The 71523-nt window shown below is 38.4% G+C and overlaps 4 protein-coding genes across 7 annotated transcripts; 2 read left to right on the top strand and 2 right to left on the bottom strand.

Annotated features, from left to right (window-relative positions):
* Positions 1–28473: 28473 nt before the first annotated feature.
* Positions 28474–34639, bottom strand: mettl4 (methyltransferase 4, N6-adenosine). The gene is made up of 8 exons (XM_055230067.1): positions 34269–34639; positions 32368–32433; positions 31949–32303; positions 31717–31786; positions 31478–31652; positions 31294–31400; positions 31129–31217; positions 28474–29006 (listed from the first exon to the last, which is right to left on the bottom strand). Exons 1-8 carry the CDS (start codon positions 34476–34478, stop codon positions 28846–28848), a joined length of 1233 nt encoding a protein of 410 aa, XP_055086042.1. The 5' UTR covers positions 34479–34639; the 3' UTR covers positions 28474–28845.
* Positions 34640–38294: 3655 nt separating this feature from the next.
* Positions 38295–54330, top strand: smchd1 (structural maintenance of chromosomes flexible hinge domain containing 1). Of its 3 annotated transcripts, XM_055230238.1 has the most exons (47): positions 38295–38667; positions 39124–39199; positions 40251–40409; positions 40496–40578; positions 40660–40784; positions 41222–41336; positions 44486–44605; positions 44686–44852; positions 44932–45034; positions 45109–45328; positions 45402–45519; positions 45588–45771; positions 45870–46067; positions 46152–46271; positions 46373–46479; positions 46939–47021; positions 47091–47204; positions 47286–47363; positions 47435–47554; positions 47655–47799; positions 48448–48550; positions 48640–48712; positions 48818–48957; positions 49031–49156; positions 49227–49448; positions 49525–49667; positions 49791–49876; positions 49947–50065; positions 50170–50331; positions 50419–50544; positions 50620–50699; positions 50818–50975; positions 51056–51165; positions 51241–51302; positions 51373–51463; positions 51570–51701; positions 51784–51939; positions 52013–52142; positions 52221–52340; positions 52521–52609; positions 52691–52807; positions 52950–53128; positions 53245–53363; positions 53471–53541; positions 53625–53793; positions 53868–54023; positions 54106–54330. In XM_055230238.1, the coding sequence occupies exons 1-47, from the start codon at positions 38527–38529 to the stop codon at positions 54177–54179; spliced, it is 5889 nt and encodes a 1962-aa protein (XP_055086213.1). In that variant the 5' UTR covers positions 38295–38526; the 3' UTR covers positions 54180–54330. The 3 variants fall into 3 exon arrangements, 2 of the variants coding, with proteins under 2 accessions (XP_055086213.1, XP_055086214.1); XR_008649162.1 differs by lacking the exons at positions 53625–53793; positions 53868–54023; positions 54106–54330 and having other exon boundaries at positions 38352–38667; positions 53223–53363; XM_055230239.1 differs by lacking the exons at positions 38295–38667; positions 39124–39199; positions 40251–40409 and having other exon boundaries at positions 40557–40578; positions 40660–40797; positions 54106–54324.
* Positions 54331–54562: 232 nt separating this feature from the next.
* emilin2b (elastin microfibril interfacer 2b) lies at positions 54563–63143 on the top strand. Its single transcript, XM_033986295.2, has 8 exons — positions 54563–54720; positions 54843–54968; positions 55211–55386; positions 55454–56971; positions 59960–60178; positions 60250–60303; positions 60784–60900; positions 60990–63143. The coding sequence occupies exons 1-8, from the start codon at positions 54602–54604 to the stop codon at positions 61313–61315; spliced, it is 2655 nt and encodes an 884-aa protein (XP_033842186.1). The 5' UTR covers positions 54563–54601; the 3' UTR covers positions 61316–63143.
* On the bottom strand, positions 62581–71288 carry LOC117388561 (phosphatidate phosphatase LPIN2-like). 2 transcript variants are annotated; one of them, XM_055230242.1, is made up of 20 exons: positions 71227–71288; positions 68206–68406; positions 67279–67374; positions 66486–66775; positions 66293–66415; positions 66066–66192; positions 65586–65991; positions 65292–65391; positions 64989–65176; positions 64815–64908; positions 64675–64744; positions 64514–64597; positions 64326–64405; positions 63832–63988; positions 63606–63754; positions 63445–63531; positions 63218–63370; positions 62998–63112; positions 62806–62909; positions 62581–62728 (listed from the first exon to the last, which is right to left on the bottom strand). In XM_055230242.1, exons 2-20 carry the CDS (start codon positions 68395–68397, stop codon positions 62581–62583), a joined length of 2763 nt encoding a protein of 920 aa, XP_055086217.1. In that variant the 5' UTR covers positions 68398–68406; positions 71227–71288. The 2 variants fall into 2 exon arrangements, with proteins under 2 accessions (XP_055086217.1, XP_033842020.1); XM_033986129.2 differs by having other exon boundaries at positions 66299–66415.
* Between the last annotated feature and the right edge of the window lie 235 nt (positions 71289–71523).

The following is a 71523-nucleotide window of genomic DNA, read 5'->3' as shown; positions in this document are numbered from 1 at the left end:
TCTTGAACTTGATAAAACTGAATGTGAGTTTTTCTGCTGTGTTTATTTAACTAAAATGTAATAAATTAATTATTATTTTAATTAATACGTTTAGAAAACAATTTGTAGAATGAGCCTTGCGCATTCAAATTTTAGAACCCATTGTGGCCCATGTGTCAAAAAGTTTGCCCACCCCTGGTTTAATGAGTTCCACACAGGTAAAGTGAACAATGAACAGACTCTCCGGAAAGCATAGGTTGAGAGCCCTGAGATGTGCATGTGACAGCTTTTATAGGGTCCCCCAATGTATATGTGTGAGTATGTGTGCGTATGTATATGTGTGTGTGTGTGTAGGTGTGTGTGTGTGAGTGTGGGCGGCAGGTCCTCTTCTGGTCTGCATGGCGTTACACATTAAGAAACTTTAGGCAAAGTCGAACAGGCTGAGTGTTTTATGACCCTCTCAGAGTGGGGGTCACACATTCCTTAGTGAGAGGGAGATAAGAAGATGTGGCCTTCGTATATTGTCCACACATTCTTGTAAGCTCCCATGCTGGTCTCCATAGAGTCGTGATCCCCCACGCATTCCATATCCACTGGTGTGCACGTGTTATTTACCTTAGCATTACTAAATCAAAATGCCAGTGTGGTGTAGTCCTGCACTGCTAGAAAATACCTTACAGGTTTTGGCTTGATGAAAATCCTTTACAATACATATCTCAGAATTATGTAACATTTTAAGATGATAATTTTATTATAGAAACAAATCCTGTATCCCATTGACTTACAGAAAAGAAGTTATACAAGAAACCTTTCCTTCTGTGCTAGATTATGGAGATATAATATATATTCAGACTTCAGCCTCTAATTTGAATCCTTCTCTTTTACTCAGCCCTTCATTTCATAATAGGTGATCAAATTTAAACCCATCACTCTATACTCTATGAAAAAGTAGGCTGACCAACGCTATCTGTCAGAAGAGAACAACACTGTATACTTTCATACATACATACATACTTTTAACACAAGATCTCATGTTTGCCTATGTCTAAAAACTGGCTGCACTAGAACGGAAATGGGGAAAATAAAGCTTTTGGTTATTTTGCTCTCGAAAATGGAATACATTTCTAAGGTTTTCAAACCTGGATACATTGGTGCCACTAATGAACTTTAATAATTTGGTGATAAACATTTTTAATCACACCTGCATCTGTTTTTAATGTTTTAAATGAACCTATGTAGTTATTTGTTTTTGTTTGTATTGTTTTGTATTTTAACAATGGACTCATGAAAAAAGTCTGGTGCTCTCAATGGGCTCTCCTTGCATAAATAAAGATAAATGAAATTTCCTGGACACTATTCTAACCCTCCTAACAGTTAGCTGTACAAGCCCAGTAGTGCGTGCATGCATACCCCTGCAGGCACTGCTGGGCGTACCTTGAACGTTCCCAGTGAGTCCAAATGGATCTCCCAAATTAGCATAAAGCAGCGTGACAGTGATTATTGGCCAAATTGTTCACCTCTTTACTGAGGGCAGGGCTGTAGAACTATTAAAACCTGCTGTTTCGGACACTGGGTACGCAGGAGATCCAGACGAGCACTGAGTCTCCTTCCCAGCACTCATAAGACCGAGCCACTATAGGCTTGTTTTGTGTGTGGACAGTGAGACTTATGAAGCATGGAGCACCCGCTTTTTGCTGTAAAACCCCAGTCCTGTGGGTGCTGCAATAATAACTATAAACAAGTGTGCACATCCAATAACCAGTCTATGTCTCTTACTCCCTCCTCTCTGTCTGGACCTGTCAGACCTGTTTCTCATTTCAATCAATGCATTCAGGACTGTCAGCATGTGTACCCCACACTGCATGATAAAATGTTAAATTCCCTCTGCACAGGATGGGAAATCCTAAACATAAGGTGAGAATATGATGTAAGTTTATTCAGTTATCTGCGAGACTGAACAAAGACTCTTTGGGAAACTAAATGAAACGTTGTGGACATCAGATGGGAGGAGAGGATATCGAGAAACATGGAGCTCCAGAGCCCTGTGTGTCAGGTGTATGATGTATGTGAGCAGACTGAGGGCGGAGGAGAGACTGCAAACACAGGCCCTAACAATGAAATAATACAATGAAACCGAAAACGCACACCAAGGTCCAAGGAGATGCAAGCTCAAGGAGCAGCAACTTAAAAGTGAAAAAAAAATTCAGATGGCCGATGTCCAAACGCTTTTTTTTTTTTTTTTTAGATAACGTTTCGGCAAAAAGCCTTTTCAAAGACACCACAGTACACAAAGTGGTTGCCAGCCCAGGTGATCATATCCCCCTCCAAGTGTGAGGTCACCCAGAGAAGTCAGCCCAGTTTACAATAAGAAAAAACAGACATTAATAAAACATGAGTAAAAGCCCAATAAATGCACGTAGGGAGCCCAATAAAAGCATGTTGAGAGACTTTTAAATGTATTAAATAATTATTACTTGATAATCTGAGAAAATTATCATATCAAATACAACAGTGTGACTAATCTCCTCCCTTTAGCCGTTGTTAATCTGTGACTTCCTGTACACGCTGACCAAAGAGCAGTGAGCTGACCTCAGACAGAATGAGTGAAGCCTATTAGAGCCTCCTTGTAAAGGCTTTGAAGCTCCGTAGCTGGGGGTGGGTCCTTATTACATAATTCATGAAAGGAGCTGCCTATCGATCTGCCTGCTGTCTAATCTCAGCGGTCTACAGCGCATACTCGTGCGTCAAAGTTAGCATCACTCCACCCTGAACTTTGGTTTCCATACGCTTGTTGTCATGACATGTAAATTGGGACCTGATGAATGCAATCCACAAACTGTAAATATTATAATGTTGTCACCTTCTGAGCACAATTTATCTGCATTACTATGGCATAGTTAGCTACGCTGCTAATTCATAGATTTATTTACTTCAAAGTTAATGCCAGCAGAGGACATGCCTAATCTAAGTGATGAAGAGTAATAGTTGCAAGAGTTGTTTTCCATATGTACATTATTAAAAACATGATTATAGATATATATTTATAAAAATACAACAGAGCATGTGTCCCTTTTAAAGCAGAACTGAGTAACTTAGATAAAGCTTCCCCTTCTGTTCTTTTCTTTTTTATTTTCTATTGAAATAAGGCATCATCACATACAAAACATATCACATTGCCCAGTATAAAAAAAACAAACAACAGGATTTAGAAGAGTTCTCTTGGGGTTGAGTCCGCCATTTTCTGCAATGGTAGTTTTCTGCACAGAGACAGCAGAGAGAGACTTCAAATCATAGACTAAAAGAAGTGGACTAAGGGAGTGTTACATCACCCATAGTATTCAGCTCCAGTCAAATGAAGCTCATCAGGGCGAGCAGTTATAAGGGTGAATATGGAGTGATTAGGCTCACTGCAGCAAATCCATATTCAACCGTCACATGAACTTACTTAAGATGTTTAATGAGGTCAAATGTTACTTAGTTATGCTTTAACTCCAGATGCTTATTGCACCATTATTTTCCTTTTGTATATTGCATCAGAAAAGGTAGATGGCTAGCCTATCAGTGAAACTATTCACTTTAATTTGAGTTCACCATGATGTACACAGGAAAATATATGGTCAACCACACATCTAGAGATGGGCAGATAACATTAAAATACCTCTGTAATATTGAAACCACTGGACTGGAACACAAGAAGGACTTGCAGACTCCACTCAGAGACACTAGCCTTGTGGTCAGCATTCTTCTTGACTATGAACCCCACTATAAGGCCAACAAGATGTAATAGATTCAGAACATTCATTAGTTTTGCTTTTTTTGTGTATTTTTGTCAAATGCAGTGAAAACGGTAGCCAATACATAATATTGAGTATTGTAAAAATATAGTTTATTACTGAGTACAAGAAATGGGGACATTTTGGGACTATCAAATGACTCAGAAGTTGCACCAAATCGCTAAATATATAACAAACTCATAATTAGCTATGATATTGCATTTCCGGACTTTTAACTGTAATAAATTGAAACCCTATTGTTTTTGTCACCCGCACCAATCAGGGCAGGCACGGTCAGAGCGGCATCATTGGTCGCCCGCCCACAGCTTGGCTAATTGGCAAAGGCCTTGAATATTTCATGTCAGACATTAGTTGTAGAATGAAAAAAAGTGTGTGACTATAACGACCTCTGAAATACACAGCTGCCTCTATGGGGCACTTTGTGGAGTTGGGAGCCAGTAATCACACTGCTAACAACATTGACCAGTCGATCAGAAGCTTGATGTAGTGGTCAGTGTCTAAGCGCTGCAGGAAGTACGCAATATTATTGATTGTTGTCAGACTACACCCAGGGAGGCCGAGCGGACTAACCACAGTCTTTATCTGTTCAGACAGTGGAAAACACTTAGTGAATACAAACTGTCATTGAACCACACTGACCTACAGTAATAAGCTTGGCAGTGTGAAGAAGTGATGTTCAGCTTGTCCATTCGCATTGTTTTTTGAAGGATTTCATTTACAACTGCACTATATGGTGTTCCAAGTTCATTCAAAATGACAGGATATAAATCATATTTCCATTGTGTGGTCTTCTGCAATTATGTGTGAAACATGGATTTTAAAAATAATTTTTGAAGGTAGTTTAAACATAATCAAACAGTTTTTCCAGTTCATTGAACTTTGAGTCTTGTGTTGAGAATCTTTATCTTAATCTTAGCTTATATTATACATATATATATTTTTTTATTGAAGGTGGTTAACCAAGTGCACCTTTTTCCCTGTATCTGTCCTCTACGCCTCTTCCCAATGACAATTAGTCACCCTATTTAAATCCCTCACAGCTCACTATTCTCCTATTTCTCCAACAGAGCATGTACAAGCTTTCTGTACGTTATATTTATCCACTAAATCAGTGTTTTTCAACCACTGTGCCGTGGCACACTAGTGTGCCGTGAGATATTGTCTAGTGTGCCGTAGGAAATTATCCAATTACACCTAACTATCAGGTTTCACACTGAGTGAGTAGAAATATTTTATTTTATTAAAAAATGCTTTTTTGTGTGTTTATTTGATTCCTGTTCAAAATAATATGATGAGAATTACTTTATATTGTAAATATAGAATGCAGAGTTTCTTTTTTTTTTTTTTTTACATTTTCTGCTTATGGTGTGCCTCGTGATTTTTCAATGAAAAAAATGTGCCTTGGCTCAAAAAAGGTTGAAATACACTGCACTAAATGTATGTATGCATCTTGTATTCAACATTGTATTTGTACTCAGAACATATATCCCTAATTACATTTTACAACTCTTCTTGTGTTTTCAGATCAAAATTTAGGGGTGAAATACCGTAAGTAATAGGTGTGAAAGCTCTCATTATTGGCTTGAATGAATATGCTAAGTAGGAATCAGTGCACACTTAGCGTAGCACAATAGACTGAGCCTACAAACAGAAACTGTAGACAATAGATGTTTTGAGTTTCAGTGTAGTTAGATTCTCCCTTCAGGTAGATAGGTATAAGACAGTGTCCACCAGTAACTAGACCAGAACTGAAGAAGCAGCTTGGATGAGCAGTGAAAACGTTTTGTCCAGCTGACAGATTTTTTTTAGATTAAAAACAGTGATTACTGATTTATAATAAAAAAGAGAAAATGGTGAATGCTTTGTGGATGTACAGGTGTATGTAAAGTATTCAGACCCACTTAAAATTTTCACTCTGTTATACTGCAATCATTTACTAAAATAATTTAAGTTATTCTGTCAATATGTGAGCACATTAATGAGGGAAAAAATGAAATTAAATGATTTTAGCAAATGGCTGCAATATAACAGAGTGAAAAATTTAAGGGGGTCTGAATACTTTCCGTACCCACTGTACATGTGAATTAAGAAACTAAAATCTGGCTAGTCATCTTGACAGAAAACAAATCATTTAACATGCAACTATTCATATTTTTTAACTTTATACCATCAGAATACCCATATTTTGTGGGCTCTACTATTGTGATATTTGTGAGCTCTACTGGCTAACATATCTTCGTGTGCAAATATTGGAGTGATACATGTGAAGTGTTGATGCTCTCTATTAGTGTCAATCAAACTCAGTTAAAAGTCACTCTTCAGAAATCTGATGTTTATCTAAACCTGCAAAACAAAATGAGTCCAAATATAGTTCTGGACCAAAATAAAAAGCTGAGGCTGTTCTGTCAGTTTTGCCTGTGGTATTTCAAACAGATGAAAGAGCTGTACGAGGAGAAATGTCAATGTTTACTGAATATTTCATCTCTGTACGTGACCACCCAGTAGCCATGTAGTGGCTAACGTCTCTCTGATATAAAACATACAAACAAATTAGCAAACTGTTTTCCATTTCAAAAACCACCATAGATTTGTGGGATTGGGACCTGCACAAGGTTTCAAATGATATTCGTGAAATGGCAGATCCTTTAGTTGAAAAAGACATTATGGCATAAACGTTAACTCTGTCAACGAGATGTCATAAATTGCTCAGTTCTAGTTCCACCATATTTTCCCCTTTAAAAAAGTAGGCTACTATATTCCAATGCGTGACGTCAACTACATGCTTTGATGAATAGTTTGACTAGAGACTAGAGGTGCTATTGGCCAAGATGCATTAAAAAGGTCTTATTGACTTGTCTGGTCATTTGGGGTGAGTGATGCCTGGCTGCTGTCAGAATCTACTGCTTTTTTCCACTACTCACTCAATAAACTAAGAATATCCAAGAGCGGTGAGTTAGAATTCTAAGTTTAGAAGTTTTACATTTTTGGCTTGTCATTAGCAGATAGCACAGACAAGTATAAAATGGACTAGATATAAATGTTTAAAGTGTTGAAAAGTGCAAAATCGCTAATTTAAAATGAAGAAGCCAAACGATGCTATTGTGTGGAGTATCTCATTCTTTTTAGTCATTGCACAGCCTCATGCATATCCAATAATTACAAAACTAAATTTCAAGAAAGCAAGTAAAGACATCACCCATAACTAAAGATGTCAAGATTATTCAGTTAGTTGATTATCATAATTATTGAGGTCACAATACATTGCTAAGAACAAAAAATGCATAATTTTGAGAAAGTTAGAAGCAAAAATGTATTTCACTTCAATGTTCATGTTTATTTGAATGGGACGGTGCATATTAATGAACAGCCAGTTCTGTAAATACACCATACTTAGCTCTGAGCTATATTATTTCCATCTGTATCCTATGGGGGATAAAAATAGATACAATACACTACAGAAAATACAAAGACCAACAGTACAAACACAAACACATACATCGAATCCATACTCCAAACAGTAGACATAAACATAAAGACTGCGTATGACACTTTAAATGTACTTTATCATTCAGAAAGTTAATTTCATAAAGCTGGTCACATACAAGAAGAATGATAACCTATTCAACAATATGAATGAAAGTGAATTAAGAATCGTGACAAGATTTGTGACATCAAAGCATAACTGCATAACTACATGGAGTTTTGTTTATTAAGAGGAGTTCACAAGAATCCAGAACATAGTGGCTTTTAAGTAACTTGGTGAGGTTGCCTCCTTCTCAATCAAGAAGCAATGTCAAAAGATTTTAAGCCTAACAAAAAAAATGGTGTGATCTTAGAAAGCCCATAATTAGTAGTTATTAAAAGCAGTTGTACATGAGTGTGCAGAAAGCTCTCTCACAGACTGAGTGAGTGAGTCTCCCTGGTGTAAGGTCACTTTGCTCTGTGACAGCCTGTGCTCAGACTAGAGCTGGCCTTCTTATCCTTTGGCCCCTCATGTCTTGGGCTCCAGCTAAACGTCACTAATCAATGACAGGCCTGACACTGCAGATACACACCAGCAAACAGCACGTCTTTATAGAGGAAGGACACCAAAGTTTAGGTCATGAAGCGCACACCTAAAGCTTTAAGCCTTTAAAGGAGACATGATACTATTTGGGAGGTATTTAGTATGAAACTATACCATACATAGACCTTTTATTACACTTTGTTTGTTGTAAACCGCACAATTGATCTTAAGCAGCCAATAATAGAAATGGGTTGATTGACTTCAGTTCAAAAGTCACTGGACTGCTTGTTCCAATGAAATGAAGAGGCATTTTACAGACTTGCATTACTTGTTTTTAATGGTAAAACATGGCTATGTGATATTTTTTAACTCTACAAGTTTGACACAAGTCTTAGTTTTTATGAATGATTGCAAGTAAGTACAGTATGCATGAATCAATCAAAATATAACTCTGACTAAGTTTAGGATAATGAAACACTGCTATAACTTGGCCAAAGCTCATAATTTGATTTTACATAATATGTCTCCTTTAAACTGCATTTCCTTTGTGGTCAAGCGAGGGCTGTGCAATTCATCAGAATCATGTTATGAATCATATGGGTGCTCCAGTGGGTTTTAAAACATGAACCACAAAATATGACATTACAAATAAATGTAGGCCTATGTAAACAATTGTTGCAAATTCCCTAATAATACTGATTATGGATTTCATAAGCAAACAGCCCTAACTCAAAATAAACAGCCCTAACTCACTAAACACTTTTAAATTAATTAATCAACATTTATACCCACAGTATGGCTTTACGCAGAATTATTCAACTGAACTTATTTTCTCAAGTCAGGCTCTTTCTTAGTTTGAATCATATCTGTAGAGTAGAGAGAAATGTATGGTCACTGACAATGTTAAATCTGCCCCAAGTGAAATTAAGACAGGCATTGCCCAGAGAACAGTCCTGGGGCCAATTCTTTTCTGCCTTTATGTCAATGATTTGCCTGAAGTGTGTCCTAAAATGGGGCTTCAGATGTACACCAATGACATGGTGGTTTATGTGACTGGCAAAACCCCCGCTGCCATCGGCACCAAATTAACACAGGGTTTGGAGAAAATATCAGTTTGGCTAAATGAATCCTATCTGACACTGAATGTTTTTGTATTATAAAAGGCCCATGCAGAAGACAAACTGAATATTACCATAAAAGGTGGACTCATAGAGCAAGTTGTGAAAGAAATATATGTAGGAATAATAATGGATTCTCATCTGAACTTTAAAAGTCATGTCAAAAACCTAAAATCAAAAATGAATGCAAGCATTAACTGCTTCAGAAGGGAGAGGGGTGGCTGAGAAAATGTGTGTGTATGAGAGTGAGAATGTGCATGGATGAGCTTGTAAGTGTGTAATATTTTGATATTTGATTCTCTTGATAAATCGACTGTATTTATTGCTTTTTTCTACAACTAATCTCACTGTTGTTTAGTGAAATTTGAACTGTTTTAAAAGCCCTCCTGGGGGCTGGTGTTGCAAATTAGCCTAGGCTATGAACACTGTGATACTGATTGCTTGTTATATCCATCCCTATTCAAATAAACAATGAAAAATAAACACATATGGTAGCCCACAACCCAGTGGGGAGAGGCATGTCCTCTTGTGCTGTACTCTTGACCACTGTAGCAATGGGACCTCCTTGTCAAACATCTTCACAATAATATTAGATCCATTGAGAAAAAAAGCACATGCCATACCTCTCCACACCTCTCCACTGTGCTCCTCACAGACAGACCAGCTCAAATGTTATACTTCCACAGTTAGCATGTGTGTGAGCACTCATTGGCACCACTCTCATTGTTCACATGGGCCTCTCCAAGAAAAAGCTATCTACATTGTCACGAGAACTAAAGGAACAGGAAAGAAGATGGGGCAATGTTAATAAGAAAGAATTGTTACTGTAGTGGAATAGAGTATATTTTCTCATGGTGAAAAAATGACATAATTGACGCAATTTTTCTAGAACTAAAAAAAAACTGCAAAAGGCTATTGTGCATAATGAATACCCATCAAGGGGGACAATGAAAAAAGACATGTACAAACCATGAAACCCTGGTTTGTACGTGTCTGCGGACTTTGACCTGGAGGGCAACAGGGACTTTTAAGAGCTCAAGCCCAATCAGACCCATCTGGTATCTTCTACCCAGACACCTTCTTCCCCTGAGGAGAGCCTACTGGTTCAGGAGCTCCTTGAAAACAAGGACTGAACTCAACAACCAGGTCTAGATAACAGGCCCAAAAGTTATAACCTGAGGAGAGATGGGTCAACAACCCTGTCTCAGAGAGGTGCACCTGGAACTCCAAACCACTGAAGTCAAGTTACAGAAGCAGGTCCAGGCCTATGGGGATGTGGGTTTCCTGTACAACAAGGATGAAAAAAAAGGAAGACCAGGACACCTCAATAAGAGCTACATAAAAATACACAACAGAGAAGTGTGCCCAAGTACCCTGCCAGTGAATTTGAGGCATGTCACCACCAGGGGGACAGAAGAGAAAGGAGAGAAAGAGAGAACAAACCCTGTCCCCAAAAATGGAAAAGGAACTCAACTCTAGGCTCTATATCCCAAATAGCAAAATTACCTAATTACCTAGTTACTTAATTTTAAAAGCTCGGACTCTCCAGAGTGTAATAGCTGAATTGATTTGACAGGCATAAGCATATTAACACTAACACAAATCCACCGCAGATGGGTGATTTTAGATGAATAAAACAGATAAAAGCTTCAGGGTGACAGAAAAAAGTAATAAATAACATGGAAATATCCTTATAATTGCTTCCTTGGTTAATATCATACAGACATTGGATCAAGGTTTTGCAAAATAGGTGTTGATAATGACAAATTTTCTCTACTTGTTCACTCTAGCCCTATAGCCTCCATGCCGCCTCTGTCATCTTTTGGCATTCTAAGTGTCTCCTCATGCGTTCCTCCTTAAACTGTTGACAGCTAGTTTTGTGTACAAGAGGTTTAGCAGCACTTAATCTGTTAAGAGCAGTCCCACTTTAAACCATTATCCCATTTCTATCACTGACTTTCTGACTGTTCCTCTTGCCATTGCTTAGTTATTTAAAATATTTGTGACAAAATCTTTGTAAATGAGATCAAATTCAGAGTGATAATGAACCAGGTTCTGGGTACATTTAAAAGAAGTGTGTACTGTGTTCAAATCAACGTTTATGGAACAGTTTGTGTTATTGACTGGAACACTTACAAGTCAGACGCTTCATTGGTCATTGGCCCAGTGTTATATTGGTTAATTATGGTTTGGCAAGTACAAGCCTCTGCCATCTGTAGACTGGTGTCCATGATTGTTGTAACAAATATAAAATACTGTGGTTTAAATTCAAGCAGTATTTACAGAAAGTGAATCATTTAGAGTTACATTTTACAGTAATAATATTTGGGGTTCCACCAGAGGAGGATGTGTCTGGGGTGAGTGAAGTCTGGGAGCCTCTGCTTAGACTGCTGCTCCCCTCAGTCTCTGTGTGCCATGTGTCATTCCCAGTTTGTCCTCATCAGTGCATCAGATGTGTCTTTATAATGAGTCATGAGTGAAAATGGAACAATTAGGTAAAAAATATGGCTGTATGTTTACAAAAACAGGCAACAAATTATTTTATATAAACAGCCTCCATTTTGTTTTTAGTTTTATGAAAGTGAAAAGTGTATTTGTGAACATTACTATAACTTAACATAAATTTATGGGCCTTAGCAAGAGCAAATATGGGTCAATGGCAACAGCCGCAAAACAAATATCACGTTAAAAAAATTTATAATGAAAAATAAAAAATCTGCTACTTTATTCAAATAAGTTAATATGGTTCCAATAAAAACTTAAAAAACCTGAAAAACACTCAATGCGGAGCATTATTTACTTTCATCTCTATGAGTCAAGCAGATGGCAGTTACACAGCGCACCTCTAATGACATAAACAGATTGGCAGATCTTGGAATATTTACACATCACAAGACACGTTATTAAGGTTAAGGTACACTAGTTTGGGTTGATGGGGAAAACTGGAACCTTCTCGCTGTAAAGTGTGAGTGCTAGCCACTCAGCTGCATGCAACCTTTTGTAAATGTGGTGCTAGCTGTAGGTCCATGTTCACATTCACAGCATCTGCTCTGTGTCTACTGCATTATGGGCTGATGAATAAACAAAGGCAGCAGATTTATTTGGAGAGTGTGATGTACATGATCTGGCAACCCCCCAGACGCCTGTTATCATCTGTCAGCAGAGGAACCCACCATTTTTGTGTCAATACTTCTACCAAGCTCTGCACAGTATGCTAGCTGCCTTCTTATGTTTGAATTAAATACATACCCTATGAAATCTTTCAATGCATCACTAACATATTTTTGCTGGGAGATTGTAGTTGCTTGGGAAAAGTTAATTCATTCTACATTTAGCAGCAGTGCAAAAATATATATATATAAACTGTACATTCCTAAATTATTATGCAAGTAAATAAGACTTACTACTATACAGTAACTTAAAGTACAGATTTTGTTCCAAGAAAGACGTCTAACAACTGAACCTATAGGCTATAATTATAGCTGGACAACAACTGAGGTGGTTGCATAAATACTGTATGAATGCCTCATCATTGTTATTCTCAGGGTCATCACAGAACTTTTGTGTCAGCAGTGGTCAAAGGTTGAGATGAGTGTGAGTAGAAAGGGCAAATATGTCTATTATAGTTATAATGAATAGATCTATGAGTCTTTTGTGTGGTATTTCATTCACAGTAGCATTTGACGATCCTTGTATATCACAAGTGTCATTCATACAGTGAAGGAGGCTATTATAGATTCTCTAGGTCATTGTATTTTGAAATAGATCAATCATGGGAAATGTTACAAAAGCACTAGTGTCAAAGACATACTGACATGCTAGAGAATCTATATTATACTCTCTATTTGCTTAATTGTCAAAGTTTATAAGTGGATCATGTGTGGATCTGTTAAAGTTCAGGGCTCCCACATGCCCTGGAACACCAAAGACAATTTTCCCAGTTTCCAGACATGGCAAATGTATGGACATGAGAAAATAAAATATTTTGTCCTTGAACATGATTTTTCAAGCCACTGCTGTGCTGCACTTAAAGCATATGTAAATAGATTTTTAAAATCAAAATCTGTCAAAATGTAAAGACAGGGGGTGTACAAGATTTCTCACTGGAGCATCCTGCCTACCATGCATGAATGTACAGCATTGCAGTTTTCTTTACTTTTCAACAGAAAAACACACATAAACATAAGTAATAACAGCTGAATTCTTGTGTTTTGCATTTGTTATAATGTATGATAAAATCATAGCAAGTACGGTATGTGTCTTAATACAATGCATTGCAATCATAATTTGTGAGAGTACACGAGAAAAATATGTACCCATTAATTTAATGGTTCAGGCTTATCTTAATTTAAGAATAGAATCATTTGTAGGGCTATTTGCCTCTGTGTGAATAAGACCTTTATATTTCTTATGGGCTTAGGATATAGCCGTAGAATAGGTCTTAATAAGTACAAATGCAGAAAAAACAGGGTAATGCATTTGTCAACACCGTGGTTACATTATCTAAATGTCCTGGAAATGTCAGAGATTATTTTAAGCAAAGTATGGGAACTCAACCAAGACTAATGTCCTGGGATGTCCTTCTAATGCCATGGGCAGTTGTCCTATTGTGATGCCTGCCCCACTGTCAGACGAAGTTAATTAATGTTATTAAGGCCAGAAACTACATTTGATTATTCTTTTAAGCTACTAAAAAGCTCAAATTAAAATGTACTCAATGATGTAACAATCTCAGCGGGCCTCTAAACCGTTTTTGACCAGAAATACTAATTAGCGGCGCATTTCCACTGTCGATTCATTAACCATTTTTTTCTGTTCAGACAAATGTCTAATTAGGCATATCATGATGGGAGACAAGAGAAAGGACATACAGGTGTTAGAGCTCTAATTACATCCCCAGTGTCCTGACTACATTACCCAGGTATCCTCTGCATTGACAGGCGGCTGTGTGAATGGACTAAGACTAATAATAAAAATGAATGACAACCCCAGTGAATCAAGTCAACTGCTAACCATTAGGGAAAAGCCTGAATTATCCATTCCTGCTTTTCAAAGAAGTCCGCAAAGTATGTTTATGTGCAGACTGAAGTTGAAGTTAAGATTTGTGATAAAACTTTCACTGATGACCCAAATTTGTATATCATTGCTAAAGGGATGTCAGTTTGGTTAATCAGTAATTGTAATTATTCAGATGACATTATAAACATTAGAACTAAACAGTAAAAACAGTTACAATTTTGGAGGGAAAATTAATTAGTGACATGGTTTAAAGATCAGATATGGGTCAGAAACAGGTGAAGGTTTGGGTTTAGGTTTAGGTTAAGGCCAGGCAAATAGTAATTATGATATAGGTTAGGATCAGTCTCCAGGCAATGAATGTAAGTCAATGTCTTGGTCCCAAAAAACATGGAAACCTAACAACTCTGTTCCCTGTCAGAACGATCACCTGTTGCTAAGGTTTCCACTCAGAGAATGAGCACAGGTGTGTGAGCTTGCATGTGCGTGTGAGTGTGTGTGCTTGTGGAAGGATATCACAGAGCTCTCGAAAAAAGTCCCTGATGATGCTGATGAGGGGAATGTCTTCTTATCAATCAGTCATGCTCCACACAAAAGGGCTCAAGTGTGTTTCTCACATTCATCAGGAATCCGAACTGAGAGATGCATTCAGTTTCATCTCAGAGTTGTATTGTTCAGGGCTGGAGGTATAGAGCTGGAGATGGTGAGCTTTTCTTTGAGGGAGACAAAGGCCGACAATGAAATCACTGGGATGGGATTCATCTAATATGAAAACATATTTTTTAAAAGCACAAGAGGTGAGGGCATCATAACACACCTTAACGTTAACATTCAAGTTATACTTTTAAAATTTAAAACTAGAGACTGGGTAATATAACAAAGATAAAGTTCTAAAATAAAACTTACCAAAATCGAATGAACTTTTGTTTTGAATATAATTGGATTTAACATAAATTATGTATGGTTCTGATTATTTATAGACATTACAGATTAATGTGACTGAGTATGAAGAACTGTCTGTAAAAAATCTTTTTATTTTTTTTATAAATCAGATTTGGCTCAGTAAGTTTTGAACATTGGTGAATATGGCTCATTGTTGTGATCAACAACACAACATTTCATGCATTATTCATGTGTTTCAAGCACACCAAAAAGAAAGTACACTTTAGTCCCTCTTCAGTGTAACGTTTGAATGGCCACATAATCAAAATGAGGAGACTCTGCAGCTCTCTCCAACACATGACCTAATTTGATATTGATGGAAAGTGAAACATTTAATTTAGATATTGTTAGTGACTTTAGTCAGAGCCAATGAATCACTGCATCATGCCACATCCACCGCTATTTGTAATGGAGAATCAATGTGCTGCCTCTCCCTGGAGAGCGTTGGCCAGGCTTTGTGTAAACATTGTGTGAGTTACTGAGAGGTGCTGCCACTCCCACTCTACGTCATTTGTTACCTACTACATTCATTTACGCCTCCCCTGGGTAAGGCCGGCAGATCAGCTCAATGTATTACCAATAAATTACTATATTAAATCACAATATTGTCTTTGCATAATCTACAGTGTTGTCATATTTTCTTACAATTATGCAGCACAACAAATTCTCTTAGACTGCTCATCACCCAATTAGACTAACTAGTAATTGTTCAACAAAGACATGATGGAGGAGAGCGTATGGGCAGCATACTGTGCCCTGTGCTTCAACCTTCACCAGGAGCTCCACAGCAGATGTTCAGATGGATTCACACTCACAGCTGGTCACTGGATACTCATACACCTCCAGGAAAATAACTACACTCTCTCACTATAACACTGTCTGCCAATGAACCCACTGTCACTGAACGCAATGTGCCCAAGTTTTATATGAGACTGAAAACATGCTTCTACCCTATTCATCCTTTTCAATAAGAATACAAATGATTCAATATTCATGGAGGGTTTGGGAAAAATGACTGTACACATATTTGCCTAATTTTTCAATATCTTTGCTAATGACTATAAACAACTTTAGTGGTGTTTCTATTAAGCCTGTTCTATTAGCAGTTGAGGGGATTGTCCCATAACCCTTAAGGGGCGCTGGTCGGACTTTCATTAATGCAATGATTCAAACAGAAAATGGACTGGGGTCAGCAGAGCCCAGAGATAGTTCAGACTGAGCACGGATTCATTTCAGGGCAGGATATGAGCCTCTATTTAACCAAGGCCTGGAACCTAACAAAAGCTCCTTGTCTGATTTTTTTAAAAGATATACAAAAACACAGAGAGTGTGGGAATGTAGTTTAAATTATTAACTTTATTAATTTATTATTAGCATTGAACTGGTGAAGTTAGTAATTGTCCTTAATAGAAAAATGAGAAAAAAATTGTGTACCAGGTGATACTGAAATGGATACACATATACAAAATTTTTATTATTGATACACATATACAAAATTAGAAGATCAAATATATAATTTACAAAAAGAAGACTTTCAAAAATGAAAGAGCAGATTCTGATATAAATTCCTCCAAACGAGGGTATGAAATCATATTTCTTATCAGTTTTGTACTATTATATTACCGATCTCTAGTCACAAACAACATTATTCTCTTTGCAAAGATAAGGTTAAGGTTGTTTTCCACCCAAACAAAGGTATTTTATTCAAACAAACCAAAACTGGTTGTTTCTGGAATAAGGCAATGCAGCTTAATTCCATTCACTTTTCTGATAATTTGTTCCCTTATATTATACTTAATACGATCATTGGTCTACACTTGATATGATTTGTTTACTATTCTAATGGGTATGAGTGTGACAAGGCACAGGTGGAGCTGGTTTTAGTTGCTTTTACTGTGTGTATTTAATTAGCATGTTTTTAGTGTTTGATTTTATAGCATGATTTTAGCTTCTCCCTCCCCAGTTTGTTGCACATAGTCACCAATTTTTTAACCATATTTTTACATTTCTGGCCTCAAGCAATCTGCAAATTTCACCATAACACAGGCCTCATGCCACTCAGGCTCTGTTAGCTGTTAGCAGCGTGCTGGGTCTACCTGAGTCTGTGATGTGTATGACAGGAGGGGTATCGCCTGGTCTGATCACTCCCCTCCCCCGCTGCTCTGCATCCTGACACCTGCCGTGACGACAAAGGTCAATCCAGGTAATATCACGACAAACAAACAAGTACAGGAGACAAGTTCCACCTCCTGTGCTTATCACTTCCAGGTTTCCATTACAGACAGGCAGCCATTTTACATCTGGTCCCAAATGGATTTCCAAATGAAATTAATCACTAATCCAAAAGGCAAAAAAGAGGTAGGAAGCGGAAAGGAATACATTGTTAACATTTGTATAAAAAAATCTCCTCCTCCTCCTTTCCATCACAATATATATATAGTGATGGAAATTTAAGTATATTCATGTTGTGTCTTTAAATGCATTTGATCACATGAGTGAGATCACATCAGTCTGTTAGACCCAGACTAGACATTAACATGTGTGAAGGCTCTGTCTCCATCCCACATGAAACCCATTGCTGTAATACCTGTCTAAGTTCATTATCTCATGGGTGTGAAACAAAAGTCACTCCGCTTTGAAATGTATGTCATTGTCATTCTGGTATAAAATAGTCAGAGCTCAGTTGCTCAGGGTTGGTTGGTTGAGACTTGGATTTAGACTGGGTGGGAGAGGCCGGGAGGCTACCAGTCTGTGGCCAGGGCAGGCCCGGGCCCTGTCCTGTCTGTATCTGCTGTAACAAACAATAAAACTTTTTTCTGTATTTCAAAACTCACCGAGCTTCGCAAATGGATTACTTTTCATCTAGAACTGTAATTTTTCCACAACAATATATATAGGGAAGAGGTGCCGGAGGAACCATCAAGGAAGGACAAGTCCCTGTATGGGATGTATCACCGGAACATAACTGAAGTAGCTGATATCAAGAAATCCCACCAATGGCTTGAGAGAGCTGGTCTGAAGGACAGCACAGAGGCACTCAACCTGGCTGCACAGGAGCAGGCTGAGAGCACTAGAGCGATAGAGGCCCAGATCTACCACAACAGACAAGACACAAGGTGTAGGCTGTGCAAAGAGGCCCCTGAGACAAGGCTGGCAGGGAAAGCATATATGGAGCGGCATAACCAAGTGGTGGACTTAGTGTACAGAAACATCTGTGCAGAGTACGGACTGGAAAGCCCAAGATCAAGGTGGGAAACACCTCCAAAGGTAGTGGAGAATCATTGAGCCAAAATCCTGTGGGACTTCCAGATAGAGACTGACAGAATGGTAATGGTGAACCAACCGGACATTGTGATGGTCAATAAACAACAGAGCAAAGCCGCTGTGGTGGACATCGCAGTACCAAGTGATGGGAACATGTGTGCAAATGATTGGTGGTGGTCGGAGGGGCCGATGGCGCAGATTGGCAGCCTCGCCCCAGGGCAGACTGACTACTGATATATATATATATATATATATATATATATATATATATATATATATATATATATATATATATGCACACACACATATGTATATATAGACTATATAGACTTCACACATTCTTCACTACAGACAAAGCCCAGATGAGAAGATGAGAAGACAACAAGCGTCCTTCAACCACAATGTTTTGAATACAACTTAATATCCTGTACAAGAAAATGGATTCACATCTAGTTCTCCCAATCTATTTGCCAGAAAAAAGCAGACATGAACCAAGGACATCTTTTTGTCCATATAAATGCCTGTATGAATGCACATTTGATTTTCATTTCAGTATTCGTGAGAAATACAACAACAGTTTCTGGGTTCAACAAGTTTCTGAATGTCTCTCCCCTGTTTAGTCAGAATGAGGACACATGCATGGGAAGGACAGAACAACCTTTAATACTGCCATAATAATCACCACAGAATATGCCAATGATAAAGGATTATGGTAGGCAAACATGCATAGGATTAAGTTAAATTATACAACTGTGAAAATAGTAGTCCAATAAGAGGTCATGATGAAAATGAAAATAATCTTAAAAACTATGGTCATTATTATACCATTCACATTACACATTACAAAATTCTGTATGAGTTAAAGATGCACTATATTCCTAACAGTAAAAGTGAATATATAAACACCAATTGCAGACTTCCACCCTCTTGGCCTTACTTGTTCTTGGCCGTGTATTTGAAAGTGTTTGATGTATGGTGTCCTGGGACTCCCTTATCAGCTTGTCATAGTTTGTTACAGCTGTGAGGCTTAATGCTGGGTGAGTGGAAATCACACCAGATGGAAGGACCTGCTCTCATCACAGTGTTGAACTCCTCACCTCATCATACTGACAAGAATATGAAAACTACCTTAACATCAAGTTAAACAGTCCAGCTCTAAGTCCATTAGGGCTGTAGATTCTTTTCATATATTTGTTTTCATAATAATCTTACAATGCTTACATATAACCTGTACGTGTGTCCTAAGTGCATAACAAGATCTATGAGATGTGAGGCTATGTTTATACAATCATCGTAATCATCATCACAAATTATATAGAAGATACAAATGTTTTGTATTTATTTCAACAAAAGTGAAAATTTAATTTATGAGCGGGCCTAATTATAGATTTTTAAATGATGAAAACCATGGTTTGGCAACAACAGCAAGACAAAACAAAAATCCAGCCCTAAAATCCATATAATGATCTCAAACTAAGCGTTTTTTCCCCTGGGCTAAAAATAAAATTGTACTGATTTTATTATTGAAGCAATGTATAATTTTGTTCATTGTTCAGATCATTGTCCTTGTATTCTTGATTAGGCAAGATTACAAGAGGCTTTCTCCACGCTTGTGCTCAGACCCATTGTTCATTAAATCATCTCAAGGAGGACACCAGTCTTGGAATAGTTCTACTTCATTGGTGACACATATTTAGATACAGCATTAAAGTTTGATTCTATACAGTACGGGTCTATGGGAGTTTGGTTAAAGGACCTGTACCGGATTCTTTGCCTCATGTATTTGAGCAAAATTTGTTTTTCCCCACTACAGATGAATTGTATAAGCAGATCTTGAGGTCAAAATAAGTCCACTATGAGCTGTCTGCATTTAATTAGAAAGTATTTTATTGTCTGATAATCAGGAAGTGCAACACTCCAATCTGGTCAATGCGAGCTGTGAAAAGAGCGTATAAACATAAAGTAAGTGAGAAATCATTTAAAGTTTTTAACGCCTTCATGGTTAAAAAAAAGCACATAATATGGTGCGGTGGACTATATAAATGTTACAATTTTAGATTTAATATGGCTGCAAACACAAGTGCAAACATACTAAATAAGGTTCTATATCTTTATTGGGTTTTACTGCCAAATAAACAGGTTTATTAGATGTTGTTCCATCTCCTCTGATCCTTACCACTCGATTGTTGCTATGAACCGCCAGTCAAAATTCAATTATTTTGTCAGGGTTATGGGCCTGTCATGGCAGAGTATTTTAATAACGCACCAGCACTAGATAAAAGCTCAGACTAATTGTCAGTGAGCATGTGATAACAGTGTCATATTTATTCTGTCCTTAATTAGGTCTAAGAGATAGAGTGACTCGTCTATACATCCTTGCCTCTATGATTCCAGATTATCATTTGGTATTCCAAACTGACATGTCTGTTTCCCATCAAAGCGACAGTTAGTGGCCCTCCTGGAGCTGCAGGCAAATGTCACTGGGGACCCCTTAGAGACTTTGTTGGTTACATCAACAGATAACGTGGCACTGATTGTGGTTCTTGTGTCACAGCATGCTGAGATGCCCATGGATCAGAGCCATAAAAAGATAAAAGGCTGTGGTTATTTAACTCATATTGATGCAAGGAGGGACAACATTATCTGATCATTTGTAAAAGAAATGTACACAGTTATCAGTGATTAGGGTCCAGATGCATGAGTTGGATCAATACAAAACAGCTCAGGGTTAATGGTTTAATCAAGTCATGCTCTTACATGGTGTTTTTTGTATCCATGCATAAAAAGACGCTGTCAGATCAACTAAGTCACCAGTATATTGTTGTGACTTGCAGCGTTACAACACATACATCACACTCCTTAGACTGTCAGCAGATGGTAGCTCTGCAGGGACAAGTGCATGTCTTATATCCAACAGACTTTCAAAATTCTAATTCTAAAACTTTATTTAGACTGTTGACTTACATTCTATGTTGACTTGCCTTTGTAGTAATTAGATATGTCAACTGCTCATATGTAATGAAACTTCCTATGACCACAGTGGTAGACCCCACACTGGAAAGAGGTCTGATTTCACAAACCTTGTAATTTAATATGCCATCATCCTTTGTCACCTGTTTGTTATTGTGAAAATAGTGAATAACCCTCATCTGATAATATTCAGTAAAGCCTCACAATGGAACCATAGCCTGATTTGAATGGTCAGTACATAGTATTCTCACTCCAGGACAGTCCTCATGCCCCTCTCATGCTCCTGCTAAAACGTGCCTCTGTGTTCGCCCTTGTCTCTCACTTTTGGCCTTGTGCCTGCAGTCAGATCTCTCGGTAAATGGCTGTTTGGTGCTTGTGCCCAGGAGAGCGCTCGCTGATGTGACGTTGTGTCATCTCTATCTCATCCCAGTGACTCAGCCAGGCCCGGGTGCCCCAGCCTGTCATCCTCCTCTGCCCGGGATGCTCAGTTTGGCAGCCTCCTCACCCCCTCACAGCTCTTAGCACCAGTCACACCTTATCTCCCCTTAGAACTACTTTAGACAAGTCCACCATTCTCATTTTGTTACGTTGTTCACCCATTCACTGTTATACAAACATAGCATGTCACTATGTTTATTACAGGGATGTGGGATGACAGCTGCTTGGAGGCACCGATAGCCCCATACTGAAGAGAAGAGATAAACTTTAATGTATGGGTTAAGAATAAGATGCAAGTGGTGCGATGTGGCTCTGATAGTGTTAGCACTGAGATCCTATGAATTATTCATATATTGTTTGTATTTATATTTATTATCATAAGCTTTAGATACCAGTTCAAAAACCTTCTATGTGGTATGTGATTGAGGTATTTCATTGCGTCATATTTATAAAGCATACAGTCCACACCATATTGAGTCACTGTGATGTGAGAGTCAAGGCTACAAGAAAATAATATTCCGAAGATCTCACCAGTGTGTGCTGCCTTCAGCTTCACCACTCACATCCACGGGTCTGATCTCATATAAAGCTAATTCATTTCTTTACTCGAAAGCATTGAAAAATTAAAATAAATTGTAATTAAACTACCGGTATATATGTAAAAGTGTCTCTTTTCACATAGATAGGGTTACTTTTAGGATCGTGGATGCCAAGAACAGCACAAGGAATTTTGATGGAAAAACAAAAACTAATCTATCTATAAACTGTGTAACTGTAAGTCACATTGAGGTGTATTACATAAAGCCTCTGCAAATTGCACAGAGTAGGGTTGGGGGACGTGACAAAAAAGTTAATCACAATTTTTTTCAACATATTGATTGTTCAAATTTTAATTCGATTTTTTAATTTAAACAAGTATGCACTGCTTTTCCATTCAGAGCTGCAAACTGTGGCTCCAGATACAGGTAGAAATATGCATTTATTCATAGAAGCCACAGGTAACATGCCATAGGTGTCATGTTTTTGTCCATGTGTTTTCTTTGAGGTCACTGGAAAGGAGAAGGAATCCGTTAAGCTTCAGAGCAGAGGAGGGTGGTCAGTGGTCAGGCTGAGACACACCGCTGAGTCTAAGATGGATGCAGAGCCCCTGGATGACTGAGCATGGGCCTTTTACTGGCAGCAATCTAGCACCAGAGCCTCATCAGGCACTCACTCTCTCACTCACTTTATTCTCACAAACAGTTAGGTTTTTCCATAGTGGAGACTACACTTTACAGCCCATAGATCTCATGAAGCACAGGCTAATCCACAGAATGAACACAAAACACAAAGTGCCTTTTCTGACTGCAGCCATAAAACATCAATTATAGATGTTTTTAATGGGTTATTGTTCACATAAGGTAAAGTTATAGTGACAGTGTGTAACTTTCTGGAGGCGGCACATCACCTACATGATTCCATAGAAATAGAAAGTTGAAACCATACTTCTGAACATTCTCCATGGAGACAGATATGTTTTATGCCACACTGTGGAATACTATGGCCAAAGGAACAGCATTTCCACGGAGACAGGTTTGTGGAGATGCAAGCCTACTCACAGTAAGGATGCATGTTTTTCTAATTTTTTCAGTGCAATAAAAACATCTAAAGATAAAAAACTTAAGGGTTTTTTTGGCAAAAATTACACATGGAGGTTTAAGTTATGGTTTTAATGTTATGGTGTGGTTGTTAGATATAAAAGTAAGCTCAAGTAACTTAAAACTACACTTCCCATAAAGAAAGCTTAAAGTTTGTAAAATGGACATGCACATAAAATTATCAGGAATCAGAAAAGGATTTCAGACTGATTTTTCACAGTGCAAAAGTTGTGTTTGCATTAGCAGTCTTTGTGAGGTAAATGGTCACGACACATTTAAATCACCTCCAATCATCAGTTTGCTGCACTATTGCACATTTTGCAGGGTCTCCCTTGATTGAAAATTGCTGTGAAATACCACCAAAGATGGAATGCTTTTACAAGTGTCACAGTGAGAGGGAGAATGTCCCAGTGTCATTTCCAGTGTCATAGTGACATTACTGACCTTTCCTGATGCGCTGGATGGATTCGTCAACTGAAGCTCGACTTTTCTTATTCAACTAAACAATGAATCATGACCCAAGCGGCACACAGCCCTCCAGGACAGACCCGCATGCTCTGCTCCATACTCTGCAAAAGAGAGAGCAGTCACATGAGCAACATCTAACATGACAGGTGATGGTTTCAGACAACACTTACGCATACTCTTATTTATAAAAGTTTGTAAGTTATAGGACCTTCATAATGGAATAAGACAACAACTATTTTTGGTTTATGAAAATATTTTTTTGTAACTAATGCTCCAAGATTACAAACTACAGCTTTATCGAAACAACCAAGCTTATCACCCATACTCAAGCATCACCCATACTTCAGATCATTTACCAACCACAGACACTATAACCAGTTTCTAGTCTTGTTTGTTTGGTGTAGAATTTCTGAAACCCTTAAAAATGTGGTTACATGTCCAGATTCTCTGTACATGGAGACATGAAAACAACAGTTGGACAGGGAAAGCTGTCATAAATCTGTTAAAGTGAAGAGTGATTTCCTGCCCACTGCACCGCACATGTCAGCACTTCCAACATCTAAGCTGTTAATACCCCTCAATTTATGTCTTTCAGACACTGTTGTGGAGCAACTCATGTTCAGATCATCAAATAGTGGTTTCCTGCTTGCTGACACCTTTTTATTGACTGACCGGTACACGCTGCGCTGCTGACAGACAGACAGAGGAGAGCTATCCTATGAATGCATATGTACGGTGGTCCGACAGTCCATCTGCCATTCAGACACTGTGCTGACAGTGAGAGGGAGCTGGCAAGAATGAGGAAAATGAGCTAGGTCTGAATTGGAGCTAAGATATTATCCAGAGAGCGAGGACACGCAGCCGGCCTGAAGCCAAACTTCAATCAGTCTCCAATGAGTGGGGACGTGTGACAAGTGAAAGAGTGGCTGGGAGCTCGGTGTCAACACGGCGAGGGGGAGTGACAAAATGAGCAGATGGGAAAAGAGGTTTGAGTATTTGGGAAGCAAAACTACTTTTCTTTAGTCATCCACATGGTTCATCTCAGACACACAGAACCTGACTCAGGACAAAAGCGCAGCTACATCAAAGTGTGTTGTATGGTTGTATGATCTAAGCCATTACCAAAGTGCTGCAGCCCTCCTATTGATGCAAAGATCACACAGGGCCCCTTTAATAATATTTTACACAACATAGAAAAGAATATGCATTGTTTTAGAGGAGATTTATGTTTAAACAATACATTCCCCTGGGTTATAAACAGCTTATGTAAATCTGACTTAAAACTCTAATTTTCTTTCTTGCTTGTTGTGTGGACAATCTTTGGGGCCCTCCTGCAATGCTTCTGAGGTCCCCCAGGGGTCCTCGGAACCCAGTTTGGTTACCACAGATCTATGGAAAATGAGCGCTCACACTCCATCAAGCTCAATTATATTCACCTTTTGCAGAGTGTGAATGAGTTGTTTCAAGTTTTGAGGGTCATTGCTGGAATAGTCAGAGCTCTCTGTGATCAATAATCACAAAAGGATAAAAAGTAACCCTGCAGCCATCTAGCCTCTGTAATGCAACTTTACCGGTCTCTACAGAAATGCCTAGAATGTTCAACAGTATAGCATTAACTCTCCATACACCTTATCTGTATCTTTTCCTTGTGGCATTTCTTGCTTATCTCCATGCAGATAGATACATTTACTGCCATACTATGGAACATAAAAAATAAATAAAATCTCCATAGAGACGGTGGTGGACATTCCACCAGAAAAGTTACCTAGTACACCTTTAAAGTATTAAAATGGTACAACAGTATAATACATTTAAATATCAAATACTGTACCTGGTAATTATACCAGTGGCTTATTAACTGTGCAGCCAGTTGTGAAGTTGTATTTGTAGTATTTCTGTAAAGAGCACGAGTGTAAGCCACCCTCTTTCCTTTAATATTTTCACATGTTTAATAATGGACAGACACTCACTTCCCTTAGATTACTTTAAGCACATTATTACTGTGGCTACAGTCTCATTAACAGGCCTACATTAAGTCATTCAGAGAGACATTTCTCCTCAGTTCCAACTTCCTGGATGGAATAATCATTTAAATGTAAATCAAATACACTGCCTGGCCAAGAAAAAAGTCTCCACCAAATAAAAAAGGTCACAGCTTTGATTAAGGCACACATTTGCTGTGGCACTGTTTCGATAAGCTTCTGCAATGTCACAAGATTTATTTCCATTGAGTGGTGCATTAATTTTTCACTAAGATCTTGCATTGATGATGGTCGATTCTGACCGCTGCACAAAGCCTTCTCCAGCACATCCCAAAGATTCTCAATGGGGTTAAGGTCTGGAATCTGTGGTGGACAATCCATGTGTGAAAATGATGTCTCATGCTCCTGAACCACTCTTTCACAATTTGAGCCTGATGAATCCTGGCATTGTCATATTGGAATATGCCCCTGCCATTAGGGAAGAAAAAAATCCATTAATGGAATAACCTGGTCATTCGGTATATTCAGGTGTCAGCTGACCTCATTCTTTGAGCACAGACTGTTGCTGAACCTAGACTTGACCAACTGGAGGAGACTCATACTTATTTGCTTGGTTAAATCCAGGTTGCGACTTTTTTTTTTTTGGCCAGGCAGTGTATAACCATAAGGAAGTGCACAATGAATAGTAGCTGTGTGTAGTTTGATGTCTCCAGAGGGGGTTTATTTAAATGGAAATTAAAAAAAAAATCTTCAGTGGGATTAGTCTTTGCAACCATGTCAATGAAGAAAGAAAAAAAAAAAGAAAAAGACTTTCCATTAGAAATTCTGGAGAGTAAACATCATGTGGTGATAAATGAACACCTTCAGAATGACCAATACATTAACACGCTTTTTACATTTTTTGTCAAGAAGCGGCCTGACCCTGACAAAACAGACTCCCTGCAGTTCATCATAGATTTCCACAAGTTTCTAAATGTCTTGAGATCTAGACAAACGAACAAAAGTAGCATATATTCTCTTCTCATCTCAACCTCACATCTTGTGGGAGCTGGGGCCGCAGTGGCTGGCAGTTCTGCAGCTGAATCCACTGAGAAGATGTTGACAAAGCTTGTGACTGTTTACACCACAACATGCTCCGAATAAGTGGGTAAATATGAGAAACGTGTCTGGGAGTTTTTTTTTGGCAGTAATGGACAGACAGCTTTAAAATTATATGATAATAAATGGTGCACAATTAAGAGAAGCATGTCAAAAAACACTTATCCAAAGAGTAAACTAGCTGTGAAAATGTACCTTATTTGAATCTTCAAATGTAGATTACTTACTTCAAAGCAGTTGTTGTCCTTATAAAACTATATTCAAATTGTATGCCATTTTTTTTAAATTGTACTTTTACTTGAGTACAAATCTTCCATACAATGATACTTCCAAACCAAATATTCATTATCATAACTGACCACATTGTTATTTTGTGTCCACTTAAAAGTAAAGGGACGTTACATTCCCATTAGAGGTTACATAAGTAATCATCTGGTGCATCTCAAGCAAATGTCTGCTAGATCTTCTAACCACATATACCGCAATATTTAATAGAAGCATTTGTTCAGACAGCACATTTCCTAATAAAAATGGGGACAGTTTACCGAGAGCCTAATGTGTCTGGTGGAGGAGTCTTACCAGAGAGTAGGTGGTGAGGTGTGTTCTTGGTGCTTCGTCATGTCCTGGACAGACCGCTCTCCTCTTCTGGCGCCTGCGGAGAGGCCCTGATGACCGCAGTGACATCATCCTGCAGGGGGCCACGGGCTTTTAAGGGCCATTGTGTGTGGACTCACTTATGATGAGCTAAAAGGCTTGGGAAAGAAAAATGAGAAATTCAAGAACACTACAAAGGGATGCTTTTTCTAGCTTTTTGCAAAATCTGTCTGCACAGGATATGTGTGGTGATATGCAAAGATTCACTAATGTAAAAAAAAACAACCTAGAAGGGACTAAAATTATCAAAACATTTAAGAGCTCTCTTTTGTCTGTAAGCATTCAAGCACTGTTATAATAGTGAAAGATGAGAGTACTTTTTTATAAGGTTTCTATGCGAACTGACAACAATAACAAGTCCTTGGTGACCCAATCCACCATTCTCCTCTATATTGCGAACTTTTAACTTTCAAACAAACAGCCAACAAAAAGGTTTTCTGTTAAAAAATGGAAGCTTTCAATGGGAAACGTGACAATATTCTGAAAACCACAAAGCCTTTGGGGGAGTGAAATTGGATATTCATACTGCTGAATGTGAAAAATAGATGTTTATTTATTTGGTTGTATTTTTTATCATTAAGAAAAGCATCTGTGCTCTTTGCGCTAGTCCCATCCCAAGGTAAAAACAAGAAGCCAGACAGAAAAGCACATACCGATTCTTCACACACTACAGCTACATCAAATTAAGGGACAGTACGTTTTAAGATACTTTGATATGACCAAATTAATAAACAGGAAAATGCAATATGAATTTAAGACCAGTTAATATATATTGTTCTGGAATTCGAATTGATGTTCTGAATTATTTGTCAAATATCCAGCACTTATTTGGTCATAGTTCAACTGGAGATTTGAAATACTGTCTAGCATAAATTATTTTAAATTAAACACTGGTTCCATCTTAAATTAAAAATCAAATAATGGTCAATGGTCAAAATGGTCAATCAGAATCAAACTGAGTAACGGGAAAATATTTCTGCTGTACGTTAATGTAGTGCCATTCCACAAGTGACCACAGACTTTCATAAAAAGACTGTACAAGCAGCTTACCTGCATCACTGAAAAAACACAAAACAGAAAAAAGCAATTGGGCCATGACTAGAGAACTTCATTCTTAAAACAATTTATTTTTTATAAGAAAACACTTAAAATTCTGTCCACAGCCAGTAGTAAAAATAGTAATACTTTGATCATCTTTAAGACACATATTGTGCCAAAGATTACTCCAGAGGAATGAAGCGAAATGTTGTTTATCTGACTGACTGCAAGTGGAAAAGTTGGGTTCAAAACACACATGCACAATATATGAGCTTTCATCTTGTCAACTGCATCATCAGCGTGTACCTTAAGAATGTATGCTGAACCCAAACAGAAATCAAAGCACATATTCAGTTAAGCAGTGCATATCAAAAGGAATTCATGTAGACATTTGTTTTGTTTTTTTCTGAAACAGGTTAAAAAATGCAGTGGAGGCCATTATTAGGGGTAGTTGACATCGTCGTCTGCAGGTGTCATGGTGAAATAGCTCGCATGTTGGAATTTAAGCACCTCATTTCCCCAGCTGGTCCATCCCGGGTGAAGATTTCGAGCAAAAAGCTCCAAACACTTGGCATTGGGTCTGATGTAGGGCTTCAGTAGCTCTGTAAAAAAAATACACCATACACAACTTTATTTAAAGGTAGCTGGCTGTGGAAGTGTCACTGGTTGTCCATGGTGCAAATAACAACATTCATGCAACAACTGAGTCTTGACCAGTATGTCCAAGCTATTATGCTTTATCAAAATTTTAAACATTTTATATAGTTCAATTAACAGATGTCAAGGTTATTTGATTAATCAGGATTTTTCAGATCAAAGTTAAGAAGAAAAAAGACATTTAAAAATCAAATCAGTGGTATAAAAAGCAAACCTCTGTTCCTTTTCTCTGGGTAATTTACTTTATTGTTCAAACAGCTTGATTTCACAAATCTGGTCAAATACTACATGGGTTGGTTAAGCATTATTAGACGATGTGAATGAAAGTAAAGTCTTCACTGTTATTTGGTCATTGTGTTATAATGTATAACAGTAAAATAGCATATATATAGTGATTTAGCATACGCAAAATGAATCATTTTGCATGGCAATTTTACTAAACAAATACATTTTGTTGTTTATTTATACAGCTCAATAACAGTATTTTTTATAATTCTGCATAGAAATTACATATCTTTCACCGGGAAATAAAATAAGAGAAAAGGCATAGTTAGATCAGCAGCCTTTATGTAAAACTCCATACACTTCATGCTCTTCATTCTTTATACTGGCTTTGTGACAGAAGAGAAATACGCAATAGTGTAGTTCCTCCTCACCATAGTGCACATACAGCTCATCTGTGGACAGACTCATGACCTTGTAGAGTTCCTGTTCCACTCCCCTGCCCCTTGGTCACCCCAACCCGTCTCACTCCCACCCCAGGGAAGTCACTGAGCTCCAAATCACCGTGTCTCTCCTTCACAGGTTTAACAAAACATCAATAAAATGATTCAACTTATAATGCCAAAAGGAAAGTGTAGCTTATTTGTAGCTTGAGGTTGTTGAGAAAATAATTGTCATTGTGATAAGATGAGACCAACTATTGGGAATTCAAATTAAATCTTCAATTGGATATTTTAGTGAATTAAATATTAAGGACAACATGGTGTTAATTGATTTCAGTTTGGAAGAAGAATGGTTAAGTATTTTACTACTACTAAGTTATTCAGTTAATTTTTTATTATCAATTTTAGGAGTTCTAGAGCCACATTTTAGGAGTTGTAGGGTGTGGTGTTACCCAAGAAACAAACCAAAAATCTAAAATATAACCAAAGAAAGAATACTTGGGCTACTGAAGTATAATAATAAGTAAATACCCTGGTAGATGCTGAAAAAAAAATCCTTGAAAAGCTTTAATTGTTCAAATTTAAAAATGATGAATGAATAAAAGTTGGCTTCAGAGTCAGCTTTATTCCCTGAGTTGTAAGAGTTGGGTCAACGGTCACCCCTTCCCTTGTTATATTTCTAGCTCCAGTGCAATTATCACATTGCATGAGTACAGTGGCAGATGTGAGCAACACCCATTGACTGAGCTTTCCTGCCTGCTAATAATAAAAGGTCAAAAAGACACGTTTCTTTATTAATGCAGCTGGGGAAACAAAGGCATACACATGAACTGTATGCTAATCTGCTTAATCTCTATGGCACCAAAGCTCTACATCTGGCATCATTATGGATCTAATCAATGCATTTTGAACAATATCCGTCCAAAAGGTGGACACTTCCTGTGCTGCTGAAAGGGCACGGGCACTGACTGTGTTTGGCTCTCTAAACTACACAATAAACTGCATTCCCCCAAGAGCGAAGGAAATGACGTCAAAGTCTCACCTTCATCAAAGTAACTGCATATTCACAATCTATGTCTGTATACAACGGCCAATACTTCAGACATTCATTAACAAAGTTTTGCTTTGCTTATTACATGTCAAATAATTCATTGGTCAAGTTTTCCATTTTTCTTTTTTTTATATCTTTAATGGATATAATATTTGAAAACAACAGTCTAACAACTCTAACCTTGACTACCTATATGTCTAACTTCTGGAATAGTGTGAAGAAAGTGTACTTGTATTGCAGAGCACAAACATGGTACCACTCTGCCCTCTAGTGTTTTTTTTTAAATAAAATCATATTTGTTTTGTCTAGCTGGCACAAGTACATAATGCTATGGCTAGTTGTATACTATACCTGAAAGCTGAGGCTTTTGGGAGTGGAGAGTTGATGGCACACTGACTATTAAACGATGATCCTCTATTGATATTGATTCACTCGAACTACTAAAAACAGAAAGAAAAAAGTTTACTTCCCATTCACTAAAGCAATACCTGTCCTGAGGTAAACACTTGTTTTTACCCTTCTGATCTATTTACAGTAGAGATGAATCGTCCAAGAACCAAGATTTCATATGGCTTTTTGTGCTCTGAATCTAGTGGAAAAACAAACTGTCCTGATGTGGTGACCTGGCAAGCACAAGTAAAACTAGTAAAACTACCAGTATGTATAACATGAAACTTTTTTAAATGCCTAATGTCCACACCTTAACCCACAACCATTCAGCCATGACCTCTACACCCCAGTGTGGGTAGAGCTCATCACAGACAAATCGCAGGTGGCTTGGCCGGTTTGTTACCCACGTGACTACTAGACAGTCTGAGGATGCCAAAAGAGAAATAGGCAACTTTTTCAACTGAGATGACGGCAAAGCATTGTACCTGGGAAAAGAAAATCTGCATGAAATCAGTCAAATGTTTGTTGTTTGATTCTTTTTAAACTTACCTCCTACTTCTTTTAACAGATTTGTTTTCCCATGGTGGATCAATGACTACTAAGTCAAACTTTGCTCCATCTAAATAGAAACAAAACAAAAAGATGAATGTAAACTACTTACTAATAAGTTATTATTGTTATTATTAAAGCAGCATTACATAATCTTTGGTAAATGACAACCCGATCAGTTGGTTTTAAAGAGAAGTCAGATTTTTGCAACCTTTTGGAAATCCATACTCACAGCCCACAAGTGGTTGAACTCTGGTAAAGTCTGAAAGCAGGAAAGCCGACTGGGCTGGTATCACATATTCATCTCCCAACAGGGTCACCACCGCAGCAGAGTCTGACCTGTTCTCTGTCACCCGTGAGAACAAATCCAGATGAAATGTAGAGCTTCCTTCAAGTGCCTGAGCACTAGTGTCCTGTTTCTCCATGTCCACAAGAGGGATCTGTTTAGCCATTTCACACAGATCACTTAGGCCACATTCAGGGAAAGTAACAGGATCTTGTGTAAATTCTTCAGTGGTGTTCAGATAGCCACATGCTCTGGCTGACTCCACCAAAGCTAGAGTGCCCTCCAGTATAACCGACCTAACCTGCAAAAACATTTTAAATTGATTATAATGCATTGTGCTTTGGCAATGGGTAACCATTACTCACCTTATCATGAAAAGCTTTGATATCAATTTCCCCTTGGTTGAGTTTTGTGCATTTCCGCTTCCTCTTCTAACAAAGAATGAATTAAATAGTTACTACTATAAATTGATTATTACATACTTATTATCACCTACTATTGTATTATTTGTATTTAGTGAATGGGGAATTTACTAATGTGATGTTTTAATCTTACTATTCAGAATCACAATAAGTTGAATTGCAATTGTCAGAGAACAAAACTAGAAACTTGCTTTGGCATTATGGTGCAACATAAAACAAAACCTAATAATGTAAACTATGACAAAATAAACACAAGCATTAAAATAAGATAAATAAAAAATAGACATTGTTACAAATACAAAATATAGAGTAGAGCAGGACAACCCTGCCCTACTATTCATTTTGCAAGTAGTATAGTGCAAGTAGGTTAATTGCAGTTCTTTAAAATGACAGTAACTGGTGTTATAAAGTGACAGGTGGTGGTGTTTATAAGTCCAACAGCAGAGGGGAAGAAAGTGTTCTTGAGGCGAGAGGCCTTCTGCCCCGAGGGGAGTGGCTCAAATCGTCTGTGTCCAGTGTAGGCTTGTGTCGTCTGTGTCCAGTGCAGGCTTTTTTTTTAAACTACATCTCACTTGCATGATTTTTATACTTTTTTTATAATATTCCTTCTACTGTCATTGTACTTTGTACAATGTCATTTGTCATTTTAGTGTTACAACAGCAAAGTCTGGCTGCAGCAGTAAAGGATCAGCTTGACTCTCAGCAGTTTGCCTTGGCCCTGCATTAAGATAGGACACTACCCTGACTTTGATTAATACAGAACATTTGTAGACCAAGCAGGAGGATGGTGGTGGCGTCCTGGTGGTGGCGTCCTGGTGGTGGCGTCCTGGTGGTGGCGTCCTGGTGGTGGCGTCCTGGTGGTGGCGTCCTGGTGGTGGCGTCCTGGTGGTGGCGTCCTGGTGGTGGCGTCCTGGTGGTGGCTTCCTGCAAGCATCACAAGGGCAAATCGGGGCCATTCATCCTCTGTCACTGCTGAAAGCGTAGAGTGTCAATAAGGCTGTTGCATGATGAGTTAGGAGCAACACTTTGGGCAGCTTTGGTTGTTGGAAGGTGCTATAGAAATAAAGTTTGATTGATTGATTGATTGAATTCTGGTTCAGAAGCAATGCGTGGAGTTTGTCTGCAGTGGTTGAAGAATCTTGGTTGAGTTTAAAGACATCATCTGGTCTTCTTGTGCAGCTTTAGCAGGTTTACCTTGGGCTCACACTCTGTGGGAATCAGAGATGAGGACTTGACCCAAAGTAGGAGGGGTGCATGACAGAGCACCCCAGCATCCTGTGAGGACAACCATGTAACAGCCAGCCAGCGAGTGGTGATGTAATTGACTTTTTATCTTAGTGCTTGAGGAGGTCTTCCCTATACAGATTTGTAGGTGTGTCTTACATAATATGGCATCAATCAATGTTTCCATGTTTTATGTTAAATAAAACATAAAATAGACGTACATGAGACATTTCCACAATGCACTTCACAAATCACAGATCTACATGTGATACATGAAACCAGAAGTTAAAAGGGGTTTGTTTATTGTCACGATTTTTGGGAGGGAGGTCAGGTAGTAACGCTACATTAGCCTATTCAGTGAAAAGAGTAATGCTGAGCATGGTGACCCAGGGACATTTCCACTATGGTGGACAGTAAAATTTAAGTTATCCTGTCCGGTTATCTCAATGATATACCGTCTAAACGGGTAAACAATATAACTGTTCATCTCATTTAAGTCTTGAATCTATTGTATTTTTGGGATCAAATTTCACAACCTATATTCCACATCTCCATTTGTTGAAGCGGGGCTCAGTAGGGGATTGGAGGGTCACCATAAGACACTTATTTACGGCTTTTACCTTATCGTGTTTAGTGCAGGTCACGCCCCCAGCTTCACATTTCTTGCTCACATGACTTTGCACAGTTTGAAAACACTGACTTTTAAAGCTACACGTGACGACTGTCTTCTGTCCTCCTTCTGTCCATCGGATGCAGCGGGAGTAGCTCTGAGAGAAGAGGGAGCGCGGATCCAACACCCAGCCCCAAGCGCCCTGGGCCACCACGGACATTACAGCAGCTACTTTGACCCGCTCTTTCCCGTAGACCCATTTTTATAGACCCATAATCACAGATCCATAATCATAGATCCATAATCATAGATCCATGCTGATAGTCCACGATCCGTCCCTCTTCCCCATGTGCTGTGTATCCTCTTCTTCTTGTGTTTTGTGGCAGTTATCATCCTACATGGTGCTTTTGCTGCCCCCTACTGGGTGTATTGTTCTCAATGATGGGAATGATCCAAATGATTTTCAACCATAGTTTTTCCCTCATGCTTCACTACCCTGGAATAATAGAACAATTGTAATTAGTAGGAAGTCAGTATTTAAACAAGACTGGATTGATGAGGACATTTCTGGACGGTAATGGGGATCTTATCTTTGAGTATGACTTTAGATGTGATTGTAAAGATTTACAGATGGTGTGTAAAGCTATCCCCATGTCCTTGATTGAGTTAAAAATGCGTTGTTATTATTACTCCGGTAACAGTCTTGATGGTTAATGATTGTAAATTAACTGCTTACAAATGTTGAGGTTGACCCTTGCACCTTCTGAGTTTTGAAAGGATGTTTAATTAACTTTATTGAACACTCAAATGTTTTGCTTTTCATGGACATTGTTAGGCGTGTTCTATCAAAATGACGACTGGATTCGATCAGTTCAAATCTCAAAAGTTTATTCCCCTGACAGTTACAATCTAATACAGGACCCGGGGTCATATGATCTATCCCTCGTATGTGCAGCAGGCGGTCTGTCTGCTTTTACCTGACCCCGTAACATAAAAATGTAACATGCAACATGAATATGCAAATATTATGTTGAGTAGGTTGTCGCCCAGGTTCCTCCCTCCGGCCTCGCTCATCTCTCTGGGCTGCACCAGTCTATTTAACGGCCTCGAGTCTCATCCGACCGCCCTGTCCCTGTAAAGGAGCGTCTACACAACCCCAACAGTTCCCCTCAATTCATATCACACAATATTGCCTTTAACATAGTTTCAGTATTATTACAAGATCTAATTCTAGTACAAACATTGGTAGCTGTCAAACGACATGATTCACCTCCTACAATGTTGCCTTAACTCGGTTAAAGGAGTTTCTGCAAGGGACCAACTGTCTCCCATAATTCACGTTTTACAATGTTACCTTTAACCTAATTTCAGTGTTAGTAGATGGTATTCAACTCTTAGTATGGTGCTTGTTAGACAACCTCCAAAAAGATACAACATTCAAGGAATATATGAATTCAGTATAAAAATGGTGATTACATAATAATATTCAAAACTTATATGATTTCAGTATCAAAAGATATATATGTATATGTGATGCCCCTAATAAACTTTATTCAATCAATATGCATTCCATATTTTTGATATATGTATTTGTAATGCAACTCAGAAGCTTTATTACTTGACATACCCTTCAACATCGTGGACACTTCATCATTTAATATGATGATATTACTGTTGGCTAAATATCATATTATATTAAAGTTGAGAAACAATATTCAACTTTGTCATCGAACCTGTACCGAATGACACTTTACAATTAATGAAAGGCAACCACTATAATTACAAAACCCCTGCTCGTAGACAAAATTAACAAACAATTTACTATTTACTATTTATGTTAATTCCTCACCAACGAACACATCCGTAAACGGTAACTAACATCTAAATAAATCTACACCTAGTTGTAAAGCAGTGTGGAATGCAAAATTCTCACACCTCAAATGGAATATTGTATGGCTGACAAATACAGTTTATGGATTGACCCCATCAAAATACTGTATAAACACAGTAAAAGAATTACAATGGAAAATAATACATCATATATCTACCAATAGTTTCATCTCCAAACTTATTGACAAAGGAAAAGCATGTTTTGTCTGTTATATTTCTGCAATATAACAGACAAAACCTTAATGCACTTAGGCTATTTTATGACATAATTCTCAAAAGGATTGTGGACCAGTTTTATCACGAAGGACAAAAGTTTCAATCCATTTGCAGAGCCAAAATATAATGATCCACGTCAGGCATAAGGAAAATAAAATAAATCATTATATATCATTAATCTATACTTTTACTTGGAATATACCATATTCACAAAGCAAGATATTGTGGTATCTGTCCTGCCATTTATCGTCAGGCCCATGTGCTCCTTCCTGTCCCTTTTTAAGGGTCAAGGCACAGAGGCGACAAAGGTCATAGGCTCACACTGAGACGTACGGGTGCAACATATGGGAATTGTTAAGTCTTCGGACCTAACGCCTGAAAAAAACAAGTGTCAAGGGGCCGTTTTATAGTTCTATATTTCTGTAGAGTATAAATATAGGTGAGTTTCTTTGTTTGTGGTCTTTCTCACATTGGCTCAGAGAATATCCAGACTCTGTCTGTGATTGGCATAAACTCTGTATTTGTAATAAATAGTATTACACTATCAGAACCTGCCTTTTGGGTCATTTCCTGAATACATCCCACTCTGGACCACCGGGCTACTACTAAAGGTGAGCTGTTGTATGCAAATTAAACTACAATATGCCAACTGTAAACCTTTTAGTACTTACTGAAATAAACAGATACTCTGTCACCTTAGAAAATGTAGCAAACAAAAAATGTACAAATACCTACCTATAAATATATAATATCTACAAATAGAGGAAACCTTTGTGCTTTGTTGAAAGTTTATTGCTGTACCCTCCACCACAAAATATGATTATATAATATTCCTTATAATTTTCATGACTTTATGTTCTTTGTCTCAAACAAATGATGGAACTACCTAATCTTCGGCTTATTTGTTTATTTATTTTTGTCCTCATGTATTTTACTTCAATGTTATTAATAATAATGGCTTACACTTGTAATGCACTTTACAGGCTTGTCAAAGCGCTACACTATGGTCATTATTCATTTCCACACTTGGTGATGGTAAGCTACTATTGTAGCCACAGCTGGGGGCAGACTGATGGAAGCGAGGCTGCTTCCATCAGTCTGCCCCTCCGACCACCACCTATCATTTGCACACACACCACTTTCATACTAGGCAATGTGGGTGAAGTGCCTTGCCTAAGGACACAACAACAGAACTTGGTCCGAGCGGGACTCGATCCTCCGACCTTCGGGTTGGGGGACCAACACTCTAACCACTGAGCCACTGTCGCCTCTATTTAAAAAATAAAATTAAATAAAATAAAATTAAAAAAAAAAAAAAAAACAAAAAAAAAAAAACATTTCTTTAGCCATTCTGTTCTTCATTTCTTCAGTTTGTCTTTTGTTTTGAATTAAAAAATATTCACAAATTTGTATTTTATTTAGGTCACGTTTGTTAAATATATTTTGAACGTATTTTTTAAACTGTATTACAAAAAATAGGCTGCTTCAGAGGATTAATATTTAATGTCACTGCAATTTCGTGCCCTGCAGCTCGTGCTACATTCACTACGACACGAGCACTGACAACAGCACGAGCTCTGACAACGACACGCCCACTAGAAAATTAGCCGATTTCCTTCTAATCGAAACCCAAACTCAAACACAAACATTTATTTATTGCTGTCCTCATGTATTTTACTTTATCAATATTATAAAAAAAAAAAAAAAAAAAAAATCTTTAGCCGTCTTCATTTCTTCAGTTTGTCTCTTGTTTTGAATTTAAAAACATTCCCATTTTTGTATTTGGTTTAGGCCACGTTTGTTAAATATATTTTGAACGTATTGAACGTAAAATAGGCTGCTTCAGAAGATTAATATTTAATCTCTGCAATTTCGTGCCCTGTTGCTAAGATCGTGCAGGCTGCACTCACTACGACACGCCCACTGATTAGGACACGCCCACTGACAACGACATGCCCACTAGAAAATTAGCCGATTTCCTGCTAATCGAATCCTAAACTCAGACACAAACATTCTTCCTGGAGAGCTGAAAAGCTTGAATAACAAATTGTTCCGCCGAAAGTTCTGAATCGTCCTGCAGCCCATAGCGTCAATTTTTCGCAGAAGAATGATCCAAGGCAAAGTTCGAGTAGCTGTGAAAGTTGGTTTCGTCATCTGAGAGAATGCAATCCAGTCTGTCCCGTCGTGTTGAAGGAAGAAACCTGTACATCTACGACCGTCGATTTGAGAACAGCACCAGAAGAGAAGCATATCTGGTCACACGTGATGTGGACTTAGAGGGCTTAATTCGCATTCTGCATAAGGCATGCATTGTTTCTTTTTTTTTTTTTTTTTTTTTTTTTTTATCTGAGTTGTTTTTATATTCAACATTCTAAAATTCTTCTAGTTTAGCAGAGGCGGATCCAGAGTAAACTGACTGAGGGTTTATATGAGTTTCTATTTAGTTGGGGTCTATGGATCAGCTTTATGTTCCCACGTTTGTTGGTTAATGTTAGAGCCTGGTTTTGAGACTATGATCATGGTTAGGGCCAGGGAAATATTGAGCAGACCTGTGGGAATAGGTATGCTCCCATTTAGTTTGAACCCTTATTGTTTATACTGGTGGTTTCACTATCTAGATTCAGCCAATTCTTTGTTTTAGTAGCCTATTATGTTAGGCCTACAGGACGGTGGTAAAAAAAAAGGATAACAAAAATATATAGGCCAGGATAACTGATTTCCATGCACTATAATAGCTTTTTTTCTCCTTTTGCAAACAGGCATTTGAAGTTCCAGACCATGAATCGTTTCTTTTGGTCACAACAGAGAGGACAGTACTTGATGCAGAAAAGTACTGTGAGTTCATCTCATTAATGAAACATGTACACTGTTATATCAGTTACCATTAAGTAAAAGCCATCTACTTTCTGGGACATTGTATTTTGGACCTCATGGTACTGGATGGACGTGTCCGGGATCTCTCATATTCTTGTAAATAACCCTCCAGAGGACACTGCTTGTTTCTTAGCAAGGACCACAGTGTAGTCGTATTTCATGAATGACACAGTGCCCTCCCCCCTTGACTTATAGTTTCGTTGGCCTCTCCCCTTGACTTATAGTTTAACTTTCTGCTGTAAAGATGTCCGTTTCTGGTGTAAGTATCAAAGAGGACAATGAATCAGAAATGTAAAGTCAGAAGGATTTACTGAGTCTCACACAGGCAAGCTAGCCATAGCTATGAGCCTCCACACAGGATAGAGGGAGAGCCCTGAGGGCTGTTTAAAGGTTATATAGAGTTTATCAGTGTGTTTGTGTGTGAATGATGGTCTTCTGGTCAGAGTGTTATCATTGTGAGCTCCCATGCTACAGCAGGGCTGCAAGAACCTTGAGTCTGAGCAACAATGTATGCTATTATGTTCTATGTGTGTGAAACTTGCTGGTAATTACCGCTATTAGCTTTAGCACTAATACATCAAGTATTCAAGCATAGTTTAAAGTAGTGTGCACTGCTAAATGTAGATAGTTTATACTGTGAACTAATAAACTCTTCAGCAGATGCATAACTCGGACAGAAAGACCTCCTCTTTGTCCTGTTACTGCTGTTGTCCTGAGTCACTGCTACACTGCCGAGTCCAAAGGACTGCACTTTTATACATTATAAGTTTTCTCCTAACTGTCCCAATTATCCAGAGCTCAGCATTGCTCTGGTCCAGATCTTGTCTCACACAGGAACATGCCTCAACAGTGTAGAATTACACAGGGACATGCGAACCACCAAGGACTGGACGTAAATCATGGAATACTATTTAGCTACTTTAATTTCTCTTAATTTCATCCCTAGAGACTTTCATGAAGAATGGAATACTTCATACATGCATATTCATAGACATGTTCTTCTTTTTGTCAGCCCGGCTACAAGATAGTGCCACTCTGTACATGTTACAGAGAGACGACCAAACACTGGAGGTGCCCACACAAGAGCGGATTTATTTCACTCCACATCATGATACTGTGGTGGAGAGTGGCACATACAAATACTATGACAGTGAGGGCAAGAAATCGTTGCGTAAGTATTCACAATATTTTTCTTTTCACATTTGTAAGTCCTGGCAAATGCAAAACAGATTTTTTTAACATAATCTTTTTATATAGCATATGCCCTGGCTGATCTGGTTGACAACGCACTTTCAGCCACGGTGAATAATGCTGGAGTGCGAACAATAGAAATACGAATGGTAGGCTTGCAATACTGAACAAGTTACAGTAAAGTTTAGAATATATCTACTGGGCTGAATCAAACTGTCTTTTTGGTTTAGCTGTTTAATGAGAACTGTGGAAAACCAGCTGTCATTGTGTGGGATAATGGATGTGGTATGACTTCTAAACAACTCAACAACTGGGCAGTGTACAAGCTCTCCAAATTTAACAGGGAAAATGGCAGGTTTGTATTGCAGGTAATTATTATTACTGATTAGGGATGCATCGATCAGATGCTGGTATCGAATATCAGCATCCAAATGTCAATGCCGGTGATGTACTGATTGGACATATAAATTGATAATAGATATTTACTGATGTAGTTAGCCCAGAAATTCTCAGAAACTTATTATTTAGAGAGAGCTGTTCTGTAGTTACTTGAGAGATAAATAACAGCAACATAACACAATTAGATCAGTTTTGTTTTATTTTACTTTTGTTTAAAGGGAATAAATACCGATTTCAGTCTTTGCACAGATATCAGTTGATATTGAATATCAGCAGATACTTAAAGCTGTAGTATCGAAAACGGTATCAAAACTGAAAAAGCTGGATCGGAGCATTCCTATTACTAACACATATATGTGCCTTCAATAAAAAAAATGATTGTTTTTTTTGCAGTGATCAAGGCAACTATACTCATCCTGGTTATGTTTGTCGAAGTCTGAACAGTGACATATCCTACTTTGGAGTAGGAGGAAAACAGGCAGCTTTCTATATTGGAAAGACAATCAGGGTAAATGAAATGCCTTAAAATGCACTATCTACACACAAAAGACTGACTCAAAATGAGAGTACAACATTCCCTGGGCAGTCAGTCTCTCCTACTTTCTGTTCAAATGTAGGAGAATCTGGAACCAGAGCATACCTCAGCTTTACAGAGATTAGTGCTTGTTTCTGCAGAAGTCTATACTGTTTTCATTACTCTTATTATTCTTATTTTATTACTCATAAGCCGGCATTTTTATTTTGACACTTAATCTGCCTGTCAATCACGACCATCAGAAATTAGGGAAATAGGAAATAGGTTAAGGCTATATATTTTGGCTGGCAAGATATTGTTTGTTTATTATTTAATTAAGGGACAATGCATATTAAGAACAGAGGCATGGGGAACGAATCCCACACCTGTAAATATGCAGGATTATAGCCAGGGCTAATTTTCATTCTTTGTTCCTTGCTAGAAACAAAAGGGAAAAAAAAAAACCCAGCCACACCAATATATATGGCCTTAGTATTTATTATAATGTTAAGTTCCACTTTAAGTACATGCCAGTTGTAATTTTTTGTGAACTGTGGAAAGTCCAAGTTGTTTTATTTATATATATATATATATATATATATATATATCCTCCTGAGAACCAAGGGAAAAAGTGTCCTAAAATTACTGTTTTTGTGTGATTTCCTATCTATTTGGGCCTAAAAAAACACCTTACATCTCTGGCATGTGTCTGGCTCCTAGCCTGCGTACAGATGGCTCTGGTTGTGGGATCCTTGTTTTTGTTGGTGGCTGATACTCTTCCTCACTGTCTTCACTGCTGTCATCAAATGAAGGACTATCCAGCAGCTCTTCAGCCAGGTGCAAATTGAAGTCCAGGTACTGCTGTGTGTTCTTAGCTGGTTGATTCAGTGCTTTGCTGTCAGACTTGTACTGGATCCAAGCGTTTGTGATGGCAACATCAAAGAAATGTGTCATCACACGTGACGTCCACTTCTTGGTCCTGGTTGACATGCGGTAGAAGCTCAGCATTCGGTCAGAGGTCTACGCCACCCATGTTGTTATTATATTCCCTGACTACTGCTGGCCGTCTCACTTGTACATGACCTTTGTCTTTGTTGGACCATCTTCTGCAGATATCCTCTGGATCTTTACCATAGACAGTGGAGACCATCAGAACTGGTTTATTATCAAACCATTTTGTCACTGCCAGCTCAGGTCCCCTCCGGACCAATGTCACTGAAGCCCCTCTCCCTTTTTTTCTCAGCTGCTTATCTCCTGGCAGCTGGCATTGCTTTGGAAGCCTGTTCTTCATAATGGTTCCAGTTGCTGGAAGACCCTTTGAGATCAAAGAATCCATGAGATTGATCATTGTGAAATATCGATCAAAAAACACATAAGTTCCTGCAGGAACTGACTCGACCATTCGCAACACCGCTGCAGCTCCAACTCCCAGTCTTTGGCCCATAAAGGTGTCCATGCCCTGATAGACCTTAAAATCCAGGACTAGACCATTTGGCGAGGCAAGCACAAAAACCTTTAGGCCAGTAGGGTTTGGCTTTCCTGGCACATACTGCCTAACTGGGCAGCGGCCTGTGAATGGGATGATTTGCTCGTCAACGCAGACCTTGTCACTCCTTGAAAGGCTGAGACAACCTTGCCTCACACGGTCAAGCAATGGTCTGACTCTCCAAAGAATGTCCGACTCCTTTGCCTCTTCAGTTACATCCAGGTCATTGACAATCTTGAGTGATCTCCTCAGCTTGTAGAACCTATCTCTTGTCATGTTCCTGCTAATAACTGGCACTTTAGTCTTTTTAGCCCAAAACATTTTGACTCTGGGATAGCCAAGGCAGGCCATATGTACTGATATGCCGAAAAAAATCTTAATTTCTTGGGCAGTAGTATTCAGTGACACTCCTGTAGTTTGCAGCTGTCTTTGATTTGTAAAAGCTGCCAGATCCTCAAAGATTCTGTTATCAATGTACTGTGAAAAGTACTGAATTGGACTCCAGTATTCACGGATTGTAGGGTCATCTTGATAGGCAGGAAGCCCCAGGTAGCACAGGTATGAATCTGTTATGATGGGGGAAAGAAATCAATCATTTTTTTCATATCAATTTGGATTAATGCAGTAATTTCAGTGTCATGGATGTGATATGACTCCCTATTGACCAACAAACTTTATAAGCATATTTTTAGGTAACTTATTTATTTATATATATATATATATATATATATATATATATAACAGCATTTACACCTATTACAAATACTACAATCATCTAGCATGATCATAAAATATAATACATTAGCCTGAAACTAAATAAAACATACAAGTTACTCCTGGCCCACAGAACACGACGACATTGCTGCTGCCTCTCTGCCTCTGACTCTGTCTCATCCGATTCTCCTGCATCTTCTTCCTCTCCATCATCATAATCTTCACCTATCACAGGCTGATACTCCTCATTCTCATCCTTTTCCTCATCTGAAAGCTCCAAATCTGAATCTCCCTCTACTATCCGGTATAGAATCCTCTCTGCTTCACTTCTTTCACCTACAACAATGTGCAGTCATTAAATACATTAAAATGGTCCTGGTGTCCACTACAGTTGACATTCATTAAATGCCTGTAATTTCAAAACAGAAATAATGAAACTGTTTTCAGATGTAAAAATGTTGTTCTTAACATGTTTATGAACAAGAAAATATATAATTATCATGGTAAAAATAGCAATAAATAAAGAATATTTGACTTACCTCTCCTCTTTCCATAAAATGTGGTTGTTGGTATGGCAGCCATCTTGATAGAGGAAAACAGTAAAGTTCCCAGCATGCAAACCCATCACATGACACATCACTGGAAAGCCCAGGATGTCCCCTACAGAATACTGTAGGACTTGGGAGGGTTACTCCAAATACTTAAGAAAGATACAGGTGAACAAAATGTCCATTGTAAAGGACACAAATGAATGGGCCGGGTCTCAGGAGGAGATTATATATATATATATATATATATATATATATATATATATATATAATATATATATATATATATATAAACAAGTGGTACATTTAATTTAGAAAATTGGACACATTACACTATTATATTTATTCTGATTACTGTAAAATTGTTTAATTTACATAATTGGCTAAATTTTTAGGTCATCACTAAATCATCCAGCTCCCCCGATGTGCATGAGCTTGTTCTGTCCAAAGCATTATTTGAGAAAAAGGAAAAGAACAAAGAAGACCCTTTTAGCTCAAGCATCTATAATCGCAAAGTAAGTTTGCATATGATTTTACCAGATTTAAGTCTTGTTCTAAAATGTTTATATTTGTATGTGTTTGACATCTTTTGTAGCCTGGTGAGTCGTCACACATTAGCAAACCTGAGGACTGTTTTCTGCATGACCTCATTGCAGAAGAATGTGGCCACCAGAGCTTCACTGCTGTTGTTATTACTGATGTCCTGAAAGAGCACATCACTTTTCTCAAGGAGGATTTTGAATTGTGGACCAGGCAGCTTGCGTGAGTTTTTCCTGCAAAGAAGTATTTTAAGGCATTAAAATCATTATTTGATGTATATTGGGATTTGGCATTGTTGCAGACACATATACCACTATTATTTACATGGGCCCAATGGGAATATTCAAGGAGCAGTATCAAAATCAAGCATTCCAGATTTTGAACTCTCTCAAATTGACATTCTGGTCAGTTGCTTTCAATATAGTCATTTTTTAAAATTTGTATTTCTTAACTTTTGTTACACTTTGTCATGCAATAGATCACTCTCCAGACAAAAAAGAGTCCGTGTGTAGTTAATCTCAGAGACATTGGAACAGACCTGCAAAGCTTGTACATAAAGACTGCTGTTTCTACATTTGAGTTCAGAGCTTGTACTAACCCAGAGGCAGGTATGGTGGAGGGGATACTACGTTATCACCCCTTCCTATATGACCGGGAGACGTACCCCAAGGACCCTGATACCCTTGATGTCCAGCATGGTAAATGCAAAAGACATTAAAAGCTCTAAATGTGATCATAACGGTATCATTTTCATTTTTTTCATGTTCCCAGGATATGTTGAAGATGATGTAAATGAGTATAATACTGATAGCACTGCCCAAAAGCAAAAGAAGCCGGTCTTTGAATGCTATTGGAATGGACGTCTTATTCCATACACAACAGTACAAGAGTAAATACAGTATGATAGATTAAAGATATTCTTTAAACAATAAGTAAACTGTTCATTTCTTTTTACAGCTTTGATTGGTGTGCCCAGGCTCCTAAAGGATCCGAGTTGCCGGCTGAGTGCTACAATCGTATCTCTGGTGTGCTCTTCACAGATGACACGTTTAAAGTCACTGAGAATAAACTTACATTCATAGACCTGGAGCAGAAACTGAAAAACAAAGAAACAATATTCACCTTTGTTAAGAATGGGCAGGTCAGTGAATGAATAATGGCTATTTGAGGAAAATGGATATTAGCAATGAAGAATCTTTGTTTAACAAATTGTTTTCACTGTTTTAACTGGCTCCACAGAAACAAAGATCTAACCTCAAGAGGGAGTTTTCTCAGTGGCTACAATCCTGTCATGAAAACTTTGACAAACAAGTGAAGTTTATGACGTATGAGGGCACAATCACACGGGATGATATACCAACCAAGAGGAACCAGCATCCATGGGCCACATTCTCGAAAATGGAATGGGGTGGTCGAATTTACCAGGCGGGCGATTATGTGAGCCTATATAGATATTTCATTGTATACTATACACATGGGAGGCATTCAGAATTTTATTGCTATATTTTTTTTAATTAACAGGTCAAGTCTCTAAAAACTGTACCTATTTACAATGGTAAAGTGAATCGCTTCCTATTGTTTGGAATTCATCAATATGATGAAGATGTGTATGGTCCTGGAGGTCAGGTGGAAATTGGTTTGGTGAGTGTGTGTTACTTTGGTGACAAAACGAACCTGGCAAGTTGGTAAAATTTCATGTACACAACAGAAATTGTGGAAACTAAATGTGACCTGTTTTGCAGGAGCCCAAAGGACTTTATGAAAAGACAAAAATCATATCTCTATCTAAAATTGACAGAAATGCTACTGATGAAGAAATCAAGAAAAACATTAAGAATGATTCTGCAAAGTCAGTAGTAAATGTATTCATTAAGGCCAGACATTACATTTTAGCATTTTATTTTTTCAATTTTTGCTTTTTTAAAAAATCAGTTTGCTTGTTCATAGATTTACAAGTGACATTGTAACTCTACTCACACAGAAACTTAAAGATTATGCCTTAAAATAACACAAACAAGATTTAGACACAAGTTACAAAAGGATCAGTTTATCTAAGCCTGATGTATTAAAACCAATTAAGTTGAAGTTAGCGCAAATACTAAATTAGATTTCCTAAATTGAAAACTGGCTTTCCATTTTTCTGATTTATATATCCCAAATATGTGCAACATATTACACATAAAATTATTTATTTGCATCTGGAAACATCTCTCAATTTACGATTTTCTCCTTTCACCTGCAGTGTCTCGTCTTAAACTTGACGCAGTGACTCTGTCTTAAGTTTCATGCAGTGTCTTCTTTTTACCAGGCTTCCAGACAAACTTGAGGTGCTATGGCCTGAAGGCAACCAATGGCCAGACAACACAACCCACCCAGCTGGAACTGTACTAGGTAAATCATATCTGGGGTCAGACTTTATGGTAGGGTGCTAACAGTTTCTCTGAAACTTTCTCCTCAAAGGACCAATAAATGTAAAGATTCTGAATAAGAAGGGGGATACAATTTCTATCCTGCCATCCGTGGGCCGTGGAATGACCAAAAAAATGTCAGTTGTGCTCAAATTGGTGCATCATGGTAAGCTCTTTTACAATACCTTTGGCTTTAAATTCTTTGCTGAATTTAACACTCAAGATCATTTGCTGAAATTCTTTTCAGTTTCTAAGGGAGATGAAGAGATTTGCTCCATGGAAGCTGAACATTCATCAACGTGGAATTTTTGGTTCAAAGGGATTGGTAATAGTGTCTTTTATTTCTTTTGTTTAATGGAAAAAGAAAACATGGCCACTAATGAACATTTTTAATAGGGAACATTTTCAAGCTGGGAAAATATACATTGCATTTAATTACCATTCAAAGTGAGACCAAAGCCAATGAATTTGGAGAAAGACGTCTTCCTCATTTTAAGCTTAGGTTTGCCATCAAAGGTGAGTGGAAAATACAACTATAGTATAGTTTATACAGCATATAATCAAATGTTTTAGGATATCAGACTTTCACACTGTTATTCTCTCCTACATTTTGCAGAGGATGTGGCAGATCAATTTGATATGGCCACAGTCAGCTCAATTCTTCGTATTGGAGTACCTTTTGATATTTCTTTGGAGTTTAAGGACAGATATGGTCATACTGTTAAACCTCACCCAGATTTGAAACCTACACTTCAGTGCAGGTGCATTATGGCTGTCAATGTCATATTTATTTTATATTTTTTACTAATTTCAAAGTGGTAGTTGGTATTCTAGTTAGTGGTTTTTCAACTATTAGTTAGTATTTATAAATGCATTAATACTTATTAAAATTATTAAGGAAGGTATGAACAAAAGCATCTATTGATGCTAATGAGCTATATGTAATGGGAAGAAAATACTTAATGCTGAAATACTTGTAAAATATGTCCTTAGATGCATTAATAAGTAGAGATAGATCGATATATCTGTCTGATATTTGCACTGTATAGCACATCAGCTATCGGCCTTTAATCTCTAGCACTGGCCAATATTTGGTTTTGGCCAACATGCTGTCAAAAAAATACACATAAAGCTTAATTTGAAGCTTAATTTTGATAACACAAAAAGTGGCTGCGGGTTAGATTGTAATAGATTTAAATTACATAAAGAGAAAATGATCTAAATCGGTCCTACACATCAACCCAAAAATATCGACAGAGCTTATCCTCTGTTTTCTAAACAATCTGTATCAGCTTTGTGTATTATAAATACCAACCAGAGATGCAATTAAGCTTTTATTATGCTTTTTACTATTAGTTGGCTGTTATTTTGTGCTCCCTAAACTCAAGTGTTGCCAATGTTTTTTATAGAGGTTTGGATGTTGCATATGAACAAGTGAAATGTGGAAACAACACCATGTCAATTAAGAATGTCAAAGCAACAGGAAAGCTCAAGAATCATCTAGAACCGAATGTGAGTGAAAATGTGTCTGCTTTATTTCTGTATGCTTGCTTTGTGCATTTAATACTATTTCTCTACACTCATTAATATTGTGCTTTTAGCCGTATGACATAAAGGTGACAGTAGATGGTCTCAAAGAGCACTCCAAAACATTGAAGATTACTGTACTTCCTGGTAAAGTTTTTTTTTCCATTACATTTTCTTTTGAAATGTCTCTAATGCAAATTAATTAAACCCATTTTCCATGTAAACCTCACATGACACACTTTTATGTTTTAGGTAACCCACACTCCATCCAAGTATTTCCCAAAGAGAACCCAGTCAAGGTGGAGAATGGCAACACAATTAAATGGGGTGTTATGGTTCAAGATGAGGCTGGAAACCTCACTGCAACACCCAATATGACTGTTCGATGCTATGTATGAAATCATTTTTTAAGCCTGTGTTCTGTGTATCAGTAAATATGACATTTCTCTCTATAATCCATTTTAGGTTCCACAGCACCCACCAGCAAACATAAGCTGCATTGCCGGAGCTGGTGAATATGTTACAAAGCCCATCTATGTCTCACTTGTCAAAGGAAATCCACAAAGTCTTCTAGTTCAATTCAATGTTCCTGTGAGTAATCAATGCTTTTTTATTTACTCTATAGACAATTTGGAGTGTAAGATGGTATGTTGTCTTTCAGAATCAAAGGGGTATAAAAGAAGTCACCCGTGAGTTGCTTGTGGTGCCCAGTAAAAGAATCAGTTGTATAAAGATCTATGAAAAGGATGCAGGTTTTGAACTGAAAAACAATGACAAGGTCAACTGGATGGCTGGCAGTCTGTTGGAAAATCTGTACTTCACACTTTATGATGAGGGCAATAGAGAGGTTCCTATCACAGCTGAGGTGGCTTCAAAGATTCAGGTAAGTAGAATGTGTAATGCGGCTAAAGGTACAGATGTATTACACCTGACAGCAATTTTAAAAACAATCCTTCAAGGTTAACTGGACTGGGAAAATCAATCGGAAAGAACTGATGAAAGGCAAGCTCCCTGATGTTACAGTTCCAACCAAAATTGATGCTGAGAATTTTTACCAAGTGTTGTACCAAGACCAGAGTGTCTCTGTCTCCTTTAGCTTTGTGTAAGTTTTTTAATTATTAGACCCATACATTCTAAATGGGCACCCTCGGGAGTGGGTAAAGTGCTCATGCACACTAGTACTCTATATGGAGGATGTTCTACATTCATTATGCACTTCTTCCAGACCTCTTCCTGATGAGCCTGCAGGATTAAAAGCAGTTCTCCCAAAATGCACAGCAAGACTTGGGGAAATTCTGCCTGAGTCTATAAGTGAGTGTTATCTTATTATCCTGGAAAGCATTTGACTGAACATTTGATATTCACTAAGTTTTCTCCACAGCCCTAGAACTTGTGGACAGATATGAAAATGTCACAAAGACATTGACACCATCATGTGTGAATGAAATAATGGTAGAGGGCGAGGGTCTGGACAGAGAAGCTTTAACATTAACATTTGAGGTGAGAGTGCACATGTGTCAGATCTATTCTTTATCATTCAAGCATTCATGTAAACATTGCATTTTTAATAATGAGATTTTGTCTTTGCTCTGTGTCAAAATCAGGAGAGTAACTGTTCAGTTGTAGTCACTGGTGTGCGCTTCACCTCTGGGACTCCTGGTACCAGGGAGATGAGTTTTACCTTTGGAGATTTTACATGCCACGCCAGACTTGAAGTGACTGCAGGAATTCCTGCAAAGCTTGCTCTTATCAATGAACAGGACCAGGTAAGCTCCGTATTTTTCTTTGCAAAAATGTTTTAAGAAGTGATTGTGCTCATTAATTTTGCGTAATTCCTAACTTTTTCCTCCTAGTTTTTGCATGTTTTGAATGGTCATGGCATTTCCACACCATTTGTCATCCAACTGTGTGACCAGTGGGGCAATCCCTCCCCAGATAGGAGGGTTGTGGTAAAAATATTGGCCTCAGCTGAATTAAATGTATGTTTCTCAGTTATGCTATGTACATAAATTAAGCCACACTTCCATTAACTTTTTATTACTTTCATATGGTAGATGAATACAAATGTATCGTCACAGCCAGTGAATGCAAAGGGACAAGCTTCCTTCAATGTGACTTGTGTGACTGGACCTAAGTAAGAAAAAGCCACAAGGGGGCACCAGTTCCTTAAAAACAATATTCATTTTGAATTTTTTTTTTTTTTTAACTGTCAAGATAAGTGTAAAGTTATTCATCAGTGCCTTTGTTTGAAGGGGATCATATGAGCTAAAATTTAAAGGATTTTTTAAAAAAGATCCAATACCTGGACCATCTGTGAAACTGAATGTCCTTCCTGATCCCAATAAACCTGTCAGCTTAGAAGTGGAGTATGATAAAACGGCCACTTTTGTCGCTGGCAAATTGTTCCCTGGTATGTGACGGCTCAGATATATATGTACTAAATGTTTTTATTTTGAATTACTAACTACAGTCGGCTCCATGTTTGTTCAGTATTTTTAGTGACTGTTATGTCAGATGAAGGTAAGCCTATCGTAAACAAAGGAGCTGTGTCTATGCTGTATTGGAAGGGAGAGTTGTCAAGAAATGCACCTCCAAATACAGTAGGTGTCATATCCAAACCAAACAGTTAAGTTACTAAGATGGTAAAGTTATTTACCCAATATTATCCTTTTTAGGCAATTGAGTTTCAATGTTGTGAGCCCAAGGAGACTGAAAAGAAGGACATTTTTTATTTCAGGTATAATGGCAAGTTTTGTTGTTTCTGAATTGTATTACCTAATATGTAAATGTTGTTTTCCTGTTTGTAGAGAAAAGCCTATCCCAGAACATGTTGGAAACTATACTATCCAATTCTGCTTACGTGACATCAACAATGAAATAACATTGCGTAATGATCAGGTATGAAGAATGTTAAATTGCCAAATAACCATTGTGCCTACCCATAACTGAACAGATGTTTGTGTGACTTATGTTTTCTTATGTTTTTTTTTTTTTTTCTGGTTAGATTGTTATAAATGTGGTGGCAAATAGGCCGACAAAGCTGGCTCCTGAAATTCCACCTCCAACACAAGTTGTATCTTACAGTGAAGACATTGCCAAAAGAATGTTGGTGGATAATATGACTCTGATGATAATGGTGAGCCGCAAACACGGGTCTCTTTGTCCCTTGTATTGTCCCTTGTATTTGTCTCTGTCCTTTTTTTTTTTTTTTTTTACAGGATCAGTATGGCAACCCAGCAGGTCAAGGACTGAATGGGGATGTTGAGATCTGTATAAAAAACTTGAATGGGCAGACCAGAAAGGAACTTCCTTTGTTTGAAGATAAAACTACTAGTTGTAAAATTAAGCTGGAGAATGGAAAGGCTCATGTTTCTGTAAGTTTATTTCTTTATAAAAGGATGGACAAAAATGTCTCATAGTGACTATCTGAACATGAATTTTCTACAGAAACTTGCCATAATGAAGAAAAGTCCTGGGATACATGGTGTCACATATATGGTCCTCTTCAGACCTGTTCTTTCTCCAAGAGTTCATGGGGATCTGGATTCTTATGAGTTTCACTTTAGCTTTTCTAATGGTAAATTATGCCTTCCTTTTTGGCTACCGGTAATCTTTATACTGCACCTCTGAAAAACTAACATTTCCTATACTTTAGATGAAGAGAACCAGAAAAAACACGTGGCATTGTCCAGAAAAAGGGACACAATCAAAGAAGATATTATAAAAATTAAAAATGAAGACAATGAACGCAAGAAGTTAATGAAAGAGTACGAAGGTATGGCTCCATTTAAATAATAATAATGACTTTTTGCTATTATTACAACTATTGTTATCATTATTATTACTTTTAGTAGTAGTAGTGGCATTATCATTATTATTATTCAAACATAATATGCTGCTTTGTATGTGTTTGTTGCATTGTTTCTCATTTTGTTTTTTGCTTTTTTAATATCAGAGCTACTTCAAAAATTATGTCAAAAAGAGGCAGCTCTTCGAAATCAACTCATAAAGGATTGTAATGAGAACTTACCAGAAAATGCATCTGTAATATATTCTTTCGTTTAAATATTGATCCCATGTGCATGTAAAAAAAACACTTGATACATTTGATCATGTATTTTATAGATTGAGATGGTTGAGAAAATTCTAAATCAAAGGCTGCTTGAAGCTGACTGGACTTGGAAAGCAAGAAGATATTGCAGGATATTGAATAACCATAAAGGACCAGGCATTTTAGGAAAGGTAAGGTGTTGTATATTGTATTGCTTATTTTAATTCTAAATAGCTAATTGAACTGATAATCATACATCATTCCTTTTATACCTCTGCAGCTTTACTGTATGACATTTAAGACAAAATCACAATGAATTGACTTTGCACACAGGTGGGTCACTTGGCGCACGTGATGAATGACTCTGAAGCCTGGGTGATCTCATGGCACATCAGAGGTGACATGGACTGTGTCGTCACTACGACAACAGCAGCTGCGCGTCAAATCTACAACCTCACTAATGGCAATCAGCAGGTTTTGCCCATTGATGGGATTAACCCCTCTTGTAGAAGGTATGTTTTTTTTCAACCATGTAAAAAAAATAATTTTGTAGTTTGTAAAATTTTTAATCTGATAATGCACAGTATATACTCCATACTGTACCAGTTTATGTGTGATACCTTGTCAGAACCCTCCCACCATTACCCCATATAAGAAATGGTCGTGTACTTTTTGAGCCAAAGGGAAATCCAGTGTATGCGGCAAATGTTCTGATTTACCCTGAAAATCAAAAAGACTGTGAGATTGGTGAGTAAGGAGGAGAATAATTTTTGTGCTCTACATATGAAGCAAACTTGGACCAGTTTGAACGATTGGACAAATGTTTAAAAATGATCTACTTGATTGTCATGCAGTGTTCAGAAATCTTCTGGGAAGTACCATCTTGATTGATGACCTGGACTCTGCAAGCTATTACAGACAGTCTGTAAGTCAAAATGTCATCATAGACATTATTTAACATACACTACCTTGTTCTTTATACTTTTTAATGATACACTTTTTGTGTAGGCGGTGAGATGTGGTGAGATGTGTCAGACCATTCTCACCAGGCAAGGGGAGAGGATCAGCTCCAAAGGAAAGTTTGGGGGTGCACAGAACAAAGCTCCACCCTATAACAAGTTGGAGATGTTTGGAGCCCCCGTACCTGAGCGCTACTTCAGCCTTCAAAGAAATATAGGTATCGTATTGAATTATTTGTTCCATCCACTTTGAAAAGTATTATTGTAATCTCATATAAGTCTTTTAATATAGATCTACTCCAGCAGTACAGAAATGCTCTTGAAAAAAAGCTACAACATATACAGGAACAGACTAAGACATTTAATCATTTGGATGTCATAATCAAGAAGAATCGGGAGTCTTTGGGGATTATGGACAAACAACTGCAAGAGATTGAGACACAACTTGGTATGAAATGTGACATAACATAAAACGATGAATGTTTGTTTGTCTCTGTAAAGATTATTTTGTTTTGCTTTTTTTTCTCCAGCGACCCCACTCAAAAGGGTATCTGACAGCGGTTGTGATACGTCTGGCATTGCTGCTAAACGAGCAAAATTTTAATCAAGATAATGCTATGAAAATGCCAAAAGTAATGTGGAAAGTGACTTCTGTGGATGTATTTTGTTTTTGACAATGCAAGAGTTTTATATACTTTTATTGCTCCTTTTTGTAAAGTTTAGATTTGTTTGTCGTAACCATTATTAAAAAAACAGATACAAGTTTTGCCTGTGTTTTCTTTTTCTTGTTTACTGACAAAATGCTAAAGATAAAACGTTGCGCATTTAGTTTTTTGCTTGTCTCCAACATTGGTCTGGAGGTAGTCTGGGCCAGGGGGGATGTAGTGTGTTTGGAGGGGGACTCAAAACGTCATACTCAAGGAACTACAGCAGCTTTGGTAACTCCAGAAGTTAAAGAGCCAGCTGCGCTCAATGAACATCCCCACATTACTGAGCGCATAACACACACACAACTCCAGCGGCACAATGAAGAACGCACTCTTTTACCTTTTGGTGACTTTACCTGCTGTGAGAGCGTCTCCTTATCAGTACAATATATTCCAGGGAAACGCTTACTCTGGCACCGAATCCCGCCATAGGAATAAGTGAGTATCAACTAATGCGTTCTACTAAATGCAGAACATGTACATTGCGCGTAAATAATGCGAACCAAATTGTGCTTTGTTGTTATTATTATTATTTATTATTTATTATATTGCTTTTCTAGAAACTGGTGTGCATATGTGGTGCAGAAAAACGTAAGTTGTGTGGTCACTGGCGGTACGGAGAGCTTCGTGCAGCCCGAAGTTGTGCCGTGTCCGCCAGAGATGCCAAACTGTGCGCCGCAGGTGATGTAAGTGATCATGTGTAGACGAAATGATTAAATACCCTAGAGGATTTTTAACTTGAGGTGTCTAATGCATTCTGCCCGTCATGTATTTTTTGGGGCCTATAGGGCCCCCTTCCTACTCTCAGATCCAATTGGAAAACATGGCACTGATTAGATTTTGCTTATTGATTGTAATAGACTTTGGTTAATAAGTTCACATCATGGTCATAATTTTGAATCGTTTAACAATTTTCTCTTTTTGACAGATATCGGACACACTTCAGGCCAATGTATAAGATTGGCTATAAGATTGTATCTGAGCTGGAGTGGAGGTGTTGCCCGGGGTACCAGGGTTATGACTGTAAGGAGGTCAAAAACACAAACCTGCTGTCACCGGACCAGGCACCCTCTTCTCCGTCAGGTCATATTCCAGTGCCGCAAGGTGAAATCAAAACAGAGTGGAAATACAAACAACTGCCCATTGACTTTTTTCCTCTTGTATGTCGTAGGTCCACAAGTGAATGTGGAACGTCCATGGGCAGGAGATGGACAGTTTCCCATTCACACGCGTCACATGCCTTCATTTGATCGGGCTGGATCCCCAAATCCTCGACACTTAGAAGAAGAAGTGCAGCAACTCTCCCAGATGGTCCTAGATATGCAAGCCAGGATGACTGACATGGCCTCCAGCTTGCGAGTGGACTTTCAGGAGGATGCCAGTAAAATGCTGATGTCCCTGTTGAATGACCACAGCCAGCCAGCTAGTGTTCATGGTGCCAATACACAGACTATCAGGTTCCAGGACATCCCTACTGAGCCAGAGACGTGGCTTGAGGTGATGAACAAGATCAACCAGGTTACTGGTGATCTGGAGTCCAATACTAATACCGTAGATGACCTCTTGGAACGGGTCAACCGCCAAGATGAACTAATTCATCTGCTGATGAAGACAGCAGAGAAGCCTCTAACCACGCCTGGCCCTGGACACAAGCCTGACCTACAACCCTACTTGGATGAAAAGATCCATGTTTTGAGGGAGGAGCTGATGGAAGGCATTGATATTAAAATGGCAGACTTGAAAAATTCTTGTGAATACAAAATGACGTCTGTCCAGGAGCTATGTGAGAGCCAGGAGTCCCACTACCTCAGTCTCACTGAACTTATGGATTCAAAAGAGTCTGACCTCCGCAATGAAATCGAACAGCTCAAATCAAAGCTGGAAAGAGATGGACAGTCTGAAAGTTCTTCTCTGCCAGATGCAGTTGTGACTCGAGTGGAAAACATAGAGCGATGTCTAAACCTTTCTGAGAAGACTTTCTCAAGGCAGTGCGTCTCTTTAGCAGGACATTTAAACAGAGATCACTCACAAGCTCTTCAAGATCTTAAGAGAACTGTGGAGGCAAAGTTAGTCTTTATGCAGGATAAACTGGGCTCCCTTTTGGAAAATACAAGGACAGAGGAGTCAACTCACAATATTGCATTGAACAAAGATGCTAACGTCACTGGAAACACATTTAATTATTTACAAAAAGGCATAAATGAAACTGAAGCTAAAGAAACAGTTATGGAGAAGATTCATCAAGATATTGACACCCTTAAAACAACTATTCATTTGCAACATCAAAAACTTGGAGATATGGAAAAGTCTATTTTCAACAACAACCTGCACTTTAAAGATCTTACCAAAGAACTAAGATCTGTCAAAAATGATCTTGAAATGACAAACTGCAGCAAAAAAACAAAAGAAGTTGGGGAGGAGCTGGCTCATCTGGACAGCCGTATTGTGGCTGTGGAAGGTTTATGCAATAAGCTGGAACCCATCTCTAACAGTCTTCAACGCATCAAAGATGGCCTTAACAAACATGTCACCAGTTTATGGACTTGTGTGAACCAGCTCAATAGCACAGTGGAGTCCCAGAGCAGAGACATAGGCCAGCTGAGAGGAACCTGTCAGAACCTACAGACACATCTGTCCCAAGTCACCAAAGGTCTGCAGCCTTTCTTAAGCAGCCCTCCCAAGGACACAGGTATATCATATGTAACATATTCAGATGCTATTTTAATAATTATCGTCTTAATCTGAAAGGTGCACTATGACTTTAGGGGGATGTCACCTTGTCAATCTGATGGAGACTCGGCCTGTAATGTTCCACAGTATGGCATTAAATGCACCTATCTTGCATTTAGTCAATTACAGCTGTTTATATTGCTCAAAAATCCCTTGGAAAAACATGCATTCTGATTATAAGTGGGCTCCACTCTCTGTAACGTTGTCTGTTGATCTGCTTGTTTCCATGGAGATAATTTTAGTGCCATACTGTGGAGCATTCAAGGTGAAGCCGTACCCTCAAGCAGAAACATTACACAGTGCACCTTTAAGTTTTGTTTTTAGACTGAATAAGAAGTACTTTTGATTTACCCATGTTCACTGAGTAGAAAAAGTAGATTGAAGACATATGGTTTGATTTTCATTTTCCTCACTTGTATCATTGAGCAATGTTTTGGCTTAGAGAAACGTTAGTCATTTTGGCATCATGTGGACAGGGTCTATTATGCACGTGTTTTTGGACATAATATGAGAGCTACGAGGATGTTTCAATGGCATTGTCGATATAGTAGAGCATAGTACATTGGATGCTGAAGACTGCATTCTTAGCACATGAGTCTTGTCCATAATGATGCCACCGAGACTTTGCTGAGTTGTGAAAGTGAACGCCCTCACTGTTTACAGCTGGGATCCATCCTGTCGAACTGCCTCTTGTGTAGCTCTTTATGGAGCAGGTGATACAGCATATGGCTAAATATTTAGATGCATGAACAATGTTTTGCATAGGCTATAGAATTTCAGTGAATGTGGATTGTTCCGCCTTATCCCACTGCCGACACTTCTATTGTTTATGCTTATCTGAAGACAGTGGAAAATTCAGTCCATTACAGAGACAAGTTAAGGCGACTTATCACTGCTGCACTCACTGTGGCTCCTATTTTAGATTCAAGAGCCATGTTTATATTAGTGCTAATGCTCTTAAACTCTTTGTCTCCCACTGTTTATAGCTCTTTCAAGATACTCTTTTAGCCACATCAGTTAATTTCACTTAAATTCAGAGTTTTGTTGGCTGACTCCAAAAACCTTTTAAAGCTCAGGGGCCATTTGTCATTGTGTTTACTATGATGTTATGATGTCATACCAGTAGTTGATCTCAAAGGAAGATGTCAAGGGGAAAAATACAAAGGTTTTGAATTCCCAGTACTGACGAAACTTTTCCGTTACAATGCTCTTTTTAGCATTCTTTGTTTGTGTTTTCAAGGACGCCGTGTAAGTGAGCACCAGGGACTTGTTTTGAACTAAATAAAATTTAAAAGTGTGATTATATTTTGGCCATTAACGTTTTAGTTGCAGAGCCATCCACATTTTATGAAATACTGAGTCTTGCATGCTTAGTGTTTTCTAATTGGGATCTGGGGTGAATGCAATGATCATTTTGCCTTTGAAATGTCTTGGAGGTTTGTTTTGACACAAGCATTGACCTGACATGAATGACACATTGAACAATGGTGTCAAACTCCAACTCTTACACAAAGAACCACCCGTGACCTGGTCAAATTCCTCGATACAAAAATCACTCTTTTATGACTGCTTAAGATATCCCCAGAGCAGTTGAACATACATCATGTTTCTTCATGTTGCTTAAGGGACATGTTTTTTAGTAGGCATATTCTATCCAAAATGTACAAAACTTTTCAGATTGATTATCTAAGCATTATTCATTCTACTTCTGTAGCTACAGATGCCCTGAGGCTGACAAGGCAAAAGAATGCCTGCCATTCTTTGCCTATTGCCTCTCCTAACCACCAACATGACTAACTCAACACCGGAAAAGTGGGTAAAATGTCTTCCTTAAGGAGTCATCCAAATATGAACCACCCAATTCTTGGTGTAAGATAATCACGGACAAACTATGTGTTGTGTGGGTTGATTTTTTTATATGAATCCATTGCTGTGTGTTCAAGATGGTGACTCATGGCCCACAGTAAATGGGATTCCTCTGTAATATGGAAAGTGTCCCAAAGCACTGTGTACAAACTATTAACTGTGGTAACCAGCTGCAGCTGGGTGGTGCTGTGTGTAGCCCATACAATGCTTGTGCGTTAGCTGCGATGGATGCAACTCACCTCTTCAATCTTCTGACTTCCACCATGTGCCTGACCATTTCATCGTGCAGTCAAAAGTCAGTTTAGAATTACTCCCATCAAAGCCACTCCAGAGCACATACCCTGCTTTATATGAAAGACACTGAGGGTAGAAGCAAATGCAGACCCGTAAATTCCATACACGTGTGGAGTACCAGCAGAGTTGTCCGCTAAGCACTTTTATAGGCCCCCACCAGCCCCCTCACTCAGCATGCCGACTTTAATAGGCACACTCTTTTGGCCAAAGTAGTACATGGCCATTTTGCAGGTGGCCATGCTTTAGTATTGTGGTATGCCTTTAAAGAGCATGTTTAGGCCCAGTGTGGGAAGTTGTGCAGACCCAGAGCCATTGAGATAGATTTGTTGATAAATTCCAGGGTTTACATCAGCCGTAGTTCCCGGGAATGCTGTGGCACATGTAGTTAAAAGATCATCACTGTTTGATTGGTCTCAGGAGGAACTGTTATTTTCTCCCACTTAATAACAGGGTCCTTTGTCATTTACTGTTTTGCTGCTATGGACTGTTGAAAAATCAGTGAGGTAGCAGAAAAACAATCACAGCTGCATGTATCTTGTATATTTACTGGTTATAAAAAAAATACAAGTGGCCTCACCTCCTTGTCTCCATGGAGACCGATATATTTAATACCATACTGTGGGACAGTCCAGAAAAAACAATAACACCTAAGCTAAAACAAGCAGGGAGCAGACCCTCGATCAGAAAAATCCCAGAGAATGAAACATCTGGCTGCTTCTTTATGTTACTGACTTGCAGCCTCATAGTTCATAGCTTATTTCACACCTCTCTCTACTGACCATTTCAGCTGATGACATCACAGAACCTCCCCAGGCAGGACCCCCTCAGGCAGGACCTCCCCAAGCACAACCTCCCCCGGTTGGACCTACAGGCGAACGTGCTCTGCCTAAAATGACAGTGATGGAGTCCGGTGAGGCTGGCCCCCCTGGCAAAATGATCTCATCCCTGTTACCCAAGGGTGCACATGGCAGCATGGCTCCTGTTCAGGGCTATGCAGGAGCCCCAGGTAACACCTAACCCCTCACAATCATAGTTGAAACACCTGCACATTGTCGGATGTTTGTGTTTATTTTATAGCCTCTTCAGATAAATCTAGTGAGACATTAAAGCCAAGTCACCCAGTGGTTTCAGGTATGTAACATTATGTTTTGTCTATAGATTCAAATTGTATCATCTATTTTTGTTATGTTTGTACATTATCAAGAAGTCAGTTTTTAAACTAGCTTTACAATTTTTTTTAAAGTATGTTCATTCAGAATTTGTTACCCATTAGTAAAGGAAACTTGAAAAGTGTTGTTTCCCATTTCATGTATACTTTGTATATTTATTCTTTATTGCCTTTAAGAGTGAATATAAAGATTTGAAAGAAGGAAAGTAATAAAATAATCTGCTTCTTCAGAAAGTTGACACTTCACTATGTTTGATTAAATCCACTTATCGCTCACTCTGAGCAACACAAAGGCTGGCCAGTAGGAGTGTGTGTCAAAAAAATAGTTAGCATAGAGCTGCTCTACACAAAAAATGTGAAATTATGAGACCAAAAAGATTTTTATAGTTATATCTCCCAGCCCTGTGTATACCTCAACCCTTTCTGTAATTATTTTTTTTTAGTTGAGAAGATTGCATTCTCTGCTGGCCTGACTCCACCACCTTTTCTGGGAGACACTGGTACTATTCGGTTTAACAAATTGCTGGTCAATGATGGAGGAAACTATGATCCACACACAGGTAACCCTCTAGAACGTCTCTATAACATCTCTGTAACATTGGATCCAAAGAGTTCAAATTCATACATATTTTCTCCTGACCCGCCCTAGGTATCTTCACAGCTCCCATTGGTGGCCGTTACCTGGTGAGCGCTGTGCTTGCCCCCGAGCGAGGTGACAAAGTGGAGGCTGTCCTGTCTGTGTCCAATCACAGCATTCAGAAACTGGACTCCTCAGGGTTCTTCTCTGGAGCCGCACAACCACATAGACAGTGTAACTGCAGCAGTGTGGCTTCCATCAGCCTGGTCCTGCCTCTCAAACAAGGAGACCGGGTCGGACTTGAACTGACTTCTGGCAAACTGGCCATTTCAGCCTCATCTGAGATCCTGTCCTCTTTTAGTGCTGTACTGCTTTATGCTACTCCAGTCAAGCAGTAATTATGTGCAACATATCAACGTGTGTGACTCTGAGGAAGGTTTTAATTGTTAGTTTGAGCCATTTACACTTGATTGTGTGGAAATGCAGACATCTATATTTATCATTTGCAATTGTGATGCCGATAGCATAGTGATATAGAGAAATGACACGCTCCAGTTTAGCATTAGCATTAAAATTCACTGACCATGGTATAATTCTCTATAGTAATGTTCACAATATCAGGATAGTTCCCATGGCATATAATTTTTTTTTTCACCTTTATGGCCAAACTCATATCCAGTATGCATCTCCGTGGTAAGAAACTCCCTGAGTATAGCTTCATAAACTACCCTTACATACATATGCACGTGCAAATATGCATGCATAAATGTTCAGTACTGTTGGTTAAGGTAACCACTTCAATCTCCAATTTGTTCAGCATTTTAAAATACCCTTACTCATCAGTGCAAAAAACATTTTATTAACCAGTAAACATATTTATAAGAATTACTGACAAAATACTGACATTAAACTTTTTAATTTTAAAATTATCTTCTTAATGTTAAAATTTCAGTCATTTTATCAAAAGTGCAAGCCGATGTCTGCAACAGTGTTGAGCTTTATGACTAACAAAGCAACAGGATTTTCTCCATTTAAATTATGTATTTGTGTAAAGACATACTTTGTGTTCTCTTCACAGCGAGGTTCACTTTCATAGAAAGAATATGTTATACTAATGTGAAGTAAATTAGCATTAAGACAAGCAAAGGCTGAAGAAAAATAAATCATGACATTGTCAAATCTAATGCAAATAAAAAAAACATAAGACATTCTCTAACCATAGGGTATTTTCCACTGTACTTGGAGGCACTATAGCAGCAGTATCTGAGCAGTATGTAATAGAACAGCATAATAATTAAGGCTTGAAAATATCCAGCTTCTAACTTGTTTGTAAAAGTCTATAGTTTAATGTGTGTGTGTGTCTGCTGATACTAAACTAAATGTAATGCCTAACACCATTAACTAAAGTGCATAGTAACTTAAAGCATAAGTATGTGCATATGCTGGGCTGTGTCAAAAATGCATAGCAACATGTCAAATTCACTTAAGCTCAAGGGATTACCATTAGTTCTACTTTAAGGCTGTATGCAACTGAAATACAGCGTTAACGTTATCACTCCAAAAAGAATGATGCTGTATTCCTGTATAACAAACACTATGTTGTAATAACCTGAAAACAATCCCAGCTGTCCACTGTTATAATCCAGTGTACACACTGCAGTGTTTAAAAGCCCAGCTCCTCAAAGCACACTGGGGGAATTGGCTGCCTCCAGAAGTAGAACGAGCTGAACTCTGGGCAGCAGAAGGTGGCATTGTGTTGTGTGTTTCTTAAGGGGAACACATGCTCCACCAGCTCACTCAGGCGGTTGTATCTAAAGTGGAAAGAGTTGAACAATAAACCCTTGTCTGTCTGAGACACACACACAGTTGTTGATGGTGTGATACTTACGATGTTTTATTGCCTTTGGCTAGCTCCAGAATCAACTCCCCTTTTGGGTTCACTGTAAAGATCCGGCTCACAGGCACACCCACTTTCTTGTAGGCAAACACATCCTTAAGACAGACAGGAAAAACTGTAGTTCAAAACAATAATTGTGTTTGACTATATATTTAACTTAAAATAAAAATGACAAACACTTACATTGTCTCTGTTTCCAAAAGCTGCGTAGAAGGGATGAGTGTTTGGGTAGAACAGGTTCTTAATGTCTGTCAGGCATTCAATTTTGAACTTTTCTGGCTTTTTTTCAATGACTTCTCTATTAAAAGAATGAAACGTGTTTCAGTTAACTTGTATTGCTCTTTGAAGCATACATGATTTATTGGTTATCACAGCTGTGTGTCGTGGCCCTCAGGAGACTCACCTGTGGAAGGCAGAGAAGAGGCTGCTAGGGGAGAGCATGAGGGGCCCCTGAGGCAGCAGAGTTCCTCTATCATTCACCCAATGTAAATATCCTCGTGTCATGTCTGCCATGCCAATGGCCCTTGCTGAGCAGTACAAAAACTTATAACCGTTCCTTTGGAGGACAGACATTCATTATGTGAACTTAACCTCATGATGTATGAATCCAAACAACATTGCAAGTCTTACTCGTGCACTGAGTGGTAGAGTTTAGCAATGCCCTGATGAGTCCAGTCTTTCCCCAGGTGGGGGAGGATGTGTCCAAACACATCTGATCTGGAGGTAACGAACAGGTTAAGAATGGCATTTAAGCATCAAATCTGTCTTCATGTAAGGAAGAAATGGTTTACTTTGTGATTGTGCCATCAATGTCAGATATGATGACCTTGTCATCCCAGTTCCACAGGTAGATGGTGCCCTCACACCGACATGTGCCCTGGTACTGAGTGGTTATACTGAAGGTGACATCATTAGGCCCTTCTCTCAGCTTCAAACCACTCTGCAAGAAGCGCAGTGCCCTTTGTTATAGTTGCCTTTATTGAAAATAGTCGAATTACATAATCTGCTGTTTTTTACTATTTGTTCTGAGGACAAGCGGAGCGACTTCTTATAGGAGGGCCCTGAGGACAGTGCCACAGACTCAATCTGCACACGCTCAGAAGGTGTCAAAGCAGGAGCCACAGTATTTAGCTCTTTAGTCTCATCATCACTGGACCACTCTGTTGTTTTGGATCTGTAAATACACACATGCAACTAAGTAAATTGTTGGGATTGTTGATAAAGAGCATCACACTGTTGAGTGTGGGTAAATACAGTACAGTAACCACTAGAGGGCAACAGACTCACTTTTAAAATATTTCAGATTTTGAAATACATGATGTAGTATGTGAGCCAAAATGTTTGAAATGATTGTTTCTACTTTAAGCAGAACATTACTGTAGTGCTTCATAGCAGTTGCGTAAATCCAAAATGATAGAGTAGTATACAGACTAATGTGTAAACCCACCCTGCATGTTTAGCCAACAGTGTGTGTGTTGTGCCTCTGTGTAGTCTTATGTCTGCTGACTCACTGTGTTTCAGGGGCCGGTTGAAGGGCCAGGCTCTCACTGGTCAGTGACTCTTCCCTCTCTAATTTGGGTTCTGTTGACAACTAATGATAAAAAAATAAATAAATTATTAATTATGATAGCAGTAGAACATGCATAAAAGTCTTTCAACAGAGATGTAAAGCAAGGACATAGTGGTCAGAAAGTCCCACCTGCTTTACAATACTCTTTCTCCAAAACCACCAGCGCCCCGATTTTTTTGGCATTTTCTCCTTCACCCATGCCTCCTCTGTGGCCTGCCATTCAGAACAAACACAGTACAATTTATTCTCAAAATACTTAAAACCTAAATGAACCTAGATGTCAGCAATACCTTTGGTAAGTTCTTCTGGAAAGCCTGCATACTGAGTATCAGTGGGGCTGCCAGTGTCCAGTTATAGTATCTACAAAATAAGCCTCTGTTCAGGTAAAATGTTTCAAAGGACATAATGAAAAAAAACATGTTTTAATCACCTGTTTGCAATTTTAACCACTAAATTTGGATTGTCAATTATTGCTGGGTTCTCTGCAAACTCATTGTAAGTGATGATGTGTTCCATGAACTTTTCTGCAATACATGGTGTTGTTACACAGGTTACACATGGACCATTTGCTCCCACCGTCTATCATACAAAGCTGACTGATTACCTTTGGAAATCTCTGAGTTCTCCCCAATGCCACCGCAGAGGGACAAGGTGACATCGGGCAGGTCTCCAGCTGAATCAAACAGACATTCAGTGCCACTGTCTGCAGCTGCACTACCCACCGACTGAGGGGATTGGGACCCCGAGCATCTGCCCCCCTCCACCCAGTGTTTAGGCACCTGCTCCGACTCACTGCAACACAGCACAGGTAAACTCTGCAGCCATGCACAGTGAAGAAGAGGCACATGCTTCTAAAAAACTATTCAGCTTCACACAATGACTCATTTAGACTGCTGGCTGGTTATACCTTTTAGGAAAATAAAGGGCCAGAACATCAGGATCAAGTTTATTCAAATCATCCAGATAAATGTCTTCTGGTCCCTGATGCTGACTGCGTTTTCTCACTCCTAATGAAGCAAAAGACACAGAAAATACAAGTGTAAATGTGAAATCAGTGCTCAGTATTCCTCTGTCACTGTAAAGCAGACAACTTCTCAAACCACATCCTTCCTTTTTCTTCTGATTAGACAAGTAGTTTCATTTATAAAACTCATAAACCTGAGCACACACTGCTTTGTATAAACAGTATGTATTATGCTACCTTTCTTCTTTACTGGTGAGTCTGTGGGGGAGGGTTTTGGGTCAGGACTTATGAGAGCAGCGAAGTCTCCAGTCATATTCGAGCCTCCGCTGTTCTTGCGACTTGGGGGAGAGGAGGTCCAGCGTGTCTTGCGCACAGTTTTGGAGTGACTATCAGAGTTAGCAGGAAACTCTTTTGAACTTAAGCTTGTAGGTTTGCCACAGAAATACTCAGGCTGTGATGAAGTATTATGCAGCTGGCCTGGTTTAGCGGTCTGAGGCTCTGGTTTCACAATATTGCACATGTTGTTTGATGGTGTCTCAGTTCCTCTCGTCTCCTCCTCCATGGCCTCAGAACTCAGGATCACTCGGAAATGTGTGTTTTCTGAGGGAGTTATGGTCAGTGGCTTGGGCTCTGACTTTTTGTTCTATGCAGAAAAACAAACAAAAACATTTTATACATGTGGAACTACCTGCCTCTCTTGTTTCTGTTTGAACTTACCCAGGTGGACTCTGGAAACTCCCCCCAGGACCACTGCATGTGTGTGTCTGCTCGGAGAAGGTTTTCTGTGGGCTTCACCATGAGCTCCGAGTCACTCTTTGGGGACATTGACTCGGACATGTCTCTGCTGTAAACACATTAGCACATAATCAGCAGTTGTGGGAGTGTGTCACCTTAATAAAGTAGTGACTTTTGTTCTCTGTTATTAAAGTATAGTGCTGAGTCACTCGTACTCGGCACAGGGAGCCCAGTCTCCATCAGAGAAGGGGTAGCTGTCCCATTCCAGCCCAGTGAGTGGGGTGTGCTGCCGGTGTTCTATATTATCCTTTATTATGGACAGTGAAGAAGTCCTGAGCACAAGAAAGATAAAATAATTAAAATGACAACAACTGATAGGAAGTGAATAAGTCATGTATTTACCGCCCGTTGTGTGAGTTGAGGTCTCCGTCTGAGCTGAGGTCTCCCAGCTCCAGCTCAATTGCAGGGCTGGTCTCCTCTTTTCGTGGTTCGGCCTTGTGTTTCCTTCGACGCCTCTTCTTCTTCTTACTCATAGTGTTGGAGAAGGATGGGGAGTTTTCACAGGAGGCTTCTCCCGAACATGGAACCGCACTGCCCTCTGCCCCCATGCCGCCACATCTGGCCTCTCTAGTCCTTAACAGAGCCTCTTCTGTGGGGATCGGAGAGGTCACCAGGTGGGCTGGGACAACCTCCTTAGTAAGAAAAATTAAAGGAGACATATTATGCAAAAATTACTTTTATGAGCCTTTGATCATGTTATAATGGTGGTCCCTCATTATAGTTGAGTAATTATGTATTTTCTGCATTCAAGGGTTGAGTCAATGTCAGTTTTGAAGGACCGCCTATCTCTACCTGTTGCTCTGTACATATTTTTGATTATTTAAAAAATATAGACTCCGGGTCAAGCATGCAATTTTTCACAATAAAAACACATAAATTCAATTCTGCTCCTTATCATGATGAAATGTCTCTATGAAGAGGCAGAGCAATTTTGAATGGAACATAAATGGACCCATTTCTATTAATTAAGCTGTTTTAGGCCAAGATTACGATATACCATAGACAAAAAGTAAAATAACGTTTTACCACTTAATAATAAGTTCTAGGGAAATAAAGCATAAATATGCATAATATATCTCTTTAAAACTATTAACTGTAATATTCATGATTTCCTCAAGTATGTTACTGAGCTTACATTGTGCTGCTCCATCTCTTGAACAAAGAATGCCTCTCCATTGTCTCCAAGTTTCATGTGAAGCTCTACAGGTTCCCCATTTATTTCTATATCAATCTGCAAAGTAAGCAAGATTTCTTTATAAACACCTATGGTAAAATGCTGAGTCTGCATTAGCTGTGAATCAGGTCATGGTGCATGAGTTGGTTGGCATGAAGATTAGACCTCTATAATGAGGTGTGCTTACAGCCAAATGTAACAAAGTGTATGTTTAGTGGGTAATGGAAAGAATAGGCCATAGATTTACCTAAATAATAAAAAATAATTGAGGTCCAGATCAAATGCATTTATAATGAAATATAGACTTAGAAAGTGTTCATGAACTGCTATGGTATTAACAGTAGTATTTCTCAGTATTTCTCTCAGTTCACAGACAGTGCTTAGTATAAACAACCACAGTCTACTTCCTGCCCAATAAGGGCTTCCTGTGACTATACTGAAAAAATACATGAGCCTAATTTAAGATGGCAGTATTAGCGTTGAATTGACACTGTGAGAGTCTGCTCTTGAGTGGCTGAAAAAACAAAATAAAACTTGCTAGTGACTTCAAAATATTACTTAAAGGTGCCTCCCTGCTAGTCTTCTGGTACTGCACTTATCAATTTAGCTTTTTTTATTTCCAAATATATGTTTTAATTGCCAAAAAACATGCATATTTACTAGTGTTGGTGTTACCTGCTTGTCTCCATGGAGATATACAGATTTAATGCCATGCTGTGGAACATCCTAGACAAAGCAATAAAATATCCATGGAGACAAGTAAGTGGACCCTCCATCAGAAAAATTATACAGGACGCTTTTAAGTAGTCACCCAAATAACAATAGATTGCACCAATTAAAATAGAAAAAGTATCAAAAGGATTAACACCCAGTATATCTGAGACTTACCACTTTCTCCCTGGAGCGTAGCACCCCCAGTTTTCCAAAGCGAACGTGGAAGGGGGAGCACTGGAAGGTCCCATCAGGCTGCCGCACCACGATGACATCAATGCAGCCCGACAGAGTGGCCTGGTTTATGCCCTTGTACAGCTCTTTGACAGTGACCAGCACCTGCCCTGCCAGCTGCCCCACATAGTTCATGGTGTCCACCTGCCCAAAATCACAAAACAATCACATACAAAAGTATAAATACCGCAGTACTAATTGTTACTAAAACTATTATTAAACCCATTTGAACCAGTAATAGATCACGTAAACCTGATTGGACCGTTCCTGAATAGTTTTAGGCTGGTGTTGGTCTACAACTAGTGTAAGAATAAAAAACATTTTGAATTATCTAACGAGTATGGAGTCTTACTGCATTGAATTTAGTAGTTGTACATAGTCATTATTCAGATATAAAAACATATTTGATTGAATTGATCATTTCATGAGCTTTCATTTAATATAATAAAGCAACTCATGAGCACATCACCCACACTTTAGATTCTATATACTTTTATGAGGCCATTGGTCCCTGAACGCAGCGCAACTGTCCCATTTTCCTTTTAAAAGTCCTGGGTTGAGTTTAATCTGGGCAACATGCTAAATGTCTGCTTTAGACCAGAGCTAAGTGGACAGCATGCATAATATATACCGGGACCACATTGTAATGAAGATTTGAGTCAAAGAGGAACTGTATTTGGTTTCATATTATTATTAACTTCTCGCTTCTCGCACATATCTATTTGAATTGGTTGGGCAATAATATACGTTTTTTGGCACTGTTTACAATATAAGGCACACACAAACATACACATGCTTACATGGACACTGGAAGCAACATGGATGAAGTGTTTTGCCCAAGGACCCAACACCTGTATGCACTAACCACTAACAAAGTACTAACCTGACCCAACCCAGTTTAGCTTCCAAGATCAGATGAGACTGGGCATTCAAAAGGTGCTCCTGGTTTATTTAGTCTTTTCATTATTTGCCTATAATTCATGTATACAAAATGTGCATTGAGAAAATTTCACTAATAAATGGGCTGGAACTTAGTCTTATTAGTGGATTTACAGGATTTTGCAACCAAGTGCCTAGATGTACCATGCTTATTGCTCAAAGCACACAACGAAGATTTTGTTAAAGCACTTGTATTTATTAATTATTAATGATCATGTTAATATATTTTGAGTCATTATTTTATTCATTATTTTGATTAGGTTAGATGACTTTTGTAGCACTCACCAGCCTCCAGGAGGACTTGCCATCCTGCTCTACAGCCCTGCTCCCTGCTTGCTGCATCACCAGAGCTTTGCTAATGGGACAGGCTCACCTCATCCACATTTACTATACGTATAAGTTCCATTCACAGTGTGTTCTGTCTCAGCTCCAGACGCAAAGACCAGGAGGAAAAGTACCCCAGCCCTAAGAGCCTTATGTAACCTGCTTTAAGCTGGACCCTCCGCACCCCAGACCAGTCTCTCAATGCTCCACACACAAAAAACAAATCACTGAAAACGCGTTGTACCATATTAACAGATTTAGATCACAAGCAACTAAATCTTTATAGAGTCTCACATACTTTAGATCAAATTCAATTCAATGTATTTTTGTAGAGCCCAAAATCACAACAACAGTCGCCTCATCACACGGCTTTTCAAAATGGTTGATTTACCCAACAGAAAATGTGTTTACATTAATAGAACTGTATACAGAACTATATATGCAAGTCAAATAAAGATAAATAAAATAAAAGACTTTGGTGAATAGCAACTTTCACACTTTGAACATGAAGTCACTCTGATGTGCCTATTATTTTATGTTTTTTCACATGTGCTCATCAAGGTATCCATATGGGTTTAAAGAGAAGGAAAGTCAAAGAGGTCAGTTGCTCCTTGATACACCCTCATTTGTTTGTTTACTAGTATAATGATCAAGAGACATTGCACGTGAAGTATAACAGAACTCAAAAAATGTATAGTAAAAATAAGTAGATCTTTATTTTATATTTACCCTATTAAACATAATAATTCAAATTAAATATTCTGACAATGCACCTTTGCAATACAACTGTGCGGACTAATTAGTTTAATATTTCAGGATGAGAAAGTGTGTAAATCTGTTCACATCAGCCTAACTTATGACCATCAGTAGTGCTCTGTTCTCATTCCAAGGGTGGACAATTTTATCTCTGTTTAGGAATAAAATAGCCACGCAATTTATAATGTCACCTTTTGTAATGGGACAAAAAGTTGATTACCTTTGTCACAACAAGTATCTAACATTTAAATATTGCCATCTAGGACAACGGAAATAGCTTGTTACAGTATAGCTCAGACCACCGTGTCCTGAGTCACACACTGGATCTGTGTAAGAGGTGATAATCCTGTTTACCAGATTAGTACTAGGCTTTCTCCTACTTTCCCCTCACCACTAGTAGACACCCAACAGCAGCAGGCTATGGCACTTCTGGAACTGAAACTGAAACTTCTTTTGTATTTCCCCTATCTTTATTTTAAACAGTTTTTTTATATATTGAGAAAAATGCTTACACATTTTGAATCACTACTTCAAACCTCACAAAAAACTACTTTTAAGTTTATAGATTTGTAGTAACAGTATGTTTTCTGGGGCTGTCATAATAGAAACAACTGATTTGAATGTATATAATTCCCTATATCAAAATACTGCGTTATGGCTTGATAAGAAGTGATAAACATGATTGTCTGGTAATAAAGCCAGAGGTGCATTTGGGGACAATGATTTTGTACTTATATATATAGCCTGCAGCACACTTAGGCTTAGATAACATTTAAATATCTAACAGTGGCATTTGGCAGTATAAATTATTTAGTGGCAAGTGTAAAAACAAAATTCAACAATATTAAGCGCAAATTACTATAACACTGACAGCTTACAGTGGACAAAGTTATCAGATGAGTTTAAAACAAAAATATAAGATAAAGTTAAATGATCTATTTGTACCTGTAAGAGAGGGTCGTCATTGGCAGGTATCCATGTATTCGTTCGGCCCACATGCACCTGCTGTAAAGAGAGGAGAGAGAAGAGCCAGCGGCAATGGAGAGCAGCGAACCACGTGACTCTCAGCGCGCACGTGATTTACGCGCGAGGACAGGACAAACTATTGTAAATATTAGAACGAGAAAAAAGGAAAAAAAAGGAAAACGAGAGAGTAAAATGTTATTATTGGTGTTTTTAATAGGATTTTTGTATTCATTTATGTATTTATTTGCCAAGTTGTTTATGTCAGCGTATAAAAAT

This window comes from Periophthalmus magnuspinnatus, chromosome 20 (assembly GCF_009829125.3).
Source record: "Periophthalmus magnuspinnatus isolate fPerMag1 chromosome 20, fPerMag1.2.pri, whole genome shotgun sequence".
In the NCBI taxonomy this organism is placed as follows: domain Eukaryota; kingdom Metazoa; phylum Chordata; class Actinopteri; order Gobiiformes; family Gobiidae; genus Periophthalmus; species Periophthalmus magnuspinnatus.
Note: the sequence above shows the minus strand (reverse complement) of the source record. Positions and strands in the feature narration are given on the sequence as shown.

Coding starts and splice junctions, on each gene's coding strand:
- mettl4 (XM_055230067.1), bottom strand. CDS start 34,478: ATGTCCGTGGTGGCCCAGGGCGCTTGGGGCTGGGTGTTGGATCCGCGC. Junction 31,653..31,716: donor TCTGTTAAAAGAAGTAGGAG/GTAAGTTTAAAA, acceptor TTCTTTTCCCAG/GTACAATGCTTTGCCGTCAT. Junction 31,401..31,477: donor CTGAATGGTTGTGGGTTAAG/GTGTGGACATTA, acceptor TGTGCTTGCCAG/GTCACCACATCAGGACAGTT.
- LOC117388561 (XM_055230242.1), bottom strand. CDS start 68,397: ATGAACTATGTGGGGCAGCTGGCAGGGCAGGTGCTGGTCACTGTCAAA. Junction 65,392..65,585: donor CTCACCAGTAAAGAAGAAAG/GTAGCATAATAC, acceptor TTGCTTCATTAG/GAGTGAGAAAACGCAGTCAG. Junction 63,371..63,444: donor CTCTACCACTCAGTGCACGA/GTAAGACTTGCA, acceptor TGTCCTCCAAAG/GAACGGTTATAAGTTTTTGT.
- smchd1 (XM_055230238.1), top strand. CDS start 38,527: ATGCAATCCAGTCTGTCCCGTCGTGTTGAAGGAAGAAACCTGTACATC. Junction 49,449..49,524: donor AGGTGGCTTCAAAGATTCAG/GTAAGTAGAATG, acceptor CAATCCTTCAAG/GTTAACTGGACTGGGAAAAT. Junction 53,542..53,624: donor CAAGCTATTACAGACAGTCT/GTAAGTCAAAAT, acceptor CTTTTTGTGTAG/GCGGTGAGATGTGGTGAGAT.
- emilin2b (XM_033986295.2), top strand. CDS start 54,602: ATGAAGAACGCACTCTTTTACCTTTTGGTGACTTTACCTGCTGTGAGA. Junction 54,721..54,842: donor GAATCCCGCCATAGGAATAA/GTGAGTATCAAC, acceptor TTGCTTTTCTAG/AAACTGGTGTGCATATGTGG. Junction 60,304..60,783: donor AAGTCACCCAGTGGTTTCAG/GTATGTAACATT, acceptor ATTTTTTTTTAG/TTGAGAAGATTGCATTCTCT.